This window comes from Papaver somniferum, chromosome 2 (assembly GCF_003573695.1).
Source record: "Papaver somniferum cultivar HN1 chromosome 2, ASM357369v1, whole genome shotgun sequence".
Classification (NCBI taxonomy): domain Eukaryota; kingdom Viridiplantae; phylum Streptophyta; class Magnoliopsida; order Ranunculales; family Papaveraceae; genus Papaver; species Papaver somniferum.
The window spans coordinates 167,708,663-167,780,751 of record NC_039359.1 but is presented as its reverse complement, the minus strand read 5'-3'; the positions used below and the strand labels follow the sequence as shown (position 1 = coordinate 167,780,751).

At 38.5% G+C, this 72,089-nt stretch overlaps 2 protein-coding genes and 1 pseudogene across 2 annotated transcripts; 1 reads left to right on the top strand and 2 right to left on the bottom strand.

Annotated features, from left to right (window-relative positions):
- The first annotated feature begins 50,876 nt into the window (after positions 1-50,876).
- LOC113349712 (fructose-1,6-bisphosphatase, chloroplastic-like) lies at positions 50,877-53,613 on the top strand. The gene is made up of 3 exons (XM_026593742.1): positions 50,877-51,493; positions 52,230-52,626; positions 53,028-53,613. The coding sequence occupies exons 1-3, from the start codon at positions 51,089-51,091 to the stop codon at positions 53,426-53,428; spliced, it is 1,203 nt and encodes a 400-aa protein (XP_026449527.1). The 5' UTR covers positions 50,877-51,088; the 3' UTR covers positions 53,429-53,613.
- LOC113349711 (protein ECERIFERUM 2-like) lies at positions 53,602-56,406 on the bottom strand. Its single transcript, XM_026593741.1, has 2 exons — positions 55,754-56,406; positions 53,602-54,690 (listed from the first exon to the last, which is right to left on the bottom strand). The coding sequence occupies exons 1-2, from the start codon at positions 56,186-56,188 to the stop codon at positions 53,803-53,805; spliced, it is 1,323 nt and encodes a 440-aa protein (XP_026449526.1). The 5' UTR covers positions 56,189-56,406; the 3' UTR covers positions 53,602-53,802.
- Positions 56,407-71,172: 14,766 nt separating this feature from the next.
- LOC113354704 lies at positions 71,173-71,272 on the bottom strand (annotated as a pseudogene).
- Between the last annotated feature and the right edge of the window lie 817 nt (positions 71,273-72,089).

Below are 72,089 nucleotides of genomic sequence, written 5' to 3'. Positions count from 1 at the left end.
GCCAATGGCATGCCAACCACCTTGCCCCGCCATACCATGTTGGCCTTCCTTATGCGGCTACCAAAACGAAGGCCTGCAACAATCAACGACCACTTTTTCATTTAAGATGCAGATCTTAGCCGTCCAAGCTTACCAGCTAACGCATGGAAACCTTTGGCCCTAGTTTGGTCGCGCCTAAACAAAGCCAAAACCCTAACTTTTGGCCGCGCCTAAACTGGGCCACATTAAAGCCATACTGATCATACTTTCATGCCACTGGCTACCAAACGATAGGTTGCAATAATCAACGGCTACCTTCCTCTTAAGATACAAAATCTCGACCTTTGAAGGTCACCAACGAGCCGGCAAGTCTTTCAAGATCAACTTGCCAGACAAAAACAACATGCTACATGTTTTTCACGAAAACACTCGAGACATCAACACATGTCACAAACTGGGGGATGCTCATTGGGTATTGGTTTGGCAGTTTACAGCGTGCGGCGTGCACTACGCTCGTTATAAGAAAGTGTCATAAGGATGAGGCGGTTAGTAAAAAACAGGGAGTAATGGTGAAACGCTTTTTTTTATGGAACATCAATTCCAAGCGTTACCGGTTACCACCTCCTCCCATTTACTCACCCGTTTTCCATTTCTTAATGAGACCAGAGTATGTTTCACTTCGACTTGTATAAATAGGCATTACCTATTTCTACCGAACAACAAGTTTTCGGTCAGGAACATACAACACTCAGAAATCACTTGTTAGCTTTCCCATCTGTCAGCTTTCACTTTTTGATACAAGTCAAACAACTACTCTTCCAGAACCGACTCTTCTGGTCTCAACACTCTCTTTGCTTCTCTCCCCAAAACCAACCCTTCTCCTCCTCTTTGTGACCGAAGCAAGTATGGAACGGACATTTCTTGGTTTAGGCTGGATTTGTACATATTGATCTCTTGAATCTAAAGTACTCCCTTGAAGTACATTGTTTAGGGTTTAGACTCGTTTCTCACCCACTCACGCGAAATTACTGAAATCAGCAGAAACCGTTTTCACCCTCAAACACCAGTATGCGTACGGGTACACATACCTCCAAACTCAGTTGAATTCTGAAACTTGAACTTTACGCCGGTACGCATACGGGCATACATACTAAGTTCTCGGACTTTCAACTAACCAACCAATACGCATACAGGTATGGATACTATAGTTCCCGGAATTGGAATAACTTGCAACAGTTAGCATACAAGTACGCATACTGTGCTATATACAATCATAGTTAATTGTTCTAAACTCCCATTTAAATCATTGAAACATTCTTAGAAGACGACAATAGCTGTCTCACGCCAACTATTAGCTTCAAAGAAATTTTCAAGTGATTGATAGATCAATATGAAATATTCCGAGTCCACATCAAATGACTGTCTTACACAAATCATGTAAGATGTTACCAGGAGATTTTCACATGATCATCTTTTGACTTTCGTCAAGAATATAAGATTAACTTAGTTAAAGCGAAAGCTTACCAATACATATTTCGAGAAATATGTAAGCGAGTTAAACTCAGCTCGAAATATCAAATATGTATAATCGAAGTCTATATATCTATACGACTTTTATCTCAAAAAGGAGATAGAGTAGATAGACTTTTGAGTGATAGATGAGTTCAAGTCTCCATATACCTTTTGTTGATGAAGTTCCACAAGCTCCCCTTAGTAGTTCATCGTCTTCAATCGCTGAACGTCGTGAAGTCTAAATCTCAACTACACTTTTTATCCTAATCCGAGACTTAGCTATAAGTAGACTAGAAATCAAGATTTATAGTTTTGGCAACTAAACTTGACAAACAAGCTTGAGATAGAAACTCTTGCGAGTTCGACCAAGAAGCGCTCTAACAATCTCCCCCTTTGTCAACTTTAGTGACAAAACTATCAATACGTAAGGATTACAAAATAAATAAACTTTGTAGCTTCTCATCCAAATGCTTGACTTCCTTGGTTCTTCAATATTACTTGAAATCTTCGTTACTTCCAAGTACTCCAATGATTCTGAACTTGTTTAACTCAGCATCATAGTTGTTGAAGATCTGTAGCTATAACAATGAAAAAACAATAGCTCTTAATCATTGTTATACAGTGTCATAATATTATTACACAACATCAAAGTCCAATTGTATCATAACTTTGATAACAATACTATGGTGATATGTATCACTCTCCATTAGTCAATACTTCATCTCACAATGAAAACAACTCCCCCTTACATAATTATCCGTAAACCATATATATTTGTTGTGTGAACTACACATTAATTCCCCCCTCTCCCTTTTTGTCAATATAAATTGGCAAAGGTATGAAAACTAGTGGGATCATAATGAAATTCTCATAGAGATACTTCATGACTAAAAGAGAACATATCAACTTGGTTTCGATGATTTCACATAGTCGAAACTTAGTGTATTCATCAAGGAGTTTATAAAGATACAAGAAAATTCATACAATATTCCACAACCGCACTCCCCACAAAGATTTGGCAATTAAGCACAAGTTCAATTAAGAACTCTCCCCCATAAAATGTCATTCCCGAGAGAACAATAAGAGCGACCTTACTTTTACAAGGAAAAAAGGATATATTTGTATACTTTGATCCCTAATAGAGCTTTTATCTACGTAGAAACAAATGAGAAATTGAAACAACACTACACTGACGTTTTAAGCCTTGATTGCCCAATAAATATAAATGAGTCCAGGGGCAAAAGGCTAGGAAACTAATGAACCAAAATAACACTAATAGACTGTCGTGAGTGTTGAAAGGTAGCAGTACTATCTATAAGTTTGGTGAGAATATCAGCCAATTGTTGTACGAAAGACATAAATTCCATATTGATAATACCATTTTCATAGAGATCTCTAATAAAATGATACCTTATGTCAATGTGCTTAGTTCTTGAGTGCTCAACAGGATTCTCAGTGATGCGAATCGCACTTGAGTTATCACAAAATATCCTCATTACACCAGTGTCAATTCCATAATCAGCAAACATTTGTTTCATCCATAGAAGTTGAGTACAAGACGAACCTGCAACAATGTATTTTGCTTCGCATGTAGACAAGGATTGTGAGTTTTGTTTCTTGCTATGCCATGCCACAAGATTCAATCCAACATAGTAAAATCCCCACTAGTACAAAAATTAATATCGGTGACATGTCAGAACTGTCATGGTATCTGTTTTATGACGGTTTTAGTGGAATCTGTAAGTGTCACCAAAGCCAGTGTCACCGTGGGGTCCATCTTATGGTGACAGTTCTGAAATGTTACATAACCGTACAGTTAACCTCTAAAACTGTCATCAGATATATAGAACCGTCATCGTAAGATACAACCATAACAACTTTAAAGAAAAACTGTCACCTTAACAGTGTTACACTGGCAGTTTTCCCTGGTAAGCGTCATATAACATCTTCAAACGTGTAATGGGATGTCTAAAAGCGTCGGCATAAGATACATTTGCCAACGTTCTGTCCCTGTAAACGTCATTTTATAATACGATAGTCCATTTTTTTACTGAAATTAAATATCAAACCAAATTAAAACCAGAATGAACTTGTATATCATTATTGAACTCAATTTACATTTTCATTTGAAAATAAAAATACATCTTATCCACACCACATTGGGAAGTATTTGGAAAAATTACATGTTTCAACATAAAATTTAATATATAAATTTCAGTATGCACTAGTTCGGAAGTCTTTGACCAGTAGACAAGATTGATGCATCGCAAGCAAACCCGAAACCAGAGGAGCTTGAAGTTGATTAAACAAAGCTGAAAACATTCCATCACTCTGCAAAAAGTATTTGAAAACATTCCATCACCAATTACTCATAGTCAAACAAAGACTGTAATATTTACTTAATTTTCTTTGAACAATAAATTGAAAAATGTAAATTTCAAAATTTATAAGCTCACACTCACAGGGAAAGTATTGGGCATTATATGATTCATATTGCACCAATTTAAAGTCAATGCCTCGAGCAGTGGGTGGGACTTGAGGCCTTAGAATGTCAACATTTCTTGTTAGTACCTGAAAAAGAAAGAGAGAAACATATTCAGCCATAATAATGTTGTTAGTTCAGTACATAAACAAAAACAGTCTATCAACAACAATGCTCATGTATTTCTAATGGGATAGACGTAAATGTCAAGGTCAGTGCTTAAAATTTGTATATATATATATATGTTCATAAAATATTCCAAAACCAAAATCTTGACAGTAACTAATAAGCTAGTTGGAAATATCAACAAAAGTGGGCACTAGCACGAACCTAGGATGTCAATATGTTCCGCCTTCCATTTTCCCTTCAAGCTAAGGAGTGTATAACCATCACACTAGATCTAGTTTTTGTCCAAACAAAAATAAAACAGTTAGCAATCTGGCAAAAATAAAATCTTATCCTATTTGAGAGTAAAGTGGTAACCTTGTTCATAGTCAATTCTAAAATTTCTGAAAACTGAGTTGAGGTCTGCTTATTCTGTTGTTTGCTTGACATACAATACCGGCTTCCGAGGAAGACTGTAATTGATTAGTTCGTGCTCTCATGGCTTTGAAACATCAATGAAAAGCCCTATATAATCGACAGTGTGATGATAATTGAAGCTCGCAAGTTGCAACCAATCGAGGTTTATCTGCTAGCCTTAGTTGAATTGATCAGATTGATGGAGATGTATTAAGAGTTGGATTATATGCAGAAGTAGGCCTGGTCTGGACCCTCGCTTTCATTTCTAGGACACTTTTTTTATTTCTTGCAAAACTAGGCAAGTTAAACGGATTCCATCCACTTTAACCATCTCGGTCAATTTATCGCGTTGACTTGTCAATATCTCGCCAAAATATCATATAGGGAGATCTCATACATGTGGTGAGATTAAAGAAATGTCCTTCACACGTGTGTGTGTCAGTCACACTATCATCTACCTATTCCCGTCTCGTCTTTCTTCTGCTCTATTATTGTTCTTCACCTGAAGAAGAAAAAAGAGAAACAAAAGCAGCAGTAACTGCTGAATCAATTCGAGAGTTAGTTGATAGACACTGAGAAAAAGAAAGAGCTGGTTCTAAAGAAGATTAGAGAGAAAATTGATCTGTTTCTGTGGGATCTGTTTATGCCGAGAGAATAGAAGAAATCAAAGGGGTTTGAAGGTCCTGATATGGATAATATAACATGGGTTTGGTTCCGATTGATGGATAGAGGAGAAATTAACAAGAATTTCATGAGGAGGAAGTTTGGTCTTTTTTATTCCCTGATTTATGCTTGAATTGGTGTGATTTGAGTTTGCTGTTAGATGAGAATATAGATCTAAAAGTTGTTGTTGCTGGAGAATGTTTTGAGTATGGGTTTACAGAGAAGAAGGAGATTTGAGGTTCGCTGGTGGTTGATGTTTAAGGTTTAGAGTTGATGTTGGTGGTTGTTGCAGGATATAAAACAAGGATTTTTGGTGATGTGTTTGCTGATTGAGACTTGGTAGAGGATATTTAACAATTCAATTATGATGACAAGATGGAGACATGAGTGGTTGTTGTTGAATTAATGAAATGATAGATACAAGGTCGTGAAAGGGCGGGTTTCATAGAATTGGAGACTCGAGCAAAATCAGTGAAGAAATGGGTTGGTTGTGAACAACACTGAGTACTCACTTTGCCGATGGTTTTTTGGTGATGTACGTCCAAGTTAGGTATTGTTCAGGTTCAAAATGATTATGAATGTGGGTTTGTTATGAAATGTAATTTTGCAGGTCAAGAAAGCTATAAGGAGGAGCTAAGAAATCAGCAAAAATCTACCTTCTCACGAACTGAAAATGGAACACAACCTGTTCACAGAATTTCCTGAATGACGAGAACACAGAATGGAACAGGAGAGTGGATGGAGACATCTGTTGTATACTTGAGAGCAGCAGGTGGTATTCGCGTTCAATTGGAGGAGGCATTTCTACGGGAATTCGAATAGGAGGAAGATAAGAAGTTTTGGAGGTAATTAAAGGAGATCTGTGGCATGAAAATAAATGGGTTCTTGCATTTGAATGAACATGGAATTTGGTGTTTGTGTGGTGAAAATTGTGTTAGAAGGCAGCAGATAAGTGAGAGTTTTGTGGTTATGTTGATGAATAAGAAGATGGGTTGCTCAAATTGAGTTTGAAACCATAAGATTTTTTGATTTCAGAAGGATGTTTGATTGATTGTTAGTGCATAGAAAGATAGCATTCGCTGCAGAAAGGGTTATGTTGCTCAGAAATGTGGAGAGCTGATGGTTTGAGAGAGAGAATGGTTGTTACAGAGGAGCTGGAGGCACTTGTGGAACTGCAGAGTGTTGAGGTACTGTGTTAATTGAATGAGTGCAGTTTATAGTGAATTGGTGGGTAAGTTTGATGGCTGAAGGGATGAGCAGGTGGAGTTGTTGATGCAGTGCTGCAGGATTGCTGCTGTGTGCATCACTGATTTCAGCTAAAATTGCAGGTATATTGCAGCTGCAGGAATTGATATTAAAAGGCTGGTTGATGTTGGAGTTGTGCTGCAGAGAAGTCACAACTGGTGGTAAATGGGTTTGTGTGTTGCGTCAGAGAATGTCAGATCTAAGAAAATGGAACAAGCAAGAATTGGATTTTGTTGTTACAGGAAAGTCTGTGGAGAATAGTTGTCTTGTGTTATTGAATTGAGTAGGAAGACAGAGATTATCGTGCTGGGATGGTCGAAAGAACTGAAGCAGTTGAAGTGATGCAATGTACAAGTAGTAGCAGGTGGTGTTGCTAGGTGTAGCTGGGAGAACAAATGGTGCTATGAGTCTGAGATGGAATTGCAGGGAGCAGGTGTTAGCAGTGATGTTGCTAGGTGTAGCTGGGAGAACAAATGGTGAAGAGATTAATGTGTATTTTATAGGTTTGAATGATTGGAAATGGGAGGTATTGGTGGAATTGAATCATATTGCAGGGAAAGAGATAGAATATGGTCTTAGAAATCAAGAGGGAGTTTATCTCTGAAGCAGCAGCAAAACGCACACGAGGTGCTTGTTAAAATGCACGAACCGCACAACTCTTGTTTCAGCCTAAACTGAATTAGCTTTTCCGTCAATTAGATACTGCTTTTGATGGATTATATACACACATAGATGAGTTGAACTGAGAATGATGGGTTCTCTTTGCTTCTGAGAATGATGACAGGGAAATGGTCGTGATTACAGTACATACATGGGTTGAACTGAAACCGTTCCCCGATTTAAATCAGTGACACGGACTCAAATCATCGATTCAAAGGACTTCAAAGGAGGAACTGAGTTAAATCAATGATATAACATTAAATCAGTGATACAAAGGACTTTTAGGTCTTTTTAGTTACACCTAACGGTGCTAACTTTCCATCCATCATTTTTGGTCAAAACTTGCCTAGTCTAGCAATAAATAAAAAAAGTGGCCTAGATTTGAAAAGCACCAAAAAAACAGACCTATTTTTGTAAAAAGCCCTTAAGAGTTTCATTCAAAATAACTCAAAAAAAATAGAATCAATGAAAGCGATCAATAGCTAATCATCGTACTACAGAAAATGGCTGCCCAAATAAATCTTCAATTTAACAACAAATAAGAAATACATGAATTAATCTGATGATACCAGTTTTTAGTAGAGAAAGTGAGGGAGAAGGAGATAGGAAAAGGAGAGAGCCATAGCGGCGGAGATTAGAAGATTGAATTAGGGTTTTAAGTTTGTCTTTTTTTTCTTTTTCTTTTTCTTTTTTGTTATATATAATCGTACCTTTTAGTGGCCATCTCGGTGATAATCTCAACTAGATCTAACGGCTCTAATTACTGATATGTGCATTCCGCATATCCCTAATATTTTGTAAAGTCCTTATTTATGATTTTCATTTACTTCCGAGTTCGGATTAATATCGAGAAAATAAATAAAATTTCAATAGAAAACTCCGGAAGGTAAAATGGATTTTGACAATCGATTTTTTCATCCGCAACGGTTTTGATAAGCAACCATTATCTTATCTCCTAAGCTAGCTTGACGGTTCACTAAAAAACCGTTGTGCTAAAGAGAATATAGCTGACAGTTCATAAATGTCACTGTATAGTAGGTATATTGTAAAAGTTTATAGATATGCCTGTCACAGTAATCACTACCTGTGATAGTTTATACAACCGTCAGGATTTATGGAATTAATCAATGACGGTTCTTAAGGAAACCGTCACCTAATTCTTTATCAGCGATATATAGTGACGTTTTTCACTAAAACTGTCATGAAATAAAATTTTGAACCGTCACCAAATCGCACATTTGGCCTAGTGCCCCCTAAAGTACTCTTTCTGTCTTCCACACATCCTGCCCAATCTGCATCTGAATAGGCAGTAAGATTAGTGTTAGTATCAAAAGTATAAGATAGACCATACCCGATAGTGTGTTGGATATATCGCATGATCCTCTTTGCAGCTGCAAGATGAGATTCCTTTGGATTAGCGTGAAATCTAGCACAACAACCAACACTAAAAGCAATATCAGGTCTAATAGTTGTAAGATATAAGAGGCTTCCAATGATAGATCGGTAAATCTTTTGATCCACATTTACTCCTTTCTCATCTCGATGTAGTTTACCAGTAGTGGGCATAAGTGTCAGTTTTGGAGTTGACTTATCAAGACAGAACCTTGTCACAGGATCCTTAGCATATTTTTCTTGAGATAACTAAATTTCATCCTTATGTTGTTGAATCTGTAATCCTAAAAAGAATTTTAATTCAGCAACATTGCTTATTTCAAACTCCTTACCAAGAGAGACTTGAAAATATTTTGCAAGTTTCTCAGAAGTCGTCCATATATGATATCATCTACATAAACTTGAGCAATAACAACATCTTTCCCACTCCACTTGGTAAACAAAGTTTTATCAGCTTCATCTCTTGAAAAACCTTTCCTGGAAAGAGAAGTAGTTAGTTTTTCGAACCAGGCACGAGGTGCTTGTTTCAACCCATATAATGCCTTTTTGAGCTTAACGACATGATCTGGGAAATCAGGATTTTCAAATCCCTTTGGTTGAGCAACATAGACCTCTTCCTCTAAATTTCCGTTTAGGAACGCGGATTTTATGTCCATTTGAAACAACTTAACCTTAAGAAAACAACCATGAGCTAATAGAAACCGATAGACTCAATGAGTGCCACATGAGCAAAGGTTTCTTCAAAGTCGATACCTTCAATCTGTGAATATCCCTGAGCGACAAGTCTGGCTTTGTTTCTTACAATGGTGCCAAATTCATCAGACTTGTTCTTGAATATCCATTTGGTACCAAATATTGGAGGGACAAGGTACGAGCTCTCATACATCTTGTATTTGAAATTGATTTAACTCTTCATGCATTGCATTCACCCAAAAGGGATCGCTAAGAGCTTCATCAATATTTCTAGGTTCTACTTGCGATAGATAACAACCAAAATTGCAAATATTTTGAAGTTGTCCTCTTGTTTTAGTTGTAGAATCTTTTCCTCCAATAATACTGTTAATATCATGATTCCTTTGAACCCAGAGGTGTCTTGGAGGAACACGTTCTTGTTCAATAGGAATAACCTGATCAGTGCTCTTCTCCTTGTCACTAGAAATATCAGGATTAGCGATTGTTGGAACAACTTCAACTGATTCTGGGATTTCCTTAACTTTCTCAATTGTCTCAGTTGGAGGCAATTCAACAGGAGGGCTATCATGACGAAAATTGCTCATCATTGATGACATTTGCAGATTCCATCATAACTTGGGTTCTGAGATTGAATACTCGAAAACCACGACTATCAGATGCATAACCAAGAAAGATACCTTCATCGCTTTTAGAATCAAATTTTCCTTTTTGCTCTCGATCTTTTAGAATGTAGTACTTACTTCCAAATACTATGAGATAATGTAAGTTGGGCTTCCTACTGTACCACAACTCACAAGGAGTGTTTAGGGTTTTCGACCGTAGGTATACACGGTTGATCAAATAACATGCTGTGAAAATAACTTCTCCCCAAAACCTTAACGGCAAGTTTTTGTTATGGAGCATTACCCTGGCCATTTCCTGAATCTTCCTAATCTTCCTTTCTGCAACTCCATTAGCTTGAGGAGTAATGGGTGGTGAGTATTGTTGAATAATCCCCAGTTTGTCACAAAATTCAAACACCTTAGTGTCCTTGAATTCGATTCCACGGTCGCTTCTAATTTTCTTTAGCTTGCGACCTTGTTCGTTCTGGATTCTATTAATAATAATCTTGAATTCACCAAAGATTTCATTCTTATGAGCTAAAAATGCCACCCAAGTGAATCTGGTGTAATCATCTACCATAACTAAAGCATACTTCTTTCCAGCAACCGTAGGTTGTTGAATGGGACCGAAGAGATCCATATGAATTAAATCAAGTGGATCTTTAGTGAGAATATCTCGAGATGATTTATGTAGAACTCTCGTTTGTTTACCCTTTTGACAGTGTTGATGGTGGTTTTTAGTTCAGGGGTAAAATTGTAAAACCATGTATTTAATGCGCCACCATTCTGCAAAGAATATTGAGCTATTTAAAAGTGATGAGTAGCCAGGCCTATTTACTTGCATATGTATTAGGCAATTAAGTATATTTATATGAAATTTATCCAGAATGATGCGTGCATCAACAATCCCAAATATTCTGTAAATTTCTGAGTATTTATTCTATGCCATGTTCCCTAGTTGAATTATTAATACTGACATGACATGACGACTAATGCTCGCTCCCAGCCGAGTAGCATGAATATCCCAAAGTGTCAGGATTAAGATGCGTGTGGAAGTACTCAATCAGAGGCACGCAAATTTATGCTTCCCTTTGATTAAATTAGTTATTTTTGTATCAGTATGCAAAACTCACAAAAAATTGATTGATTTTGCGGCAACCCGCAAAATTCAACTCTTTAACCTAATTTTATCAATTTGCAAAAATTAGGGTTTTTTCGCCCTGCGCGATATCTCGAACCCTATTAGTCGAAACTAATCCTAGATACACTAGGAAATTGATCCAACATGGAACTAGTAGGAGCAAGATCCTACCAAAATCATAAAACAAGAAATAAAGAGGAACTGCGGCAAGTAAAAGCAGCATAAAAGGGAGGGGTGGCCACGCCACTTGGTCGGACGATCTTATCCAACAGGCACCGCCCATAGCTGATCGGCCACACTCCATGTTGCCGCTTGCCGACCCTTTTTCCTATCGACCAATCAAATCGCTTTAAATGCGCCACACGTACTTTTAAATAAAGTTGGAAGTTGGTTGGTCGGCGCACCTAATTCCTTAAGGAATTTAATATAGGCTGCCCATGTCAGTCTTAAAACGATCATGGCCACACGTTTTGGCCAGTTGATATATCAAACCTAGTCGCCTCCTAATATGGTCGGACAAGCGCCATCGTGTACACTGGCGGACCTACTAACGCTTAGTACGATCGACATCTCTCCGACTCGCAAGCGGATACACTAAACGTTTACCAAAACAGTTGGCCACACGAGTTAGAAAACCCTAATTTCTATTATGAGGCATTACATTACTGCCGCAAAACGATCTTGGACGCCCAACTTTGCCAGCCGAATAGACCGGACTAGATTCAATCTCAATCAATGGGAAAGGTGTGGATATGTTCACCCGCGACCTGGCTATTGTGCTGGTCGGTCGAACAACTCCCAGCGCGCGGCTAACACCAAAAACCGTTAGCCAAAAATAGCTTGGCCACACTGCTTTTTTAAAACCTAAATAAATCAACGACAACCATTAAGGTGGAAGATGCTCTAACGCATGCAAAATTTCATATTGTTAAAGAATGCCCAAATTATAATATGGTTATGGGTGCATAACAATAAAGCAAAGCTAGGAGTATGTCCTTTTCCAGTGTCTATACCTGAAAGTATTTCCAACAAGCCATCCAACCCTGAAGATTATTTGCTTCCTTATCAACAACTTTCCAATGTGACCCAATTGCCTGAAGAGAGCTCGGCGACATTTGTTCGCAGATTCCGAACACAAGTAAGTCTCATTGAACAACCCTTTTTGCAACCAGTCGCTCCTCCCTTCGTCAAAGCCCGGGGACTCGATCCAGTTATCAACCCAGCTGTCACTAGGAGGTGTGAATGGGATGCTGGTCCTTTCAAATATTTTATCAAATGTTTAGAAGCTATCTCGCTCTAAGATCCAAGTTACTGAGCAACGCCCAAATTCATTCCAAGTTGGAGATATGGTTGTAAGGATTGCTTCTCAACCTCCACCTGATTCCGTCGAAGGAAAAGATGAGCCGTACCTAGTGGCAGAAGTTATCTTAGGAGGTTACTGCAAACTCATCAATACCGACAAACTAGAAGGCATGGTAATGCACTCATGATGGTTCAAGCCTTTCAATACCTAAGATGTCGTGCTACCCGTTTCCTCCAGCGTTCTCTTTAGTATTTCCTTTAGCAATTTTCTTTTTCATGCAATATTTGCAATTCCTCCAAAATGATTGCATTGCTTGCATTCACAATTAGGGTTTCGATTTGACAATTAATCAAGTATAATTTCCCTTTTATAAATCTCTCTACTCCTGAATCATCTCAAGGAAAAGTCTCGAGTAAACCTAAACCCTTACAAAATCATTACCCATTAATTCGAAACCAAGAAAAATCAAATCATGCAAGAGATGTCTCATATCTTTCAAAGATACCGAAGAGGGGAATATATAAAGGAAAAGAAAGCAAAATATCATCAAGCAGCAACACATTCTTTCTAGAGCAAGCATCCATAGAGAAGCCTGCTTCAACCTTCGCCTGACGAGATTCCTAGACGAAGTTTTGTTGTCTGCAGTTTTCCGGATTTTGGGAATCCCCTTCACGGAACCAAAAAGCAATGAATTTGATGTCAGCACACATAACACTCCCGAGTTGCAACTACTTCTTCAGAAACATCACGTCGAATCACATGACACGCGCCATTAATTTGAGACGAAGCCTCCTCACCTAACAAGCATGGATATTAGATTTCTTAGTCCGTGGAAATACGTCCATGCTTCTACACACCTGGATTTTGTATTTCTTAGTTCGTGGCAATACGTCCATGCTAAATATTCAAGAAGCATGTAGTCTGCACCAGGGATTATCAAACAGAAGAATGGGAAGAACTCGTTTTTTCAAAATCAAGGGTTAATGGTGTCGTCACTGGAATTCTCTCCAGAAGCTGCTTCAATGTTCTCTCCAGAAGTCGCTTCAACGTTCTCTCCAGAAGCCGCTTCAACGTTCTCTTCAGAAGTCGCTTCAACATTCTCTCAAGAAGCCTATTCACGTCTCTCCACCAGGTTACTTTTGACATCAGTATCATCACGGTCAAAGCTTTACGAGCCGCAATAATTCCTCAACATGAAGTTGTACACGTGCATCAAAGGCTCCAAAAGTACGCCGCATGGACATTTTCACATATCCGGCCACGCCATCGGATCTAGCACGCATCTATAATTGCTTATAAGACTGCATTGTATTCCCAAACCTACTCAAAATACATCTCTAGTAATTAAACAGAAGTGTAACTGGGAACTGCTCAATCACATCTCATTCCATACTACGATCCAAGATTCACAAGATGGTTCAAAGGGTGTCACCTGATACGCGGTCCTTGAAGACTTGATAGCAGCGCGTCAGAAGCGGAACGCTTCTCAGCTGGTCTACTACATTCAATGGCTCTGGAAGATTTTGCTTATGCAAGCATCCCAAGCATATCGTCATCAGAAGGGAAAGAACGAGCCTATGAGATAAAGAGTCAGAATAAAGCCAATTTCATTCCAGTCTGCTCAGGAGTTTAAAGAACATTTTAGTACCCTTCGGAAAGGATCGATGGATTTCACTCAGGATTTGATGAAATTTCAAAACCGTGAAAGTTATACATACAACTAAAGTTCATACTTTCAAAAGAAGAAGAAATAACAACATTGTCATACTCTCTGGCTAGCCTATACCTTATTCTGTCTAGTGGTCCTTATCCTTTCTGGCGTATGCCTCAACAGTTACTATCTGTTAGTTTCAACGGTTTCCTGAAGATTCTGTTAGTTATCTAGTTAGTAGGCTTCTCCACGCGTCGAGTGTTTGTTGGTTGTTCTAGATCCAATAATGTATTTAATTGGTCTTCCCTGAGCTTGTAAGAACTAATGATAATTTGATAAAAAAAATCTGAGGCTGGTTCTTTTGAATCATAGTTACTTTTCTTATTTGATTGATGATCTAATTGTACTAAGACTAGTACAATTGGCATCATAGCTGTTATGATCTTACGATGACGTTCCAACTGTGCGTGAATTATCTGAAACCACAGCTGAGAAATTTTCTGCCATTGAAGACAAATTGGCGAAACTCGACCAACGTATGGAGGAAAATTTTGTTCATATCAAGGATAAGTTCGAAGCTAATGATCTTCTAATCTCTCAGGTAAATTCTCAGCTATCTGAACTATTACTTCTAGTTAAGCATCAGATTACTGTGTCTTCCAATAGTGGTGAATCTAATAGAGCTTCTGGATCTAATGGTCATCATGGTGAAATTCATTTTGGGTCAATAATTTCTCACCGAGACAACCATAATTCTTATCGTCTGCCGAAGCTCGACTTCCCTCACTTTGATGGTGAAAATCCAAGAGGATGGATTCAAAAATGTGAGCGTTACTATCAGATCCATAAAATTGATGATGTACAACGAGTAAGTATAGCTTCTCTTCATCTTGATGGTCGAGCTAATCAGTGGTTCTTAAATTTTCAGATAGGTAAATTTGTTATTACTTGGAACGACTTATGTACTGGTATCTGCACTCGTTTTGAAAACGCTTTTAATGATAATTATGTTGGAGCTTTCAACAAGCTGATGTGGATTAATTATGTGGAAGACTACTTTGAACAATTCGAAATTCTTAAGGCCTTAATGTTAAGAAAGAATCAATATCTTACAGAGGATTATTTTATACTGAGTTTCATTAGTGGCTTGAAGGAGGAAATCTGTGGTTCTGTTTTAATGTTTCATCCACAATCTCTCATGGAGGCTTTTTCATTAGCTCGTATAGAGGAACAGAAGTACTCTCTTTATAGCAAAACCACTAAGCCCTTTTCAGAACCCCTCACCAATTCTTTTTCTACCAACAGAGTTTTTGCTCATACTCAATTTCCTCCTAAACCAATTGTCACCACTCCCAGTACACCTAAATCCCCACCACCCACCTTCAAACCTTCTCTTACTACTCATACTTCCAATACTTCCATAAATTCTTCCACTCTACCACCCATTAAAAGGTTAACTCAAGAGAAAATGCAAGCTAGAAGGGATAAAGGCTTGTGTTACAATTGTGATGAACCTTATAAACAAGGTCATTGGAGTAAGAGACAACAGTTATTTATGCTTAGTGTTGAAGCTTCTGAGGTAGAGGATGCACCAGTAGAAGAAGAAGTCTTTGAAGAAGCAGTTTAGACTCCAGTCGACTCTGATATGGAAATATCTTTACATGCTCTCACTGGTACCATCTTTGGTGACACAATTCGAATTCCAGGAATTATTAAGAAGCATAAATTTCTATATTAATTGATTATGGGAGTACACGTAGCTTCATTGACTCTACTTTAGCCACCAAGTTGCATTGTGATATTCAACCTACTGCACACTTGTTGGTCACTGTTGCAAATGGAGAGAGGACTATCAGCTATGGAATGTGTCCTCAACTACAATGGTCTATGCAAGATTACTAATTCAGTGGAGATTTGAGACTACTTCCCTTGGGTGGTTGTGATATAGTCTTGGGGGAAGACTGGCTAAGAAGATTAGGTAATGTAATGTTCAACTTTGCCAAGCTCAGCATTTCTTTCAAACACCAAGGTGAGACAATTACTTTAACTGGTGTCAAAAATTCTTCTTCTCTTATGATGATGAGCATTCAAGCTGTTAAGGATTTTTTCAAGAAAAACACTCATGGCTTGTTTGGAAAATTATTTTCAGTCACTCCTACCACTACCTTCCAACCAATTCCTCATGCCATATCTTAGTTATTACATTCTTATGAAGATGTATTTCAAGAACCTACTGACTTACCACCTACCAGGAAATTGGACCACACCATTCCACTAAAGCCAAATTCAGAGCCTATAAATGTCCCTGCATTCAAAAATCTATGGTTGAACAATTGGTAAGAGACATGCTTTCTCATGGCATTATTCAACCAAGTCATAGTCCACTTTCTTCTCTCATTCTCTTAGTAAAGAATAAGGACAATTCCTGGAGGTTTTGTGTGGATTATAGGAAATTGAATGACATCACTATTAAGGATAGATTTCCAATTCCAATTATAGATGAGTTGTTGGATGAATTATTTGGTTCTGGGGTCTTCACCAAAATTGATCTCAGATCAGGGTATCACCAAATTTTAGTTCATCCTTCTGATATTTTTAAAACAGCATTCAGAACCCATCATGGACACTATGAATTCAAGGTTATGCCATTTGGGCTCACTAATGCCCGTGATACCTTTCAAGCCTTGATGAATGAAATCTTTCAACCTTATCTTAGAAAATTCTTTTGGTGTTTTTTGATGATATATTGGTTTACAGTCCTGATTTATCTACTCATCTTCAACATCTGGAAATCACCTTACAATTACTCAGGCAGCATAAGCTATATGCTAGGTTCTCTAAATGTTGTTTTTCCCAGACTGAACTTGAATATCTAGGCCATATTATACCTTCTCAAGGGGTAGCTGCTGACCCAGATAAGGTTGCTAGCATGACCTCATGGCCTCAACCAACCTCATTGAAGGAGTTGAGAGGCTTCTTGGGTCTCACAGGGTATTATAGGAAGTTTGTACAACATTATGGGTTGATAAGCAAACCTCTCACAGATTTTCTCAAGAGTAATTCCTTCTCATGGTCTCCAGCAGCCACTCAGGCCTTCATTAATCTCAAAGTTGTAATGGTTAGTGCTCCTGTTTTAGCCTTACCAGATTTCTCAAAGCAATTTGTGCTAGAAACTGATGCCAGTGGAGTTGGTATTGGTGTTGTGTTGATGCAAGAGGGTGGCAGGCTTCTAAAAGGTCCTAAAAATTATCCCCGGCCAAAAACTTGGTGGGCCCGGAGATATGTATAAAATTAAGCGCAATAAAAACGGGGGCCTACAGTAATACCGCAAGTGCACGGTCGTCGGTTGTAGCTCGTGCAAGTACGGGTCGATCCACAGAGATCGGGTGTGTTTTGGAGTGTTCTAGCTAATTGGATTCCTAAATTGCTATTGGGCTATGAAGCCTTTTTGGCTTCAATTGGGCTTAATGGGTTTGTTTCAATAAAATGAACTGAGTTTGGGCTCAGTTAGTCTTTGAAGTGCAAATGGGCTTTGGGCCTTTGATTGAGCTTTGGGCTCAATAGTTCATTTGTGAATTGGGCTCAGTGTCTTTTGTTGTGAACTGGGCTTTGGATTCAGTCAAGGTTCTGGGCCTTTGGGATGAAATGTATTGGGCTTGGCTATTGAACTAGGTCTTTGGGCTTCACTGAATTGGACTTTGGCTCAGCTTGATGGACCTTTGCTTGGCTGCAGGGAGCAGCAGCAACAACAGCAGCAGAAGGGCAGCTGCAAGGGAAGGAAAGCAGCAGCACTGCAAGTGCTGCACAGCAGCTGCAGAGGAAAGCAATGCAGCAGCAGTGGAAGTGCTGCACAGCAAGTGAAGGCAGCAGCAATACTGCACAGCAGAGGCAAGTGCACATCAAGGCCAAGGAAGGCAGCAGCAACAGAGTTGCAGCAAGCCAAGTGCAGAGGCAGTGGGAAGAGAAATGCAACAGAGTTGCAGCAACAGCACAAATGCTGCACAGCAGCAGCAGCTTGGCAGAGACAAAAATAAGGAACAAAGCAAATGAAAGCTAAACAGCAACAAACAGTGAACAAAAGCAAAACACAACAAGATGAACCAAGGCCTAAGGCCAAGGGCAGAGATGAGGTGAAGCTGAAATGAAGCAAGGCTAGGATAAGGCATTCAGGAGATATACTAAAAGAATGGGAAGAGAACTAGCTTGCTATAAGCACTAGTTTCTCCCAATGCACAATCAACACTACAACCTAAGCATACAACAAGAATGGCAAGAAAATCAGCTTGCTATGAGCACTGATTTCTTCCATTACACAATCACATCAATGCTTCAAATGTATCTAGCCTAGCATTCCATCATGTAACTGACAGTGACAGGAGCAACAACAAACATGAACACAACTAACTGAACTAACAATGAATAACATCTAAACAGGACACATGTTAACAGGAGATGAAAATAAAAACATTAACAGAACAAAGTAACAAACATTAACATGACAAATTAACAGTGAACTAACATGACATTGCACATTCAACAGAAACATTAACAGGATATTGCAACTTAACACATTGATATTAACAGAACATAGTGATCATGAACTTAAATTGAGCTGAAATTGAACATTTAACAGGACATGAAAGTCCTGGATGTTGGCTAGTCCAAACATAGTTTTTACATCATACCCACAAGGCTATTTATAGTCACAGACCCAAATTTCTCAAAACCACAAAATTAGGGTTCTTCCCCAAAAATCAGTTGAATTAGGTTTACCTAATTTCTTTGAAATTGATCCTTGAAATCGTCGACCCAATCTTCTCCTGCTTCTTCTCGTTCCTCTCCAGCTCCAATTGATGCTTTAATCATCATATATATCACCAATTTCTCACCTAGGGTTTCAGGCAGAGAGATGAGAAATTGAGGTTGTAAATGATGATTAAAGAGATGGTACGTGATGGGTTTAGGTAGAATAGAGAGTTGGTGGTTTGGTGGCTGTTGCAGGAGGGGTGGTGGTGATGGTGGTGCGGCAGGGGATGGTGGTTGTTCTGCAGAGGGGGGTGGTGTAGGTGATGGCTCGACTGTTTGGGAGAAGGGGGTTGTTTGGGTAGGTGGTATAGGTTCGGTTACTAGGGTGTGAGGCGGCTTCATCGAGTCTTGATGTTCTGTGACTCTGAGCTGCGAGATGCGAAGATGGTAGGTAGATCGGATGGTGATTCGGAGGAAGCGAGGAGACCGTCAGATTATATGATACAACAAAATGAACGGTACTTGATGGAGTTAGGTACTGTAGTGTAAGGCGGAGATATCAAACTTCGATGACATCAAGGGAGCGACCGTTGGATTCAACTACCATCTAATCTGAAGGCTTGGAATTTCAGCGCTGTGGTGCTTGGCAGAGACTTCAGATTTTGATGCTCTATGAAGGAGCGACCGTCGGATGCTTCTGAGAATGATCTGATGGCTGAGAACGGAGGCGCTTTTGTGTGTAGAAAATGAGGTTGTGCGCACCATTCTTCGCGGCTTCCTTGCGTAATTTCTCCCGGCTTTTCACTACTTTTCTGCTCTTTTCGCTCCGCGACTCATCCGAACTTTATTTATTACCTAAAAATGCAAAATTAATTAATAAAAATATTTATTCTTGAAAACAATGAAAATACAGAATATGGGATAAAATGTAGAATTAATGTACAAAAGATGAGTTAAAATGCCAACAAAAAGGGATAAATATATACAATATTTGGCACTCATCAAATACCCCCAAACCTGAATTTTACTTGTCCTCAAGTAAAACAAAACTAAGGAAATCCTAACTATACCACTGTCGCTGGTCTCTCGAATGCATTTAGCGTATGCACTAAGCCTTTTAAACCACTAAGTGTCCCTAGTGGACGAGTTGAAGTCTCGTGAAGGTTTACCAGAGGTGTGCCTACAAAACCTAAGGACAAAATATAAGCTCAGATTCCATCAAATGTGACATGTGCAAAACAGTTAAGCTCACAGCAAAATGGAGATGTCAATCTAGCTATCGAAGGCACAATCCTAGCACTGATAACAATAAGACATGTGATAAGAGTGTAAAGTGTATCTACACATGTGTAAAGAAAGATCTGAAGTCATGACTACTAATCACCAAGAGATAGTTTCTCAGGCTAAGAACTGAGGTCGAAATCTAGCTAGCTGTCCGGACTTTACGAGAATTGTGAATGAGTTGGAGGTATTTCACAATTACTCGCGTTGTACATCAATGGCATACACCCTCCTTGCTTATTACAACGAAACAACAAAAAGACTATTTACATGACTCTTATTTACATTGACTATCTCTTTTTATTTTTGGAACAAGAGATGATGGAATTGATAAATACTTGATTTTTTGTATTTTTCTGATTTTTTTTTTTTTTTTTCTGAATATATACATCGTTTTTTTTTTTTTTTTTTTTTTTTTTTTTTTTTTTGAAGAGGAAACACTTTTGATACATACAAAAGAAACAAAAATTACATGACACTTTGCAAGAGGTAGCCCTTTTTGATGCACCCAGTTAAATTCGATGGTTGTCTTTCTTAATGTAACCTCCACCTTCTATCCCAACCAACCAAAGAACAAGCTAGTCAAGTTTCGTTCAGTATTCTAAAGTGATTGGCAATCGTAACTTCCTATCCAACACCTTGAAGATCGAGGCCATACATGTATTGGTAGATCGTGCGCGTGCAAATTTCTTATCACTATGTGAATTGTGCTAGAATCAGGGTGCCTAAATATCTAGACTAAGACTCCTAATAAAAATACATATTTGCACAAGAGTCAACATTTCAAGGTAAATGAGCTCCATTTTTATGATTTTTTTTTTTTTCATTTTTTTTTTTGAATTTTGATTTTTTTCAATTTTTTTGGAATTTTCAATTTTTTCAAAAAGAAGAAGGAGTTCGTTTTTAATTATAGCAATTATCATGGCTACTCTATACCCCCAAACCTAAACTAAACATTGTCCTCAATGTTTCAAAATATGGAAAGAATTAAAATGCAACATATGGAAAGGGACATGCTGAGTAGAGTAAAAGGAGAGAGAATACCCGATTTCGGCGAAAGCAGAATTAAAACTCCGTTATTCAAGGCAAAAATCCAACATATTTCAGCCGAGATCATATTGGATTAGCAAAATATATACAAAAGGAACAAAAGGGTTTTTTAAAAATTTTATCTACTGGATTATATACAAAAAATTCACCATACACTAACAATCTAAAGAGTTGAGGATCAACCCAAAAGAAAAAGTGTAGAGACAAAGGAAGTTTCAAAACACTAAAATTGGACTTAAATGGGAGTGAGAGTGAAAAACCGAATGAATACCCCTAAACCTAAATTTTCAACAGGTTTACTTTTAAGCACAAAATCTTTTAATTTTAAGGGTTCAGGATTCAAAAGGTCTAACTCATAATGGACTGTTTTCGGGATGGGCAAACATGCAATTTCCAACTGTGGCTCTTTAAAAGTGTTATATTTTGAAGCAAAATAGTCCAAGAGGACTTGGGAAGCACACAGTTCCAATCCTAGATTAGGAATTTTCAGAAAAATGGTTTACAATATGGGTACAAACCAAATCTAGGTTGGGTGGAAGGCCACCAAATTGTGACTTATGTAGAGAATAGGCATATCATTATCAATCAAATCAAAATCTCTAACTCATCTACACATGTCACATCATGCTCACAATCATCAATCAAATTGGCAAGATACAATCAGAATTATCAACATCATCAACAGATTTATTCTCATGTATCGGCACATCAGGGGAAACATCACATGGAATACTAGAAGAAATATCATGCATTAAGGTCGGGGCAGAGAAGCCTAATGTATTTGAACCCAAAGGTTCCATAACATTTTCAGTATAGACATGTTCTTCTAACATAACATCATAATCATCATCATCATCATGATAGGAATTTTGCAATCTAGGATAATTTTCAATCCTAAGGTCGGAGCTATTACAAGAATAAAACTCTAATTCATGAGGGTGACTCATATCATGTGGTGTTGTTCCTGTTTCCCTAACGGATTCCCATTGATGGGTTTTTCTGCAATCTCGGCTAAAAAATTCCATGCATCATCCACAGATTTATCAATAAACACCATTACACATAGATTCAACCATGGTTCGAGATTTAAAGTCTAGTCCCTCATAGAGGATGACGACAAGTCTCCACTTCTCAATTCCATGGTGCGGACATTCACTCAACAAATCATTAAAACGTTCAAAATAGTGAAAAACAGTTTCCTCATCCAATTGGACAAAACAATTGATACTTTGACGAATAGCGATGGTCCTATGTGTGGAAAAATTTTTGGAAAAATTGATTAGTGAGTTGTTCCCAAGTGGTGATTGATTGTGGTCTCAAACCGTAAAACCATGTTTTGGCCCTTTCCTTTAAAAAAATGTAAACAAACGCAATTTCAGAGAGTCTTCGGAAATGATCAGGTTGCATAGTCCGACAAATTTGTTCAAACTCTCTTACATGAGTATAGGGGTTCTCAGAATCGAACCCTCGAAATATAGGAAGTATTTGTATCATGCTTGCATTTATTTTAAAAGGGTTATTGGTTTGAGGTAGGACAATACATGATAATGGAATTTGTATTGATGGATACATGTATTCATGGAGAGCACGAGGTTGGTCCATTTTGAAATGACAAAAGCCCACTATTTGGTTTTAATGGGTTTAAATTTGGTTTTATGGGAAAATTTGGTTTTGATGGGTTTGGATTTTTGGGAAAAATTTGGTTTTGGTGGGATATAAAAGAAAATTTGGTTTAAAATGGGAGAAAATTTGGTTTTTTTTTTTTTTTTTTTTTTTTTTTTTTTTTTTTTTTTTTAAGAAAATAAAATTTGGTTTTTGAAATGGGAGCAAGCCCACTGTTGGTCCTCTAATGAATGGAAGGAAGGCTGCGGCCCAAGAAACACTAAGTTTTAATTTTGAAAGTTTAATTTGGCCCAGTTGGTTAAGGCCCGACGTTTGTTTTAAAACTTTGGTTTCGAGGTCCACTTACAAGTCCACAATCAGTTATAAGCTCAGCTGGGTTTAAACCCAGAGTCCAAAATACAAGTCCAATGGAAGAATTTAAACAAGCCCACACAAAATAAATACAAGCCCACAAATTAAACAAACAAGCCCACAAATAAATTATTACAAACCCAAAATAGAAAAATAAAAAGCCAAAAAAATTGGGTTAATTATTACAAGCCCACAATTAAAAAAATTGGAAGCCCACAGGTTGGGTTCTCTCAATGAATGGGTTTAGGCTTACCTTTTTAGCACAGCCCAGCTGCTCTGATATTGTTGCAAAAACCCAGTTGGGTTTTGGTTCTTTTCCTTGGTGGCGTCCCAGCAGAGGAAAAACAGGTTCAGATCAGCAGGTCCAACAGCAAATGAAATGAAGCAGATGCAGATGCAAATGCTATGAAATGAAATACAAAATAGCTAAAGAAAAACACAGATAAAACACAGCACCAATCCCCGGCAGCAGCGCCAAAAACTTGGCAGGCTTCTAAAAGGTCCTAAAAATTATCCCCGGCCAAAAACTTGGTGGGCCCGGAGATATGTATAAAATTAAGCGCAATAAAAACGGGGGCCTACAGTAATACCGCAAGTGCACGGTCGTCGGTTGTAGCTCGTGCAAGTACGGGTCGATCCACAGAGATCGGGTGTGTTTTGGAGTGTTCTAGCTAATTGGATTCCTAAATTGCTATTGGGCTATGAAGCCTTTTTGGCTTCAATTGGGCTTAATGGGTTTGTTTCAATAAAATGAACTGAGTTTGGGCTCAGTTAGTCTTTGAAGTGCAAATGGGCTTTGGGCCTTTGATTGAGCTTTGGGCTCAATAGTTCATTTGTGAATTGGGCTCAGTGTCTTTTGTTGTGAACTGGGCTTTGGATTCAGTCAAGGTTCTGGGCCTTTGGGATGAAATGTATTGGGCTTGGCTATTGAACTAGGTCTTTGGGCTTCACTGAATTGGACTTTGGCTCAGCTTGATGGACCTTTGCTTGGCTGCGCAGGAGCAGCAGCAGCAACAACAGCAGCAGAAGGGCAGCTGCAAGGGAAGGAAAGCAGCAGCACTGCAAGTGCTGCACAGCAGCAGAGGAAAGCAATGCAGCAGCAGTGGAAGTGCTGCACAGCAAGTGGCAGCAGCAATGCAGCAGCAATACTGCACAGCAGAGGCAAGTGCACATCAAGGCCAAGGAAGGCAGCAGCAACAGAGTTGCAGCAAGCCAAGTGCAGAGGCAGTGGGAAGAGAAATGCAACAGAGTTGCAGCAACAGCACAAATGCTGCACAGCAGCAGCAGCAGCTTGGCAGAGACAAAAATAAGGAACAAAGCAAATGAAAGCTAAACAGCAACAAACAGTGAACAAAAGCAAAACACAACAAGATGAACCAAGGCCTAAGGCCAAGGGCAGAGAGATGAGGTGAAGCTGAAATGAAGCAAGGCTAGGCTAAGGCATTCAGGAGATATACTAAAAGAATGGGAAGAGAACTAGCTTGTTATAAGCACTAGTTTCTCCCAATGCACAATCAACACTACAACCTAAGCATACAACAAGAATGGCAAGAAAATCAGCTTGCTATGAGCACTGATTTCTTCCATTACACAATCACATCAATGCTTCAAATGTATCTAGCCTAGCATTCCATCATGTAACTGACAGTGACAGGAGCAACAACAAACATGAACACAACTAACTGAACTAACAATGAATAACATCTAAACAGGACACATGTTAACAGGAGATGAAAATAAAAACATTAACAGAACAAAGTAACAAACATTAACATGACAAATTAACAGTGAACTAACATGACATTGCACATTCAACAGAAACATTAACAGGATATTGCAACTTAACACATTGATATTAACAGAACATAGTGATCATGAACTTAAATTGAGCTGAAATTGAACATTTAACAGGACATGAAAGTCCTGGATGTTGGCTAGTCCAAACATAGTTTTTACATCATACCCACAAGGCTATTTATAGTCACAGACCCAAATTTCTCAAAACCACAAAATTAGGGTTCTTCCCCAAAAATCAGTTGAATTAGGTTTACCTAATTTCTTTGAAATTGATCCTTGAAATCGTCGACCCAATCTTCTCCTGCTTCTTCTCGTTCCTCTCCAGCTCCAATTGATGCTTTAATCATCATATATATCACCAATTTCTCACCTAGGGTTTCAGGCAGAGAGATGAGAAATTGAGGTTGTAAATGATGATTAAAGAGATGGTACGTGATGGGTTTAGGTAGAATAGAGAGTTGGTGGTTTGGTGGCTGTTGCAGGAGGGGTGGTGGTGATGGTGGTGCGGCAGGGGATGGTGGTTGTTCTGCAGAGGGGGGTGGTGTAGGTGATGGCTCGACTGTTTGGGAGAAGGGGGTTGTTTGGGTAGGTGGTATAGGTTCGGTTACTAGGGTGTGAGGCGGCTTCATCGAGTCTTGATGTTCTGTGACTCTGAGCTGCGAGATGCGAAGATGGTAGGTAGATCGGATGGTGATTCGGAGGAAAGCGAGGAGCGACCGTCAGATTATATGATACAACAAAATGAACGGTACTTGATGGAGTTAGGTACTGTAGTGTAAGGCGGAGATATCAAACTTCGATTTACAGCAAGGGAGCGACCGTTGGATTCAACTACCATCTAATCTGAAGGCTTGGAATTTCAGCGCTGTGGTGCTTGGCAGAGACTTCAGATTTTGATGCTCTATGAAGGATCGACCGTCGGATGCTTCTGAGAGATGATCTGATGGCTGATAACGGAGGCGCTTTTGTGTGTAGAAAATGAGGTTGTGCGCACCATTCTTCGCGGCTTCCTTGCGTAATTTCTCCCGGCTTTTCACTACTTTTCTGCTCTTTTCGCTCCGCGACTCATCCGAACTTTATTTATTACCTAAAAATACAAAATTAATTAATAAAAATATTTATTCTTGAAAACAATGAAAATACAGAATATGGGATAAAATGTAGAATTAATGTACAAAAGATGAGTTAAAATGCCAACAAAAAGGGATAAATATATACAATATTTGGCACTCATCAGAGGGCAGAGCCATCTGTTTTTCAATAAACCACTTGGTCCTAAGGAATTGTCCCTATCTACTTATGAAAAGGAATTACTGGCTATAGTTCAGGCAGTGAAGAAGTGGAAGTACTATTTACAGGGTAACAAATTTCTCATTCAGATAGCCCACCAGAGCATTAAATATTTTCTAGACCAGAAGATTACTACTACACTTCAACAAAAATGGTTGATGAAGTTGTTGGGTTTTGACTATGAGATTAAATATAAAAGTGGAGTGGAGAACAAAGTGGTTGATGCTCTTTATAGAAGATCCCATGACACTGCCACCTGCAATCTGCTTACTACCACTTCACCAAAATGGGCACATGATTTAATCCTTAGTTACACTGATGACCCTAAGGCTCAACACTTAATTCGTCAACTCTTAGTTGACCCCACAGCAGTGCAAGATTTCTCTTATCAGGAGGGCCTTTTGAGGTACAAGAACAGACTTTATGTGGGCACTGCCACTGATATGAGACACACGATCTTGGCTTCTATTAATTCTTCAGCTGTTGGAGGGCATTCTGGAATCCAGGAAACTCACATTAGAGCTAAAACTTATTTTTACTGGCCCAACATGAAGAAAGCAGTTCTTATCTTTGTTAGCAATTGTGATGTTTGTCAGAGAAACAAACATTCCCACTCCTTTCCAGCAGGATTGTTACAACCACTACCAATCCCTGAGAAATCCTGGAAACACATTTCAATGGATTTTATCGAAGGGATTCCCTTAAGTGATACAAAAGATGTTATCTTGGTGGTGGTGGATAGGATGACAAAGTACAGTCATTTCATAGGTCTCTCTCATCCTTACACTGCTGCCTCTGTTACTAAGGTATTCTTGAATAACATCTTCAAGTTACATGGATTGCCAGTTTTTATTGTCTCTGACTGGGATAGAGTCTTCACCAGCAATTTTTGGCAAGATTTGTTCACAACATTAGGTACCAGTCTCAATCTGAGAACTGCTTATCACCCTCAAACTGATGGACAGACTGAAAGGGTGAATTCTTGCTTAGAAACCTATCTCAGATGCATGACTAGCCAGCATCCAAAGAAGTGGCACTACTGGTTGCCCTTAGCTGAATGGTGGTACAATACAAGTTACCACACCAGCTTACAAATATCACCCTTCAAAGCCTTGTATGGTTATACCCCTCATTTGGATTTCCCTTCTACTATCACTACTTCAGTTGCTGCTGTTGAGACATATTTGAAGCAGAGAGATGCAGTCTTAGAGACCCTTAAAGAAAATTTAGCAAAGGCCCAAGAAAGGGTGAAGCTCTAAGCTGACAAGAAAATGGTTGATAGACAGTTTGAAATTGGAGACTTGGTGTATTTGAAACTTCAACCTTACGGACAGATGTCCATTGCCTTGAGGAAAAATTTTAAACTCTCTGCCAAGTATTATGGTCCCTTCAAGGTTTTGCATTGGATTGGTCAGGTAGATTACAAAATTGAACTCCCTCATGAAGCTAGGATTCATCCTGTTTTCCATGTGTCTCAGTTGAAGCTGAAAATTGGTCAGTCTGCAGTACCTACTCCAACTTTTCCTTTGGTGGACCATGAGGGTCAGGTGGTAGTAGTTCCACATTCTCAGTTAGAGTCCACAGTTATCACCAGGAATGGTTTTGAAGTTCAACAATTGCTCATCCATTGGACCAACTCCTATCTAGAAAATGCTACTTCGGAAGATCTATTTGTGATTAGAGCTCGTTTTCCTGATTTTTTACCCTTGAGGACAAGGATGTCTTAAAGGGGGAGGTACTAGCCTATACCTTATTCTGTATGGTGGCCCTTATCCTTTCTGGCGTATGCCTCAACAGTTACTATCCGTTAGTTTCAACGGTTGCCTGAAGATTCTGTTAGTTATCTAGTTAGTCGTCTTCTCCACGCGTCGCGTGTGTGTTGGTTGTTCTAGATCCAATAATGTATTTAATTGGTCTTCCCTAAGCTTGTAAGAACTAATGATAATTTGATAATAAAATCCGAGGCTGGTTCTTTTGAATCAGAGTTACTTTTCTTATTTGATTGATGATCTAATTGTATTAAGAATAGTACAAAAATGTGCTTACCTTTCCACTGACGATTGCACGCTCGTGATGGAGCTGCTAACAGTGACGAAGAGGAGCCGGCTGCTGCAGAAGAAAGCACGGAACCGGACGAGCAACAAAAACGGAAGAGGGTCGATACCCTCTTTTTTTTACGAACGGAGGAGTTCGAACAGAAGGAGGGTTTCCTTTTGGACCATGCAAAGAGAAATGCAGCTAGGCCCGAGACACCAACGCTCCATGGCCGAACTAGCAGCGCGCCGGTACGAAGATTACCAGCCGCAAGGACCTGTAGCCAAAGGTCAATCAAACTTTTCCTGGTCACCTCTACATGTCTTGCCTTTTCGATTTTTATCCCCGTCTGTCACCATCTAGTGCTTACCCCACAACAATGTCACTGTTATGTACTAAGCAGGGGACTTAATGTTGATGGTGATTTTTAGTTCAGGATTAAAATTGTAAAATCATGTATTTAATGCGCCACCATTCTGCAAAGAAGATTGAGCCATTTAAAAGTGATGAGTGCCCAGGCCTCTTTACTTACATATGTACTGAGCAATTCAGTATATTTATATGAAATTTATCCAGAATGGTGCGTGTAGCAACAATCCCAAATATTCTGAAAATTTCGGAGTATTTATTCTAGGGTTATTTGATTTTTGGTACTCAAATTTTGACCAAAATTTACATTTGGTCTAACATTTATCCAGCCTTTGCGTTTGGTCTAAACACCAACGTTGACCCGCGTTGACTCCGTTGAGTGGTGACGTGTACAAGTATTTGACTTAATTATTTTTTCTGTGACCCTGAAATTATAATTCATTTTGTTATTTCATCCCAACTCCCACTCACCTTCATTTTCTTTGGATTTCTAGGCCTTTCAAACCATCTCCTTACTGAAATTCCATTGAATGGTTGTTCAAAACAACAGCACAAAAATAAATCGGTCTCAATTCAATGGAAAGAAAAGCAACTTATATGGATTTCATCAACAGTAAATTAAGAATATATATCCTTTCCCTATCTCTTTGATTTTGTACTTAATCACTAGATCTATGAGTTTTAAAAAAAAATATTCTAGAAAAATCATTCAAAAAACCAGGTCATGTTTTCTACAGAATAAGATTTTCTAACAAAATCTTTATCCAAAAACCAGTTTTCAACTATAGATTTACTATTAACCAACCCAATTGTACAAACCCATTTATCCAATTTTAAAAACCTTGAATATTAAAGTTTCAGTTTGATTTGGAGCCTTCTTCCCATTAAATCACGAGAATTTGATGAAGCAAATATCATATCCTAATTTGACTTTTCTTTTGATTCTTTGTTCCTAGAGCGAAAATTAGTAGGAGCACCATTCTCGTCTGTGATACAGTTAATGAAGAAATCTGGATTACCATTACCGACTCGAGCCAATTTCTTCAGTTCTGTGGTGGAACAACGACCACCATTTCTTCTAAACAAACTCCATTAATTCCCAATCAAATGGAACCCATCTTTACCAGCAACCGCCACCACCATCATCATAAAACCCTAATTTCAAAATCCATCCATTTTGTTCTCTGATTTCATACAGCGAAAAGAACCCATCGCTATTCTTCTATGAATTCACCATTAACATCTCTTTGTTTAACTCAATTGGTACAAAAGCCTTACCTGTAGAATCCTTAGCAATTGAATTACTTTATACAGAGAATTGTGAATGGAATATGATTAGATTTCAATGAAAGGGAGAAATTGAAAAAACTTCGAATACTACTTGAATCGGTTAACAATTTGGGGATTTGGAGTTTTCATTTTGTAAACTGTATACGATGTATTTTGGGTTTGTAAACTGTAGCAGCAGAAAAGAAGATGATGTTTTAGCAGCAGAAAAGAAGACGAAGTCTCTGGTCAAAAAAGAAAAAAAGATGGTGGTTAGATTTGGGGATGTAACAAAGATATATTATTATTTTGGAGGGTAAAACCAAAATAAATTAAGTCAACATTTAAACACGTCACCTCTCAACGGAGTCAACGCGGATCAACGTTGGTATTTAGACCAAACGCTAAGGCCGGAGAATATTAGACTAAACTTAGGTTTTGGTCAAAACCTGAACACCAGAACCCAAGTAACCCTTTATTCTATGTCATGTTTCCCAGTTGAACTCTTATATTGACATGACATGACGACTAATGCTCGCTCCCAGCCGAATAGCATGAATCTCCTGAAGTGTCAGGATTATGATGCGTGTGGAAGTACTCAATCAAAGGCACGCAAAGTTATGCTTCCCTTTGATATTAAATTAGTGATTTTTTGTATTAGTATGCAAACTCACCAAAAATTGATTGGTTTTGCGGCAACCCGCAAAATTCAGCTCTTTAACCTAATTTTATCAATTTGCAAAAATTAGGTTTTTTGCGCCCGCGCGATATTTCGAACCCTATTGGTCGAAACTAATCCTAGATACACTAGGAAATTGATCAAACATGGAACTAATAGGAGCAAGATCCTACCAAAATCAGAAAACAAGAAATAAAGAGGAACTGCGGCAAGTAAAAGCAACAGAAAAAGGAGGCGTGGCCACGCCACTTGGCCGGCCGATCTGCTCCAATAGGCGCCGCCCGTGGCCGATCGGCCGCACTCCATGTTGCCGTTTGCCGACCCTCTTTCACATCGACCAATCAGATCGCTTTACATGTGCCACACGAACTTTTAAATAAAGTTGGAAGTTGGTTTGTCGACACACCTAATTACTTAAGGAATTTAATATAGGCTGCCCATGTCAGTCTTAAAACGAACACGGCCACACGTTTTGGCCAGTCTATTTACTAAACCTAGTCGCCTCCTAATATGGTCGGACAAGCGTCGTCGTGTACACCGGCGAGCCTACTAACACTTAGGCCGATCAGCATCTCTCCGACTCGCAAGGGGATCCACTAAATGTTTGCCAAAACAGTTGGCCACACGAGTTACAAAACCCTAATTTCTATTACGCGGCATTGTATTACTGCCGCAAAACAATATTGTCCGCCCAACTTCACCAGCCGAATTGACCGACTTAGCTTCAATCTCAATCAATGGGCAAGGTGCGGATATGTTCACCCGTGGCCCGACTATTGTGCTGATCGGTCGAAGAACTCCCAGCTAACACCAAAAACCGTTAGCTCAAAATAGGTTGGCGACACGGCTTGTTTAAAACCTAAATAAATCAGCGACAGCCATTAACTGCCGCAAATCATCTCGACCGCCCAACTTCGCCAGACGAATAGGTTGGCCAAACTCCTATTCTAAGCGTTCAACAAAATATCGCCGTGACCATTGGTCGTTCCTCATCCATAAGGAACAATCGGCCGCGTCGTGGCCTACCCATGTGGCTCCTAAACGGTTTCTCGAAGATGGCTAGCCGCGCTTCTTATAAAAGCCTTAAATAAATTAAACGGCAACCAATAACTGCCGCAAATCATCTCAGCTATCCATTTTGGCTAGCCAATTTAATCGGTCTAGATTTAACTTGGACCGACCAATAGGATGTCCAAATGGCTACCAACCATCACTCTCCTATAGGGATTGACCGACCTAGCTTTGGCATGCATAAATAGCTCCCAACAGTTCCCTGAAAGTGTCCGGTCACGCTCCTTTTAAGACGATAGGTTCCGCGACCAACCGAGACAGGCTTTATACAACGATGCTCCATATGCATCGAGTACATACGATATTTTATGAGTATCGGTTTCACAAATAACTTAGTTATTTAACATAATAACGCCACATGCTACTCTCTGTGGCAAGTCTCATGACTTGGCTCGCCAAACATGACCACCCGCCACCTAGCTTGCGCGTGATTGGTCAGAATAAATAGGTCTTACAAATAAGACCCATTCAGCAGCCTGTTGCATATTTTCCACGAAAATACTCGAAACATCAAACATGTCACAAATTGGGGGATGTTCATCAGGGTATTGGTATGGCGGTTTACAGCGTGCGGCGTGCAACACGACCATTATGATAAAGTTTCCGGAAAGTGGGAAGTTAGTGGCAACAGAGAAGTAGTGGATGCAAACTGACCTGTCTCCCTTCATAGTAGGGACGTGGTTTTGAACAACACCACTTCTCCATCACTCCACTATTTCCACTTCCTATGAGATTAGGGTGCGTTCAACTATGACTTGTATAAATAGGTTTCAACCTATTTCGAACAACGACATAGTTATTGTTATCAACACAGTATCCAGAAAAACACTAAGAATTGATAGCTTACATTCCGCAAGCCAGTTCCATATTCTGACACAAGTCATAAAACAACCACACCTTCAGAGTTAACCATTCTGATCTCATCACCTTCTTTGCTTTCCTCCCTAAGATCAACCCTTCTCCTTCATTTTGTGACCGAAGCGAGATTGGAATGACCATTTCTTGGTTTAGGCCAGGATTGTACAGATTGATCTCTCGAATCTAAAGTACTCCCGTGCAGTGCATTTGTTTAGGGTTTGAATTCGTTTCTCATCAACACACCCAAATTTACCAAAACCAGCAAAATCAGTTTTTACCCCAGAACATACAGGCACCACAGACACCATCAATCTTTGCATTGATTTTGGGAACGCCTCTAACAATTTCTTTGTTAATGATCTTAGTTAGAACGCGATAATTGATGTGACCAAAACGCTCATGCCAAAGATGTGTAGATTCCACCTTAGTCAAATTGCAAAAATTTCTAAACCGAGTATCAAGAAGATAACAGTTATTTTTACCACGAGTTCCCTGGAAAATTATTTTTCCAGTTTTGTCTACAATGTCACATCCATTCGCATTGAATACAACTTTATGGCCTTTGTCACAAATTTGACTAACAGAAAGGAGATTTGCGGTCATATCTTTAACGTATACTACATCATGGATTTCAGGAACGCCAGGAAGTTTGATCGTCCCCTTCTTGCTTATGTAGCAACACCTCCCATTTCCGAATGTTACAGAACCTCCTTCAAAGTCGCTTGAATTCACAAACCACGAAAGATCTCCAGTCATATGTCGACTACATCCACTATCAAGGAACCATTGAAAGGGAGGTGTTGATTTTAGAGCAAAAGCTCCCATGCTAATACTACTATCCCGTTTGGGATTTCTTGTTAGAATTGTACACCTTTTTAGAGAAGTAGACAGTTCTTCAACTTTCTTATGAAGATTACTCGCAACCTTTAAACTTTTCTTGAAAGATGTACACGTATGTTGAAAATGATTATGATAATCACAAAACATACATGAACCAATATCTTTAAACTCATCTGAGTAGTTCTGAGTCACATCAGGTTTCACAAAGCCTAAACCTCGCTTATCCCCTTACTTGTGACAATTCTTCAGGGAAGAATTAAAGGAGTTATTCAAATCCATTGAAGATACTTTGACAGACTTCAAATCCTTATCCTTTGCTATTTATGCAACAAGATCAGAATTGATCTGTTCATCCAACTTCTTCTGGAGATTAACTATCTCTTCAAAATGTTCTCTAAGACCGGAGTTAAATCCTCCTTTACTATCCATAGAGTCAGATCGCTACAAACACATACTTATAAGGTCTTAAACGTGTTTGCCTGCTCTGATACCAATTAAAAAAGCCGGAGTCTAACAACCACACCCAATATTTCGTTTAGGCAATCTGTGTGGACAAACTGCAATATAATTCCAAGAGAATCAACTAGACAGTCAGACTCAATCGATGGAAATATATCAAAGAGTTGCATTGTTAGAATACGGGCATCCAACTCAAAACCAATTGGAAATGAGTGGAGAGGCCCTAAGATATTATAAACCGCAGGATTTTAGATTGCCCAACAATGTGGGACTAATAATCTCAACACACCTCCTCACGTGTAGCCTCGTTGGGTCTAACACGTGGACAATTAAATCGGTGACGCGGAGTAAAGGCGCGGTCAAATGACTCGTCGCAAATAGCCTGCTCTGATACCATGTTAGAATACGGGCATCCAACTCAAAACCAATTGGCAATGTGTGGAGAGGCCCTAAGAGATTATGAACCGCAGGATTTTAGATTGCCCAACAATGTGGGAATAATAATTTCAACATGCATCTCTGTTTCACAATGTAATCCGCAAATCAAAAAGATAGAAATCCGCGAGCCTGATTATTATGTGAAACAACTTAAACGGTACCAAAGACCAATGTTCAAGTGTCAATCAATTTATATCAACAACCAAAGGTTGGATCATCTAATTGATTGAACTACGCACAACCTATGATATTTCAATTATATAGAACATATAATGCGGAAAATAAATAACACATACACCATAAATTTTGTTAACGAGGAAACCACAAATGCAGAAAAACCCTGGGACCTAGTCCAGTTTTGAATACTCTCATAATTAAGCCGCTATACAAAATCTAATGCCATTTAAGTCCAAGCAAGCACATATTTTAGCATGAACCACTCTTAGATGATCAAGAGGCCTGCCACATATCAACTCCCTTGCCTCGTTGAAAGGTTGATCCACCTTTGCATGAACATCTGCAAAGTTTCTCATATTCGCTACATACAATAGCCTACTCCAAGTTAACTTCGGACTGGAATGTAGTTGAGCCTTAACCAATCTCACACTGATCAAGTTACAGCGCTTTGCTTACGCCTCTTGTTAGAGTATTGCTCGGTAGAACTCGCATGCGTTGCTACCTCAAGCATGTTTGTCAATGTTAGTGATCAAAACTATAAGTCTTGATTTCTAGTATATTATAGCTAAGTCTCAGACTAGGATAAAAAGTGTAGTTGAGCTCAAGGACTTCATGGCGATTCATCATACAAGTAGAAGAAATACTCAAGGAACCGGTGGAACTTCTCGACAAAAAGGTATGTGAAGACTTGAACTTATCTATCACTCAAAAGTATATCTACTCTATCTCTTACTCCTTGAGACAAGAAGTCGTATGCTATATATATAGACTTTGATTATACACATTTGGTATTTCGGGCCGAGTATACCTCGCCTATCTATATCTCGAGATATGAGTTGGTAAGCTTTTCGCTTTAACCAAGTTTATATTTACCATGTGACGAAGGTCATGATATGTTTCAATCATCTTGAAAATTGCTTTGACGAGAAATGGTGTAACAACTATATAACGTCCTCTAAGAATGTTTCCATGATTGAAATGAGAGTTTAGATTACATAACCAATCGTGGTCATAAGAATTGTTGTGGAAACACATTTATGTATAAGTCCTATTCCTTGAACCAAAGTTTACGAACTTTGTTGATCTAGAGAACCGGAAGAATGGCGTGAGCCAAGTCCGCGAACTGCGAAAGTTCTCAAACCAGAGAATTTCTGCTGGGGTTGACAAACTACTTGAGTGAAGCTAAGTCCGCGAACTCAGTCCGCGAACCGGCGAAGTTCTCATACCCGAGAATTTCTGCTGGATTTGTAAACTCTGCCCAGTAACTTAAGTCCGTGAACCTAGTCTGCGAACTTGAGAAGGTTATATATCTGAAGATGATTTCTGAACTTAAATTTAAAAAGACTAAGGAGTGCAGTTTGCAAACCGTGGCTATAAAAGTTCATGAACCGATTCAAGTGAATCAAATCATCTTTGCTTCAATTGTGTCTTGTGTAGTACATAAGATCTCCTTGCAATTGAACAACTCTCTAAATAGTTCATTTGAAATCATTTGAACTAGTTATGGTGAAGAAGAACATGGTTGATATGGAATGCTCATATGGCTAACCATTTGGTTAACTATTGTTGAACCAACAAGTGCATACGTTTGGGTACGGTTAACAAACCTAGAAGCGTGCATTGTCAAGTGTGTGTAACAACTTAAGTTTTCGGTCTAACGGTTGAGAAATATTAGCTTGAATTTAAATCAGGTTTTCATTTAACAATGGATATTGATTGATTTATTACCAAGGTAACTTAATTGCAAACCCTGATTTGAAAGACTATATAAGGGGAACTCTAGTATCTGTGCAAAACTAATCCCCACACCTCACGTGTGATACTAGTTTGCATACTAGAGTCGGTTCTCCTTTAACCTCTGTTTTTCTTCTTCTAAGACCAGGTTAACGACTTAAAGACTTCATTGGGATTGTGAAGCCAGACCGATACTACTTTTATCGTAGTTGTGTGATCTGATTTTGCATCTTCTATTATACGAGTACAATCAGATTGATTGTCTTGAGATTGGTATCTCCGATAGGCAAGATATAAAAAGTAATCACAAACATCTTCGTCTCATTGTTTGTGATTCAACAACATCTTGTTTCGCTACCATACGATTAAGATTGTTGTGAGGTGATTGATAACTCTAGGTTGTTCTTCTGGAATATAAGATCGGATTATCAATTGGTTCCTGTTCACCTTGATTATTATCAAAAGACGGAACAAAACCTTTTAGGGTTTATCTGTGGGAGACAGATTGATCCTTTGATAGACTTGTCTGTGTGAGACAGATTTGTTTATTGTCAAATCTTCCACTTTGGGTCGTAGCAACTCTTAGTTGTGGGTGAGATCATCTAAGGGAATCAAGTGCGCAGTATCCTGCTGGGATCAGAGGCGTAGGGAGTACAACTGTACCTTGGATCAGTGGGGGACTGATTGGGGTTCAACTAAAGTCCAGTCCGAAGTTAGCCTGGAGTAAGCTAGTTCTGTAGCGGCATAATACAGTGTGTGTTCAATATGGACTAGGTCCCTGGGTTTTTCTGCATTTACGGTTTCCTCGTTAAAAAAATTTCTGGTGTATGTGTTATTTCTATTTCCGCATTATATTTGTTTATATAACTGAAATAATACAGGTTGTGCGTTTGAATCAATCAATTGTAGATCCGACCTTTGGTTGTTGATTGATATTGATTGATCCTTGGATATTGGTCTTTGGTACCATCCAAGTTATTCCTTGTATTTGATCTGAACTCGCAGTTCTTTCTTGAGTAAATCAAATCAAGAAGAGAGATATAAACTCATTGATATACTTTTAATTAATTAAGTCTTGTTGATTCTCTTAAAAGTATATTCGAGTTTGTCCATACAGATTGCTAAGTGAAATATTGGGTGGTGTTGTTAGACCCCCGCCTTTTCACCTCTGAATCCCAACAGGACTCTGCGCACTTGATTCATTTAGCTGATCTCACCCACAAATAAAAGTTGCTACGACCCAAAGTCGAAGACTTGATAAACCAATCTGTGTCACTCTGAAAAGTCTATTGAATAGATAAATCTGTCTCCCACAGAAATACCTATGAGTTTCGTTCCGTCTTTTGATAAATCAAGGTGAAGAGGAACCAATTGATACACCATACTTATATTCCCGAATAACATCCTAGTAATATCAATCACCTCACAATAATCTTAATCGTATGGTAGCGTAACAAGATATTGTGGAATCACAAACGATGAGACGAAGATGTTTGTGACTTCTTTTTATATCTTGCCTATCGGAGATTAAATCTCGAGCAAATCTTATAGAAGATAGTACTCAATTACGATAGAATACAGCAAGATCAGAACATGCAAATATAGAAAAAATAGTTGGGTCTGGCTCCACAATCCCAATGAAGGCTTTAAGTCGATATAACTTATAATGGTTTTAGAAAAACCAAGGTTAAAAGAGAATCGACTCTAGTCGCAACTAGTATCACACAAGAGGTGCGGGGATTAGGTTTCCCAGTTTCTAGAGTTATCCCTTATATAATCTTCAAATAAGGGTTTGCAATCAGTGTTACCTTGGTAACAAAGCATTCAATATTCACCGTTTGCTGAAAACTTGATTAGACTCGAGTTAATATCTTTTAACCTTTAGATCGAACTTAGCTTGTTACACACAAATGAAAAGTGACTTCATTTAGATATGGATAACCGTACCTAAACGTTTACATCTTGTTGTCTCAACAATAGTTAACCGAAGTTAGCCATATGAACACTTTCATATAAACCTTGTTCATCTTAACACAACTAGTTCAAATGACTCAAATGAAACTAGTTCCATAGGTGTTCAGCAAAATCGATTTTGACTTACTTGAATCAATTCATGAACATTATAGCCACGGTGTGCAAAAGATTGCATTCCTTAATTTATAAATGTATTAGTTCATGAACAAATCGATTTTAGAACATAACCTACTCAAGTATGCAAACGGGTACGCATACCTAAGTGGCCAAACTTAGTTTGGGTTTGCCATTATGCGAACGGGTACGCATATCTCAAAACTCAGCTAAATTTCCAGACTTGAACTTTACGCCTGTACGCATACGGGTATGCATAATAAGCTACAGGACTTTCAATTCACCAACCAGTACGCATACGGGTATGCATACTATGTTTCCCGGACTTGGAATAACTTCCAACAATTAGCATACAAGTACGCATACTGTGTTACATCCAATCATGGTTAATTGTTCTAAACTTCAATTTCAATCATTGAAACATTCTTAGAATACGAAAATAGCTGTCTCACACAAACTATTAGCTTCAAACCAATTTTCAAGTGATCGATAGATCTATACGAAATATTCCGAGTCTACATCAAATGACCGTCTCACACAAATCATGTAAGATGTTACCAGGCGATATTCACATGATCATCTTTTGACTTTTGTCAAGAATATAAGATGAACTTGGTTAAAGTGAAAGCTTACCAACACATATTTCGAGAAGTATGTAAGCGAGTCAAACTCAGCTCGAATATCAAATGTGTATAATCGAAGTCTATATAGCTATACGACTTTTGTCTCAAATAGGAGATAGAGTAGATAGACTTTTGAGTGATAGATGAGTTTAAGTCTCCAAATAAATTTTGTTGATGAAGTTCCACAAGCTCCCCTTAGTAGTTCTTCGTCTTGAATCGATGAACGTCGTGAAGTCTAAAGCTCAAATAAACTTTCTATCGTAATCCGAGACTTAGCTGTAAGTAGACTAAAAATCAAGACTTATAGTTTTGGCAGCTAAACTTGACAAATAAGCTTGAGATAGTAACACTTGTGAGTTCGACCGAGCAGTGCTCTAAAAACTATGGATACAAGATCGAGACGATACAACAACAAAGTGTTCACTTGATAATAGGTTCAGTAATAACCAAAACTCTATAGGATCAATATCAAGTGTTACAGAATTAACGTACGTGTGTATACTTAATTATAATAGCAATTATAATGCGAAAAACAAAGTAAATGACACAATAAGATTTTGTTAACGAGGAAACCGCAAATACAAAAAAAACCCCGGGACCTAGTCTAGTTTTGAATATTCTCAGAATTAAGCCGCTATAAAAATTCTGATACCAACTAAGTCCAAGCAAGCACACAGTTTAGCACGAACCACTCTCAGATGATCAAGAGGCCTGCCGCATATCAACTCTCTTGCCTCGTTGAAAGGTCGATCCACCTTTGCATGAACATCTGCAGAGTTTCTCGTTTTCGGTTTGGTGTTTCTGGGGTATTTATTAGAGGAGTCGGAGACGTGGTTATCACCAGGAGTTGTCGTTATCTGTTACGAAAAATTTGGAGTCAAAATATGTCGGTAACAACACGCGTTAAAATGGTAACAGTTCAACCCTTACCTTTTTACAATTTCACTAGCAATTGGTGATTTCAACACTTGCTCGTTTATTCACAAAAGTTATTGAAATACCCGCAAAGACAGGCAAGGTTCACTATTCAAAAATCAGAATTTAATTTTCGTAAAACCTTGAACAACTCATGTAAATTTTTATTATGTGAACATCCACCAGTTTTTCAAAATTGGACAGACATTCGTTCCAAAATTATAAGAGCTCACATAAAGACATTATTTCATCATAGGTAATTGTATACTTTCAACAGTTGTTCAAAAATCAAAATTTGATTTTTTGCAAAAAAAATTTAAACGTGAACAACTTACATAATTTTTAAAAAAAAAAACGTGAACAGTTCACGTAAATAAATTAAAAAGAAATCTCTTTTCTCTCGGACGAGCATCCACCTTGAAATGGGAGTCTATTCTATTTTTGTGAAAGCTCACATACTAAAAATAAAATTTTCATGAAAGCTCATAGAAAGAAATTTTACTATCTTAAGACACATGTATATTAAAATAAAAAAAATCCCTCTTATGCTAGGGATAGTTGCTCGTCTTTTAAACTAACAGAGGTTCGTTCTTAAAGCAAAACTTTTGTGAAAGCTCATATACACACACATATATATAATTTTTTTAACATGAGTAACTCATAAACCTTAATACTAAAACTAAAATTTTCATGAAAGTTCATAGGAAGAAATTTTACTATCTTAAGACACATGTCTATTAAAAAAAATCTCACTTATGCTAGGGATAGCTGCTCTTTTTTTAAACTAACGGACGTTCGTTCTTAAAGCAAAACTTTTTGTGAAAGCTCACATACACATATATATATACATAATTTTTTTAACATGAGTAACTCATGAACCTTAAAAAAAAGAAAATTGTGCTTACCTGGTCGGCGCCGGAAACCACCGAAAATCGTCGCCGGTGGATGGTCGGTGCCGGCGACGGTAATTTTTTTTTGTTTTACAGGTGCGAAGAAGATGGTGCTGATCATCTGTGGGAGAAAAAAAAGAGAGGTGTTTATCCCTTTTATACCAATTTTATTTCCTAAAACCTAATTAAACAAGGACTCCTTTTCTTGGGTCACTGGCCCGCAAGTGCTAAACCGAGCAAATTAGACGTTCCACCACCCAAATCAGCAGTGGTTCGTCACTCCACGCTCACTGGACGATACTCTATCATAATACCATGATCTTTATTCAAGCGATCGCTCGTACACGACATCATTGGAGCAAATCGACAATGCGATAACATTCTTTTGACGACTAATTTCAATTACTTATTTTGTTTATAATTAGAAAAATCACCATCCAATACTTACAGCGGATCATGACTGTCTCTCACTAAGCAGGGGACTTAGTCTTGATGGTGGATTTTTGACGAAGACTAAAATCGTGAAATCATAATTTCGCATATTTCTGATCCATCAATCAGACGAGTATGCGAAGTTCATATTTTAGAATTTAAGCATGAAATATCATGCCAAGATAATCTCTGACTGAGTGTACTGCCTCTCAGAGCACGCATAAATATACAATCGTTAAAGCCTCACAGATGAGCTTTCACACATTTCATCAATACTGAGCAATTTCAGTATTCATTCTTGTATAAAATCGAGAATGATTGGACGGATCCTAGATGGATTAACCACTAGTATAGAGAAATAACGTCTTCAGGATGTCGCAATGTTCCCTGACTATACAAAAAAAATATTCAGAATGAGTACGACGCTTCCACTAGGTACTTTCGAATAAATATAATCCTCCTAAACATATTACATGCTAGTATAAAGCCATCGATTAATTAATTCTAGTCGAAAAATTCAACAATTGAATTCCTAGAAAATATTCCACTTTCATCGTAGTATTTCATTACTTCAATTCATGGATTTTCCCAGCAGAATTTCATGGCTTAGTAATAAGTATCAACGTACGGGCATTTGGGCCACCACCGAGTAAGCCCCGAGAAAATGGTGCGAGTGCACTTAACAATAATGCACGAACGATCACCCAAATGCATAAACGAGCATCCAAAATATGGACGAACGAGGTAGTACTAGATTTGTGCCCGTGCTACGCACCAGGAATTTTTCTTCTTGTAACTTGGTGTGCGCGCGGCTTTGCCCGCCCCGTGGCAATGATTCGGTATGCGCGGGGCTTTTCCCCGCCCCGTGTAGATGTATGTTTTATTTGATATGCGCGGGTCTTTGCCCCGCCCCGTGGAGATGTATATTTAATTTGATATGCGCGGGGATTTGCCCACCTCGTGACAATGCATTTTTGATTTGGTGTGGCGGGGCGAATACATTAAATTGGTAGAAAAAGAATACGAAATACGTGCAGATTTTATATTTTTTTTCCTTTTATTTTCGAAAAGAATTATTTGGAGTTTTTTTCTTTCTGTATTAATTTGGAAAATAAAATCATAATATGATATTAGTGCTGCCTATCCGAGTAACTTTGGACTCGCATAAAATTTCAAAAACCGTAAGTGAAAAATCTGTCTCTTTTGAAGGTACAATCTTGTCCAGTTTTACTGTGATATTGAACAACATGCAAGATTATGTAAAACGTAATTCTTTAATTACCATTCTCATTCAAGAAAGGCACATGTAAAACGTAATTTCTTAATTACCATTATCATTCAAGAAAGGCACAACTGTTTTACTCACTACACAGGATTCTATCCTACCGATCAAGAAAAAAAAAGGATTTTATCCATGCGTACAATGTGGGATCTATATGTGGGATCTATATCATGAGGAGCTAATCATATGGGTTTGTTTCCTTGCTAATCAGATCAATTTGCGTGAACTGCGTAAAAGAAGTTGTACTCCCGTGGTTTTAGTACTGCACATGCCCTACCGTTAATGGCATGATGAGAGACATTACACCACATGTTTTGTATCTATCGGAGATAAACTCAGCCAAGGGGTCGGTCGGTGCATGACTCCATCGCTGTGGCCATTACCTGTATTTTTGCCTCTCTTGCTCACTAATAAAGATTTCTTTCTCAATTAGAAAAAAATAAAAGCTTCACGTAATCCCTTATTTACTTTATCGGTAAAAAGAAAGAAGCGCATCGGACACCTTTGAGCAAACTGCTTTTGATTTTGTCCGATCAGAACTTGGCAGTTGTGCAATACTTTAATATTTTGAGATGTAACAACATCGTAAATAGCGTAAATAGCCCTCTGTCAGTTCAAGGCCACGGACGCTAGAGGTGAGCACTCTTGTTTTTGACTGGTTGTCATGTTTGAATTTCATGTTCCCGTGCTATTATATTTGATCAGAAGATATCTTCGTAATCATCCTGCAGCTAAGAAGTTCTTGCACAACTTCTGTTACATAGTAACATTTGTACTATGTGTTTCATCAATTTAACTAAAATATATATGCAAATTGCGGTTAATATTTTTTCCCTAGAGCAAGAAAAAAATTAAGATAGACAACTAATTCTGAAAAAACCTAGAGTTTAAACCATCATTTGCTAATAAAATAAAGTCTGGTAGAGACACGATGACGATGCATTGCACCTATATATGGCAACCTCATAAAAAAAATAAATAAATATTGTTTTTGCAATGTCAACCGAATTTTGATGTTTGGGATTACTTTATAAAGGCATTTCATATATCTTGGCCTTTGCCTGGTAGTATTTTGGAGTTGTTTGAAGCTTGGGCAAATAATGTGCTGAGTGGAAGGTGTGAAGAAGTGTGGAACATTATGTATTATGCTTTGCTTTGGATAATCTGGGACGAAAGGAACAACAGAGTGTTCGGGGGAAGACATAAGTCAGTTCACGAGCTAATTATCCACATCAAGCAGATTCTAATCTTGTGGTGTCATGAAAAGGATACTTTCAAGAACATAGACAGCGTGCATATCTTGCACAACTGGGAGACTGTTATACATTTGTAACTCTGCCTGATTATTGAGTAGTTTGTTGTAATGATGAAATTTTTTCCTTAATATAAGATTTCTCTTTTCAAAAAAAATAAATAAAGTGCTTCTCCCCTCATGACGTGATAATATCTTGGAGCAGTGGTATGTAATACTTGATGGGGTTACATTAAAGCCTTTATATATATTAGATTTCTGTGATCCTCTTTCTCCTTTTCTTTTCATCATTGTTGGCGAGGTTTTCAGTCATATGTTGAGTAAGGCTCAAGAAGTTGGTAAAATATCGGGTTTCTCGGTGAAGAACGAGGAAACTAAATTTAACCACCTCCAATTTGCCGATGATACCATATTTTTTCTTGATGCGAAGCGTGATCAAGTAGACTCTCTTCGGTATTTACTTCTTTGTTTTGATCTAACTTCGGGCTTGAAAATAAACTTTGCCAAAAATTTCTTGTTTGGAGTAGCTCTCGTCGAAGACATTGATGAATTTTCTAATATGTTGGAGTGTAAGAAATCAAAATTTCCAAGTATTTATCTCAGACTTCCATTGGGTGATAAAGTTAGTAGCACACAAAAGTGGGAGAAGATTATTGAGTCATGTTTTTCGAGACTCTCCTCTGGGAATGGGAGAACAATATCAAGAGGAGGTAAGTTGACTCTCATCAAAAGTGTTTTGGCAAGTTTACCCATTTATTATTTATCAATATTTCTTGCACCATGCTCCATTACAAATAAGATTGATAAGATCGTAAAAAAATTTCTTTGGGATGATGATTCTAACAAGAAAAGAATACATAATGTCCGTCGGTCCATAATAGTAAAGTCTAAAGAAGGTGGTGGTCTTGGAATCCGAAAATCTAAGTACATGAACTCCGCCCTTCTCAAAAAGTGGTGTGGAGATTTGGAATGGAAAATAATGCTTTTTGGAGAAAGATAATTGTGGAAAAATTCGGAGAACCTTCAACAGGTTGGGAAACTCTTCAACCGAAAGGGCCAAAGGGGTGTAGTTTATGGCACAATATTTACAGTGAGATCGAGGATTTTAACAAACATGTGAAGATCGGTGCGGGAAATGAAATTAGATTTTCGGAGGATCTTTAGATTGGAGATGACGTCTTATGCAATAGATTTCCTTTGGCTTTTGAAGCTTCAAGAACAAAAGGGAAAATGGTGGCTAGGTTATATGAGATATCTAGTAACAACATCAAATGGAAGTTCATTTATCGAAGTAGATATTCTCAAGCCATAATGAGAGAGATTGCTTCCATAAACTCGTTAATAGAAGTGGTGTATATTCAAGAAGGGGTCATAGACTCTAGGTTGTGGATGTTGGATAAAAATAAAACGGTTGATGCTTATATGGTTGAGTGTGGGTTTGATTCTCTTTGCGACTAAGGCGATATTCGCTTCCCAAGTGATATTATTTGGAGTCGATACTATCCGTATAAAGTAAAAAAAATTTATGGCTTCTATACCATGAAAAGTTAATGACGACAGATAACCTTATTCGAAGGGGTATGAATGTCGATAGGGTTTACCGGTTTTGTGAAGAAGAAGATGAAACAATGACTCATTTATTTTATGATTGTTGGCGAATAAAGAGTATTTGGGACTATTTTTTCGAAGGATGCAACCTTAATTGGAATTACGATCACAATATTTTCGTGACTATAAAAACTTGGAGTCATGATTGGGGTGATGAAAGACTTGATCTTATATGGAACAACTTACCAGTTGCAATATGGTGGTGCATTTGGAAAGAAAGGAATTCTAGAACTTTCAATCACAAAAGGCGAAACTTGGAAAGTATAATTCGAGATATTAAGATCCAAGCTTACTTTTGGGCGGAGTCAAACACTAGCATGTTGGATCTAATGGCTAACATGGTGATAGTTTTATGGGATTCGTATTTCCATCGGCCGCTTTGATTTGGATACGAGACGTTTGGTGTATGGTTTGTTTGTTATATTCCTTTGGCTCTTTTTTCTTTGTTCTCTTCTTTGGGTGATCGTTTCCAAACTCGATCTCCCTTTTTTGGGTTGTTTGTATTTATTGGGTTGAGGTACCTCCCTTAAGTACCTCTTTTTCAATGAATTTTTTCCTATTGACCGATCAAAAAAAAATATATATATTAGATTTCTCTTTTCAGCTGAGTTTAGTTTCCTATCATAGTCGGTTCTTGAATTCCAAATTTTCAGAGTTCCTAATTTAATTTGGTTTCCTTTTTTTCTTTTATTTCTTATTTTTTCTGACTGATAATATATTTCCAAGTGTCCTCACCATAATTCCCGTTTCACAAAATTCAAAAAAGCCTTATTTCGACCAATAGGAAGTGAGGGTTTCTTCACCGTTTAATGTGAGAGCTTTATTTGTCTAGGCCTTTAAGTCTTTAGATGAAACCTATGCAAAATAGGAAAAGGAAGCAAAATAAAAATATAAAAAATTATAAAGAGGCGCACGGAACCTGGGCCCACCGTCCATGGCCGGTCCCACGCCTTCCAATCTTTTTATTTAATTTTTATTATTTCCCTCATCTCTTGAAAACTTCCTTGTGTGAGAAAACTTGCTCGTTTGAGAAAAACTTCTACTTTCTCCATATTTCTTCACACAAGATGAATAATAATAATAAAAATAGAGAAGAGCGTCACGGAACCGGGCCCACCGGCCGGCCATGCCATGGTTGTGGCTGGTCCCACGCCTCTCATCTCTTTCCTTATTTTGTTATTATTTCTTCTCTCAGCTCATGAAACTCCTCCGTTTGAGCAAATTCTTGATTTCCATATTTCTATAATATTGTTCAAATCTCCAAAAAGCTAAAAAGTCTGGTCTCATGACCGTCCGGGTTTCTCACGACAAATATTAAAATATCATTATTTTAATATTCTTAAAATATTGGTCACACGAGCAAAGTCCTACTTGCTCATTCAAGCAAAATTGAGAGTTTCCGTCAATATCAAACTCTTCTGAAAATCCAAAATATTGCTCGACGCATATCAAAAAATATTTCAGAATTGAGCCACGAGCATGCCTCCCTTGGTCGGTCAAGATAGCCCCGTTGACTTGAAAAAAGCTGGTTTCATCTATTTTGATGATGATTTTTGACCTAATTAATCTTCTACAGTTCATATTGGGTTGAAACTCTTTCCAAACAACTTGGAATTTGATCCATCGACCACCAGTTGGTCCCAAGATCACCAAGGGCCGGTTCCATACCCCTTCATCGGTCTCTCTTTTCTCCATAATTTTGTTTTACCACCTAATTCTTAGACGGACACTATTTTAATAATGATTAAACGAGCATTTAATCATCCTTTCACCAACTGGTCTACAAAGGAATTTGGTGCATGCTTAATCGAGCACCCAGGCGCTACATGGTCATCCTACCATCTCATGTATCTGGTCTCTCTCACCCTCATTGGTTGATTAGTAAATCATCCATTGATCAACAATCAATCAAAAATTAAGGCTTCGAACCAAATGCTCTGCAAAGCATAATTCTGAACAGGTTTAAACACCAATTATTTTATGTTGATCCAGCAATCAACATTTTAATTAATTATACAATATTCGTTCCAACAACTAGTATTTTTAATTAATATTTTATTTGATCCCGCTACCAACAATTCATTAATCGATCAAGATTTTCTCAAACGAGTAATATTTGTTCAAACTAGAAATATTTGCTTTGCTCTAAATTGCTTAAGTTAGCAAAATACACGATCAACTGGGTTCATAACTAATTTCTAGCAATATTAATACAACTATTAATAATTAACTGCTCGATCGAGTAGTATTCCTCATGTTGATTCAACTATCAACATTCGTGAATTTTACACTATACAAATATCAATATTTTATTGGTTTATCAACCAATATTTGGTTCGTCAGTCGACCATTATAATTACGTTTTGTCACTTGACAATTCATGACACAGTATATCGAGAGATCAACAACATTTTCTACCAACAGGTCCATGATCGGGCAATTTCATTAGAGCTTCATCCAAATCGTCAGAGTATCAATGTCTTAGCTGACGCATATATTTCATAAATTCAGACTCAACGTCTATGCATCTGTCCCAGCAGACATGCTCAATCCATGAATCATAGAGCATATGTCAATCAGGATCAACTCATCAAGGATAAGACTCATGTCTAGTCAAGTCAACACTTGACCAATTAAATACACGTCTGCCTTGCAGACTCCACATTCGTGAGATATCAATCATGTCACATGGGGGATATTTAGTAAGGTTTTGGTCTTACAACCTATGACATGTGTGTATACCTACGATGAGAAATGTGAGTAAGTTGTGCAAGTAGTCGAAAGAGTTAACGAAGTAGTGGATGGAAAATCAACCAATTTTCCCACGCACGTGGAACTGGTTTAACCGCGATTTCCCACTCTTTTACTTCATCAACTGTCACACTTACTGGGGATCAATGTGTCCACTATTCTTGCAATATAAATAAGTTTTTGAGTCCACGATTGAATAACAAGAATTCTCATCTGAACAACAACTCTCAACAGAGCAGAATTCAATAAATCAGAACTTATCTTATTCGAACTCAACAGTTTCACAAAACTTGCAAAGTCTACAACACATACACAATCCTTGATTATCATTGATCTCACACACTTCTCAGCTTCCCTCCTACAGATCGACCCTCATCCCTCTTTGTGATCGAATTGACTCTGAAACGGCCATTGTCTTGGTTTAGGCCGGAGTCTTACAGATTGATCTCTCGAACTCAAACCACTCCCTCGTAGTGCATCTGTTTACAAAAGGTTTAAGCAATTTGCTCGTTAGTCTCTTCACTTTTCCTCAAAAACCAGTGAAGCGTTTTCACCCATCAATACATATAATACATCATATATGAAGTCCAACTAAGTCAAATTATGAAGGTAAATCCTTAGGGTCTAAGTTTGGCGGTCTAATCCACGTGTGAGTGTCTAGCCTACTCACACAAGGAAGAGAATAGTAGGTGGAGTTATACGAACGAGCGATAATTAAAGTTAATTCTGGAGGATAAACTCAACTTATCGATCCCTTAGTAACTATTCCTATAATCATGAATAGGTGCTTATCGCTTCTATCATCCTTATTTTACTGTCTTGATATTAGGATTTTACAACTATAAATAAGCATACAATCGGCCATCTGAACACAATTTTAGAAGCAATTTTCGCTATTAACATCTCTCTCAAAACTTTTTTCTGCAACTCTCAGTAACTAAGAACTCTGATTTCATCTTTTTCAGCTTTCCTTCCTAAGACCAACCCTGATCTCTCTCATGCGACTAAAACAGTCACCGAACGTCCAAATTCCATGTTTAGGCGAGGGTTGTCTGTGATCAACCTTCTGCCCTTATCATAAATCCTACTAATCTTTATCACATTTTGCCCCCTCTCCATTTTACATCTTGTACGCAAGTGCTCATTTAATTTTTCATAAAATTTTCTTTTTCTTCTAACTACGCTCTCAACATCTAAGATAACTTAATCCAACTAAGTTAAACTATTTCCATTACCTCACTATAAAAATTAATCATGGATATAAAATAAAGTCTATAACTACTACATGATTATGTTTATCTTTGGTGGGAATGTAGATTCCAAGGAACTTATCACCAAAATATCAGCTTTAACAAAATTAGTTTGTCCCTAGATGTTTGGTTCTCTCTTGTGGGAGAGAGAAAAGGGTTATCGAAAATTGTTTTTGGTTATGAAAGGATCGACATAAACTGTATGATTGTATTATGTCGTTGAAAAATATCCACAAGGTTTCCGAGTACCTAAACCGGATCTATCCATATATACGAGGTTAATCCTCTTTTTCAGAAAAGAAAAATTATAACATAAAATATTTGATTAATAGACCATTAATATTTTTTCCATATAAAGAGTATTACATTAACTAGTTGGAAGCCTAACAAGCTAAGCTCCAACAACATACTACTACATTAATTGAACAGGTTGCCGTGCTAGCCTACTAGCGAGCCTCATCGGTAACCTAGCCAAGGGAGTCGAAGCAGATGAGGGCTGAGATTGTATCACAAGGGGGGCAAGCTAACTCCACCTTCCATGTTAATTCCTGCAATATTACGACATTGGGGGCTCGAACCTGGAGCGCATGAAACTTTGGGAAACGGGGATAACATAAAATAATACGGGCACCTACCTCAGCAGGTCATCCCTGTTTCCCAAAGTTTCATGCGCTCCAGGAGGTCTCAGGTTCGATCCCCCAACGACGTAATATTGCAGGAATCAACATGGAAGGTAGAGTTAGCTTGCCCCCCTTGTGACACAATCTTAGCCCCCCATCCGTTTCGTCTCCCTTGGCTAGGTTATCCATGAGGCTCGCTGGTAGGCTACCACAACAACCTGTTCAATTATTAATGTAGTAGTACATTGTTGGAGCTTAGCTTGTTAGGCTTCCAACTAGTTTTTTTTTTTTTTTTGAAAAAAGAAGGTTATATTAAAAAGAAAAAAATTTACAAAGCCAGACCAAAGTTACTCACAACCATTACATATGAATAATAGTGTCCCAATGAAAAAGAATTTGATTAACACAAAATCCTTTAAACACCTCATTCTCAAAACACCACAAAATGATAGTGTTCATAATGAGCATAATTGTCCCATGAACCAGTTTGTGTCTACCACCAAACACTCTTGAGCTTCTTTCCTTCCATAGATGCCATAAAATAGCATAGTTCACCAACCGCCAAAGCTTCCTGCATCTTCTTTGTAAATTATTCATCTTCCAAGTCTCAAAATGATCCATTACAGTTGCAAGGAAAGTCTGAGACACCTTAAAAGCCTTCAAAAAGAAATTCCAAACCTCTACAGCATAAGGGCAGTGTAGAAAAATATGATCTGCAGTTTCCTCCACCTATTGACAATATACACATAACTTGCTCTGCAATTCATACCTCTATGACTCAACATTGTTAATGTTGGAAGAGAATTGTGAAAGTTAATCCACATCATGAAGCTCACTTTAGAAGGAATGTTTCTTTTCCACAGAAATTTCTCAAAACTACACACAGATCTGTCCTCCAACTGCATATTGTAACATTCCTGCACTGAAAAATCTCCCTCCATAAACAGCTCATCCGCCTCTTCTGAGAATTCTGGAACAGGTCCTAGCTCATTGCAGAGACTATCCCAGTGCAGCTGCTCTTATGTACTCAGTCTTCTTCTAGAGAAACACTGTAATCTCCCATTAATCACCATTTCAACAATAATAGCATTCTTGTTACACACATCCTTATAAATAACTGGAAATCTGTCTTTCAATAGCCCTATTCAAGTCCATTTGTCCATCCAAAATCCAATGAACCTCCCATTTTCCGGTTTAAAAGCTAAAGCATCATTTAGAAAAGCACCATATTTCAAGATATTCTTCCATAACCCCCTGCCTTGTGGCTAAGACTGAGTGAGTATCCTCCCTCCCTCCACCTTAAAAACTCTTTTATCAGTTTTCTCTTCACACAAAAACAGTTGTAAGCCTAGCTCAGGGACACAGACACAATTTGACCCTCAGAAACCCTAAATTTTCGCACAATTATTTAGACTCTAATTTAGGACTCATAAATTCAACTGAATGTGGAGAATTCTCAATTCTCACATATGATGCAATCATCAACAGCTCAACTCCTTTTTTACTCAACTTCGACCTTCCCTCGAAACCCTACCTATTTCCCGCTACAAAATCTTGCTTTCTGTCAAAATCTCTGTTATCGTCAAAGAATGGCTTCTTTAAAAGGTTCACGGGTAAAATCCCAACTCAATAGTGGCGGTTCTTCAGATTCAAGTGGTGGAGAAGATAATTTTAAGACTTTGATTGATTTTATTGGTAAAGATGGAGAAAATGTTGGAGATGATATGGTAATTTTGATTTCTCATTTACAGTATGCTTGCAAGAGAATTGCTGCAGTTGTTTCATCCCCATTCAATTCGGTACTTGGAAAAAAGGGTTTTGATGGTTCTTCAATGGGAGATAGAGATGCTCCAAAGCCACTGGATATTGTCTCGGTACTCTTATTTCCTATTCTTCAATTGTGTTTTTGGAGGTACAATTGTCAAGTTTCATTTTATTTTTTTCCTTGTAAGCTGGAAAAATTGTCTTCTCATGGTTTACAAACATGTTTCAATTGTTCAGTAGAAATCTTACTGCAAATCTTGCGAATTTGGGGCTTCAGTTGATACCAGAATTCTGTGTTTGGTTCAGTAGAAACTCAAGCTAGTAGTGCTACTAGTATTAAACAATTCTTATGGTTTTAATCCACTAGTTATGACCTTATTGATTCTTTCATGTGTAAATAACAGCAAATGCGTTTGTTGGCAATAACATTTAAAATGTTCATCTGCTTCATCATATTGGTCATATATTGGGATAAAATATGCCGGTACAGCTAGAAGGTCCATGTATGTCACATTGCATTTGGTACTGACTGCATAATAGTTTGATAGAAATTTGTGAGACTATGCTTTGATGTTTTCTTTCCTTATATTCGAGAATGATAGAATCTGGAATAGCATAGTCTGAGAGAAGGATCGTGACGTTGATGGTTTAGATGATTATTCGAATTTTCATTGCATACAAATAGGGAGTCCATGCAGTTTCTGTCACCTTATAGTTTTTCTTTTTTGTTGATTGGCCTTGTAAGATCAAGGAGTTATTCAGCTTCAATATTAGGTTTCTCCAAAATTTCAAGTTATGACTGCAGGGGATGTGCACACCTGATTGCTTGAAATGCCTCTTTTGTAGAATGAAATCATTTTGTCCTCCCTCCGGAGTTCTGGCAAAGCTGCAGTCATGGCTTCAGAAGAAGATGATGTTCCAGTTTGGATAACTGATGATGGCCCATTTGTGGTAGTCACTGATCCATTGGATGGCTCTCGAAATATTGATGCTTCCATTCCCACAGGTACGATATTTGGGATTTATAACCGTCTTGAAGAACTAGACCATCTACCCATACAAGAGAAAGCTCAACTCAACTCTCTCCAGAGTGGTGGTAGACTCATTGCAGCTGGCTATGTTCTGTATTCATCAGCCACTATATTATGTGTCAGCTTTGGTTCGGGAACACATGCATTCACGCTAGATCATACAACTGGTGACTTTGTTCTTACTCATCCAAGAATAAAAATTCCACCTCGAGGTAATTTATTCCGTTCTTCGTATTAACATATGGTCTCACACTCTTTCGCATCCACCCAGTAGAAACACGAAACAGAACTTGTCTTCAAAGTACATTTTACTGTTCTTTTAGTCCTGGGATAGACCCTAAGAGCAAAGACATCTTCGATGATGATCGGACTTCGAATTAGTATTGCTGATTACTTTCTATAGATGATAACCGTTAATTTGTGGTCCATTCCCCAGAATGTTGAATACAAAGTCCTCGGGATTCCTATATCTTTAATATATTAAGTTGGTTTTGGATTTCTCAGTCCAATGAGGACCACACATGAGACACCACTGTGATTATTTGTGCTAGTTCTATATTGCTATTTTTTCTTCTTTAAACCTGGATACTGTTGCTACTATTTGTTGCTTCAGGGCAAATATACTCTGTTAATGATGCACGATACTTTGACTGGCCTGACGGATTAAGGAAATATATCGACACTGTTAGACAAGGCAAAGGCAAATTTCCCAAAAAGTATTCGGCTCGTTATATCTGCTCACTAGTTGCTGATTTTCATCGAACTTTAATGTACGGAGGGGTAACTATGAATCCAAGGGATCATCTTCGTCTAGTTTACGAGGCAAACCCTCTTAGTTTTCTTGTGGAGCAAGCTGGGGGTAGAGGGTCGGATGGTAAAGTTAAAATTCTTTCAATCCAACCAGTTAAACTGCATCAAAGGCTACCATTGTTCTTAGGAAGTTCGGAAGACATGGAAGAATTAGAGAGCTATGGAGATGTTCAGCAGAAGATCAACCCTGGCTATGAAGTCTAAGGATCTAAGAATCCCTAACCGATTCACAAGATCCTCAAAACAGATAAAGTATTTATTCGTGTTATGTTGTTAATTTTTTCTTTTTTTTATCTGCGGATTCACGGCCTTCTACAGTATTTGTATATATTCATGACAGAATAATTTCATTTACCACATGACTTGATAATGTTACATGACTCGCTGAATAACAATCTCTATGAAGTACTTATGAGACCAAAATACACTGAATGAAAACAAACACAACCTTAATCAGGCAAATCATTCGTAATAATATATTAATTATAATTAGCAATTTAATTCTTCTCTCGGATGAACTGCTATGAAGTGAGACCAATCTTCTCACCTTCTTAGATGATACCAATCTTCTCACCTTCTTAGATGATACCCCATTTCTTTTCGAGTTCTTCTCTAAGTTGCGCGAGTTGATTTTCCTGAAGGGTTACAGTAACAATCCTTCCTTTGCCACTGCCTTCTTTAACAGGTTCCGGTCCTGGAAGCACTAAGACCACTCCCTCACTGCCGACTCCATGGATGCTACAGTTGGCAAAAGTTGGTTTGTGTCCATTCAGCTCTAACCCATAAAGCCCAACGTCTTCTAAATTAACAAATGTCAGATTTGCACCATAGACTAAAAAGTCGGACATCCCTTTATCCTTTTCCACTGTTTTATCAACCAAGGTTTTTTCTTCCACTGATTTCTTAATGATCAATTCAGCCAGTTCTGATACTTCAGCTTCAATTACGGAGAAATCTGCATTAACTATACTTAATATCTGATTATTGTTCAAAACATTTTCATCTCTGTTGTGAAAATCGTCTCTGCAGATGGTGATCACATTTGGTTCTCCATCTTCTCTTGTTTTTGCGATGCATTGCCAAATTACAGCTGAAAGAGCTTCAAACGGTGGAAGTTTGCCAGCCTGGTTTTTACTTGCTACTTTTGTCTGTAGGTCGTCTAATTGTGAAGCTGTTATTTGGAAAGAAAATGTTTCCATTCTGCAGCTAATTGCAGCTACCCAGTGATCTCCAACTGGTTCCACCCTTCTGACAGATAGTGGTTGTGCTTCTGCCTCGGCTGATAGTTGTATTTGATCAGCTTGCTTGGGTTGGACTTGTAATTGGCGCTGCAGTGACTTGGTTGGTAGGTTTCCTGCCGTTCCTTCACCCCACATGTTGATGAAATTTGAAGCTGCGAATGCATCGCCCAGCACATGGGTCCAGCTGAACCCCACTGAAAGTCCTCCGCATTTAAACCAAGTGAACTGGGAATTCAAAGGATTAGAATACGTTTAAGAATGTATGCTATATTTCTTTTGATGAGTTTCGTATACCATGCAAGAAACGGGAAATGTGATGTGAGGGGTGTCATTCATGTATATTCAGATGTAGAACATAACTATAGTAGAACCTCCATATAAGAATACTCTATAAAGGAATAAATTCCGTATAAGAATAAAAAACAATGGTCCCAACTTGGCCTAATCAGTGTAAAAATTACCTCTATATAAGAATAACCTCTATATAAGAATATTTTTTTATGGTTTCAAGAGTATTCTTATACAGAGGTTCTACTATAATAAAATGTTCAGCGTAAGTTTTTGATATTCTGGTCCTGTTGGGAATTAACGACAACTTATTATCGGAGTCTTACTTGAGCAGAACTTCCCATCTCACCCCCTGCAGAACTGTTTTAGCTAGCTACTTTGTTCTGTTGATTATGGATTTCAGGCATATTATGGATATATAAAGGAATCAATTAGGTCTGGAAAAGTCCGAATCAATAGTATGCATCAATAGTATATATATAAAAGATACCACACACACAAAAATATCACTTTCCATTTAAAGCTCTCTTGAGCAGCCTGGAAGAAAATTGAATACTATCATCATGCAGCCGGGCCGATGAATAAGATGTACAGGAGACAAAGGGTCATTAAAAGTCTATAATAAAGCCACCATTCTCAATAACAATAAAATACATTCTACCAATTTTACTAAAATGCAAATCGACTGCTTTTGATCCTGCCAAGTAAAATCATATTGTACTGAAGGACTATACCGAGAGAAGACCAAGGGAAGTTGGTAGGCCTTGATGGGTTCCACCGGTATCCACCAAAATATACAACACTCCGATAATACAAATTTCTCACTGATGAAATCTATCATATGATGCCAATATTTTTATCAGGACAGCAAAAATACAAACAAAAGATTTGATATGAACATATTTTTCAGTTTTAAGACCTTTTTTTTCTTCCGGAAAATTAATTACTATCAGTTTATGACTCGACTAATAACCAAAAAAAAAAAGAAAAAGAAACATACCTGTATAAGAACCAAAGGTGAGAACGCTAATTGAGGACCAAGAACTTGATTTGGCACAAGATGATTATCAACAGAGTAATGATCCTTCTGCATCTCCAACCACTCATCGATGGTTTTATCAGTTTTAGCTTCGATGATCCGAACACCACTATCGTTACACTTGATGAACGGTCGTCCTGTTTCCGATTTCCGAATTCTTCCTGAAGTAGCGCAGTAAAGCTCTAACAATCGAAACATGGGTTCTTTAAAAAGTGTTGCATTCAAACCCTGAACTGCACTACTTGTGAAGAAATAAACTCCTCTTAAGTAATGAAGTTTCATTACTATATCCATGCAACTAAGTTCCTTAGCCATGTTTTCTTCGGTTACACCAGCTGGTACCACAGACGATAACTTCCTGTTGTAAACTAGGGTTTCAACCTCGCTTGAAACCATCGTAGACGAAGACGGAGAAAATGAAGAATATTGTGGTGGATAAAGAGAAAGCGAGCTAGAGAATTAATGCGTGTGTTCTGAGGGATGTCTAGATGGATGGATTTTAAAGACAATAACAGACACCAAGAAATAGTTATAAAGATAGAATCAATTGTGATGAGTTAATAAGATAAAAGTGGTCGGGGTTAGCTTCTTTTATCTTTTATCCTTTTTTTTTTGTTGGTTTATTTACTTTTAATTCCATTAGTGGACAGTTGGGAAAGACTGAAGCTCCTAGATCTTATTTCAAAGTACGGACGAAGGAGTTATTGTGCACCGGTGCTATGTTTCTACTTTCTAGTACAATTAATGGTGGATTTATCAAGAAAATATAAATACTGAGTTGGTTGAATCATATTTAATGCACCCATCTAGCTGAAAAGAAGTTAAAGTGCATGCAACCTACATGCAAGTCGCACACATAATACGCGTCAGATTTAATATAACACGCGATTTTAAGTCCAACAATTGATGCGCACAAAAATGAATTGCATGGCTTGGCCACTACGGTCTATGTATGTACCTCTAATGTGCGAATGAATTTATCTTCTTTTTTTTATTAAAATAATTTTTTATAACAGATACATTTCAGGGAAATAAATTATCCACCTCCAAATAAGATAAATAGAAACTTAATATTGGGGCCGCAGTTTGGGTCTGGAAATAGGGTCTTCAGTAGTGAACTCCAAAACTCCTTGTCCTGTTATTTACGGTTATATCTAGCATATCTTCATTTAGTTAGGGCTAATGAAGTTGATTAATAAGATCAATTACATTTAATGGTTGAGTAAGCTTAATGATTTTGCTTATATTTTTAAAATTGATCTTTTTTACTTCTTTCTTTTGATGTAAAAGAAAGAGAAGGATGATTTTTTCGAAAAATTTAGAAGAATACGAAGTAATATATCCTCAAAAATAGTTGGGTACACCTGTTACTTAACTTCCATAAAAATTTTGTTGCTTCTGATCAGTCAAACTACAAAAAAAAGAAGACTTTTTTAGTATCTACGGCTAGGAAAATATACAATCTCAGCCGTTACCGACACTTTACTGCTGGGAAAATATGTCGTAACCGAAACTTTACGGCTGAGAAATAAAGAAATTCTCAGCTGTAATTTCTACTTATGTCTAGGACTTTAGAACTTCCGCCTGGGTATGGTTGGGAAATTTAGCTATTACGGTGGGAAGATATCTAGCCGTAATCCAACCTTGGAAAATCCTAGTCATCGACACTTACTTATGGTTAAGAATTCTTATTTTCTCCAACCATATACCTATTTTATGGCAGAAGTTTCTATTTCCACAACCATAATATATGATTACGGCCGGGGATTCCTATTTACCAGTCGTAATAAATGATTTACGGCTGGGAAAATAAGAACCCTTAGTCGTAAACAGTTTCAGAAACTGGTTTTTTAAATCATAACTTAATCGAATAAAATCTTTTAACTAATCAAAAGCAAAAATAAATGGTGGTTTTTTCGATTATTACCTTAACCAATCAAAATTGAATTATACTTCTTCATCATTTGAAAATCGACGATTAGTCGTCGTTGAAGAAGAAAAAAATGAGGAAAACGACAATGCGACAGAAAATAAGAAAAGAGGAAGAAGAAGAGGCAGATTAGTTTAGGTTTTTGACGTAGATTTAGGTTATTGATTTTGATAGAGATATAGGTTATTGAATTAGGTTTTTGAGGAAGAAAAAAAGGGGAAGGGTAAATTGGACTTTTATGCAGATTAGGTCCCCATATCCACATTTAGGATATTTGAATCCTATGAATCCCCGAACCCCAAAATTTTGAAGCACCAATTGACATAGATAGACGCTTTCTCGAATTAATATAGAAAGTTCTTGTTCGGTCGAGTCACTAGTTAGTTCCTCTCCCAGTGGTCGAGTCTCTTTGAGCCAGCTGATCTCTTGGTGTCTTATATATATTTATGGAATATATAAGTAATTATACTGTACTCGCCTTTGCATTGCAACTTCACTAATTCGAGAATTCTTGGATGGATGACCACCAGTATGGAGCAACATCGAACATGTTCTAAGTTGCAATTATCCCACAACTGTATTCCTTGAAATCGTTTTATATATTAATATTTAGACTCACATTGAGTAATATTGATCATCGATTTGAGTCGCAGAACTTCCACGACCAAATTCCTCGAACATGTTTCATACACACTCTATACTCAGTTCTTATATGAGTATGGTGTCCTCGCACTAAGAGCAATTCCCAAATGTCGTCTCAGCCAAACGCTACACTAATCTGGTGCCAGTACCGACGCTAATAGGCCATGGCCACAACAAATGATGCAAGCGCCAGCATTTGGTCTTGGTCGTGGCATGCTGTTGCCAGTTCCAACGCTTGGCCATTATTGCTTCATACACACTCTATACTCAGTTCTTATATGAGTATGGTGTCCTCGCACTAAGAGCAATTCCCAAATGTCGTCTCAGCCAAACGCTACACTAATCTGGTGCCAGTACCGACGCTAATAGGCCATGGCCGCAACAAATGATGCAAGCGCCAGCATTTGGTCTTGGTCGTGGCATGCTGTTGCCAGTTCCAACGCTTGGCCATTATTGCTGCCAGCACCAGGGCTATGCTTGTCAGCAACACCGGTGCTTATTGCTCCTGCCGACGCCATCACCTGCTACTCTGGAAAACGCCATCATTTATTGCTCTAGCCGACGACCATCACCTGCTCTGGCCGACGACATCACATGTTGCTCCCGCCGACGGCCATCAACTGTTGCTCCCACAGACGGACATCAATTATTGCTCCTAGCTCCAGCGTCATATAACCGGCCATGGTCGCGATACCAACCTTGCCCGCACTAACGCCATGTGTTACTTCTCCAATGCTATCACCAATGCTTGGCCATGGTCATTGGTGAAGCACCACCATGGCGCCACTGCATTATCATGATGGCCTTGACTACTTCTAGTACCACGCTTGGCTATGGCCGGTATCGCCAATACCAACACTTGTCCATGAACGTGGCACCTTGCCAGCACACTTGTGCATATACCACATTTTCTAGTGCTAGCAGTACATGCATGCCATAAACATGCCATAGCCATGTTATGTTGTCATGAGCCTAGTGACACAGGGGGTGTGGGGATTAGGTTTCCCAGTTGCTAGAGTTCTCCCTTATATAGTCTTCAAATCATGGTTTGCAATCAATGCTACCTTGGTAACAAAGCATTCAATATTTACCGTTAGATGAAAACTTGATTAGACTCAAGATAATATCTTTCAACCGTTAGATCGAATTTAGCTTGTTACACATAAATGAAAAGTAACTCCATTTAGATATGAGTAACCGTACCTAAACGTGTACACCTTTGTTGTCTCAACAATAGTTAACTGAAGTTAGCCATATGAACACTTTCATATCAACCATATTCATCTTAACCATAACTAGTTCAAATGACTCAAATGAAACTATTTCTAGAGTTGTTCAATTGTTTATATTCTTATAGAAATATACAAACACAATTGAAGCAAAATCGATTTTGATTCACTCGAATCAATTCATGAACATTATAGCCACGGTTTCCAAAAGATTGCATTCCTTATTATATAAATGTATTAGTTCATGAACAAACCGATTTTAGAACATAACCTACTCAAGTATGCAAATGGGTACGCATACTTAAGTGGTTGGACTAAGTTTGGGTTCGCTAGTATGCGAACGGATACGCATACCTTCCAAACTCAGTTGAATTTCTGGAACTTGAAACCCACGCCAGTACGCATACTAAGTTCCCGGACTTTCATTAACCAACCAGTATGCATACGGGTATGCATACTATGGTTCCCGGACTTGGAATAGCTTGCAACAGTTAGCATACAAGTACGCGTACTGTGCTATATCCAATCATGGTTATTTGTTCTAAACTATCATTTCAATCATTCAAACATTCTTGGAAGACGACAATAGCTGTCTTATACAAACTATTAGCTTCAAATCAATTTTCAAGTGATCGAATGATCAATACGAAATATTCCGAGTCTAATCGAATGACTGTCTCACACAAATCATGTAAGATATTACAGGGCGATTTTCATATGATCATCTTTTGACTTTCATCAAGAATATAAGATGAACTTGGTTAAAGCAAAAGCTTACCAACACATATTTCGAGAAATATGTAAGCGAGTTAAACTTAGCTCGAAATATCAAATGTATATAATTGAAGTCTATATATCTATACAACTTTTGTCTCAAATAGGAGATAGAGTAGATAGACTTTTGAGTGATAGATGAGTTCAAGTCTCCACATACCTTTTATTGATGAAGTTCCACAAGCTCCCCTTAGTAGTTCTTCGTCTTCAATCGATGAACGCCGTGAAGTCTAATGCTCAACTACACTTACTATCCTAATCTGATATTGAGCTATAAGTAGACTAGAAATCAAGACTTATAGTTTTGGAAACTAAACTTGACAAACAAGCTTGAGATAGCAACGCTTGCGAGTTCGACCGAGCAGTGCTCTAACAAATTCAGTCTCAACTACATTCCAGTACGAAGTCGGATAGTAGGCTAGTGTCTGTAGCGGCTTAATACAATGTGGTGTCCAAACTACACTAGGTCCCGAGGTTTTTTCTGAAGATTGCAGTTCTCTTTGTTAACAAAATTCTATCTGTCTTACTTTTTTACTTTCGTATTGTAATCATGTTTATTATTAAAACTAAAAGCAAGTGATTCGATAATAAACCTGGATAGTTTTCAACTCAAACTATATGGAACCTACAAGGTTTGTTCTTGATAATTCGTATCTTCTTGAAATAAATATTACAAGACTTTCTCTTGTTAGAATTCGGTTCGTGTATAGTTTGAGTACATGTTAGGTTTACTTTGTCAAACAATCTTGTATACAGTTCCATAACCGACATGATATCAACTGTTGATCTGTACTATTGATTATAAAAGTTTTTCTTATATGTTCTGAATATAAAAAAAAATCGGTGGTGTACTTGGTACCCTTTTTTTTCACGGTTGTATAGTAGATAATTGTTCAAGATCTTCTACACACATATGGGCTGGATTTTTCCGCAATGGGTAAAGCATTACCGAAAATTTAGGGTCCAACACATTCACCGCCGATGATTCCATCTTTCACCATATATCCTTCAGTAGGAGCTTCATCTTCGTTGGCACCTTCAAGACCAAAATCTTCATCAACTGTGTTTGGTTTTTCAGAATTGAGATCGGAGCAAGAGTCCCTTACTCTGAGTGGAGAACGTCAGATACTTTTAACTGTCTCGCAAGGTCTTGACCATCCTTATTCGTATACAAAAACACCACCAGTCGTAAACAATTGATATAACAATTGAATCAAGTGGAGGTAAGAGATATGAAAACTAAGGGTGCCTATGTACATACAAGAGTTACGCATAATTGCAGAGAGCAAGAGCTTCAGCCTTAATTTTTTAATCGATGATGGAACTCCAACATACCAGGATAGAGTGACAGACTCACAAGTCAACATTATGCAAAGAAAAAGCTACCATCCAGTGATACCATCTCCGTATCGTCAAGCCCCTCAACAAAATCCACAGGGTTATCAAGATTATAGTAAACTTGGAAGGCCCTCCACCTGAAGGAATAAATATATGGTTTTCTGTAGCTCAAGGTACAGGATCTTAAGGTATATGACCATACAAAAGGTTTGAAAGTAAGGAATGTATGACATGAGCTAGAACGGGAATGATTAGTAATGCTTATGTAGAACATTTAATTAAAATTACAAATAATTTGTTTATGTTAACCATTACAATCTATTTTGAAAGTAAAGTAATATTAAATTCAAAATAACATTTAATGAAAATATGATACAACTTGATCCATCAATATCTTGCTCGAGTAGTATGTGTGCTTTTTAATATCCCAGATGGGTTATCAAAAACTCGTTAAGGACTACGTAATGAACTTCGTAAGCAAATTTTGTTCTTTTGCATCTTCGCCATTCCTCTTGAGCTCGAAATATGAGTTGGTTTCATTTGTATGTTGATATTGGTTGACAACTTGAACTAAAGCTATAAATTTTGCCACTGGGTTTTTTATAGTTTGATATCGACGAAACAACTCAGTTGTATTATGGTTAGTCGGGTTACGGTATATGTACATAAGTTTTCATAAATTAAGCTCCAATAAATCATACTCACTAAATCATTTTATCCTCGATCTTACCCTTAGCCAGATAACACATTATAAACTTTCTACATACAGATAAATCTTCATTTATGGAAACTATAGATGTAAAAGGTGGAGAATGTGTAATATTTTTAGTTGAAAATGGTTGAATATATAGGGAATGAGATGAGAACCGTTGGATGAACCTAGCAATTATCGGCTCATAGAGGACATAGTGTCTCAGTTTGAGATGAGCAACGTCCTAAGTTGAACCGAGGCTCGGCCTGAGCTAGGACGAATTGAAACACTCAACGTCCTAAGTTGAGCCGAGGCTCGGCCTTAGCTAGGACGACCGTCGCAATATGATTCGGCCGTCTCAAGTTGAGACTCTCGGCTCAACTTGGGATGTGATCAGGAAACACCCAAATTTAAGTGTTTGCCCATCCTATGTATGTGTTTCTACGTCCAATGGTGGGGTGCGAATGGGAAAATATGCTCATTTACCTACCCCACTATCTTTACCCTAACACAAAAACTTTATGACTAGCGAAAGCCAGATGGTACTTATTCCATACTTCTACATATAATCCTAGAATATTAAAGTATTAATTTTTGTTAAATCAGCCCTAATCATAGTGCTGATGGTGGTTTTTAGCTTAGGGTTAAAACCGTAAAACCTTGCATCTGACGTGACGTCACTCTGTAAAGAAACGGAGCCATGAGTGTCAACCTCTTCACTGACATATTTATTGAGCCGTTCAATATATTTACATCGAATTTATCCAGACTGACGCATGTAGCAACAATCCCAGATGCAATGTAATTTCTGCGCCTTGCCTATATTACTTATTTATATAAGACCCACTGAGTACCTTTCTTGTACTATGTTCCCCGGCAGAACCCTTAATATCGTTATGGCATGACGCATTTGTGTTTCGCAGCAGAGTAGCACGGATCTCCAAGTACCAAAGTTAAGGCCCTTGCACAAAATACTCAGTCAGAAAGCGCACTGCACTCTGTAAATAAAGAATTTTGTGCCAGCACATAGAATTCAATCAATTTTGTGATAACTCATGAACCTGACTAATTTACAAAGTTAGGGTTTTTGCGTCCTGCGCAGTATATTAGACCCCGTCGGTCGAGACTATGCTTAAACAACTAAGCAATTAATCCGTTGTGGATTAATAGGAGCAGGGTCCTACCCAAAATCAGAATACAAAGAATAACGGAGCCGCGGGGCAGGAGCATCAATAAAAGGGAGAGTGGCCACGCCATAGGCTAGCCAGCGCCGCTTAGCCACGCTCCATGCTACTCAACCGACCCTTATTCCTTTATCGACCAATCAGGTCGCATTAGACCTGCCACGCGCACCAAAAGGGTAGTCGCACCCGTGCTTGTCTGCCCCCTACTTTCGGTGACCAATCAGGTTTCTCTAAACCTTCCACAGTCTTAAAAGAGGTGGAAATTGTGTCAAGAGGTCGCCATACTAAGTTGGATTTCCAAAACCATGCCAACATGCTAAAACCATGCCAACATGCTAATGGCATGCCAAACATGCCAAAACAAGCATGCCAGACGCACATGCCAAACACGCCACTTACCACGACAGCATGCCAAAACTTGCCAACCCACTCTCCGTGCGTGACCAGCTTCACAATGGACTTCAATTTGGCTAGCCTAAGCCCTAGGCGCAGCCATGCTCTAGTGGCTGTGGAAGAAACCCTAATTTATAATCGTGGTACAAAACTATGCCACCTCGGGCTCGTAGCATTCCACAAGCCGCACAGACTTAGGAAACTCTAAAGAAAAGGCGCCACATCATAGCTACCGGTGGAAATATTTGATCATGTAGTCGCTTCTACATGGTGTCCTGCCTATGGATCCTCCGGCATGACTCTGGCATCATTTGTATAAAATACCATGCCATGGCCTCCCACCGCATGCTACATGCCATATATGCTAATTAGGGTTTCTACATGCCAAACCCCAATTTAGGAAAAGTTGTTGTGCCAACCGAGCCAAACAATGTTCTACAGAACATGGGGATCAATGTGGCCATTGAAACTGATGTTGCTACACCACGTTTGAGTCTAACACCAACGTGCCAAAATTTCAGTAGCCATGGCTACGCCAAGTGCCACTTGCACCATCGTGCCGCTGGCATGCACAAACTATGCCAGCCATTCCATCGTGCCACCGGCACGCACGAACTATGCCAGCCATGCCGCAATACCTCTGGCATGCACTAAAGGCGCCAACAGAAGGTAGCCATAATCAACGGCTACCCTTCCTCATGAGATGCAATCTCAGCCATCCAAGTTCGCCACCAAGATGGCAGGATTGTGGCAAGTTTTGGGCGACCAGCCGCCTAAATCTAGTGGCCATGGCTACGCCAGGCGCCACTTGCACCACCGTGCCACTGGCATGCACGATCCATGTCGCACTGCTACTGGCATGCACGAGCCATGCCATCCATGCCGCACTGCCACTGGCATATACCAAAACGCCATTGTGCCATTATCAGGCGCCAACACAAGGTAGTCATAATCAACGACTATCCTTCCTCGTGAGGTGTGATATCAGCCATCGAAGTTTGCCACCGAACTGACAAACTTGTGGCAAGTTTTAGGCGACCATCCAAGACGAGCCTAATAGCATCACATGTTATTTTCCTACGGAAAGACTCTTTATTTTAACTTGCCACACGTAGCAAAGTGCTACATGTTTTCCAAGAAAACACTCGAGACATCAAACATGTCACAAACTGGGCGATACTCATCATGGTATTGGTCTTACGGTTTACAGCGTGCGGCGTGCAATACGCCCGTTACAAGAAAGTGTCATAAAGTGAGGCAGTTAGTAATGGAAAGAAGTAATGGTGTAAACGGATCCTTCATTATGGAAGCATAATTCCTGACGTTACACGTTACTCCACTCTTCCACCACTCAATAGTTTTCCACTTCCTACGAGGCCAGGGTACGTTTTATTACGACTTATATAAATAGGTTTCACCTGTTTCCACCAGACAACAAGTTTTTGGTCGGAGAACAACATAGTATCCAGAAATCACCTGGTAGCTTTCCATTCTGCTAGCCAGTTTTACTTTCTGATACAAGTCATAAGCAACCACACCTTCAGGATCAACAATTCTGGTTTCAACACTTTCTTTGCTTCCCTCCCTAAGACCAACCCTTATCCTTCACTTTGTGACCGAAGCAAGCCTGGAATGGCCGTTTCTTGGTTTAGGCCAGTATTGTATAGATTGATCTCTCGAATCAAAAGTACTCCCGTGTAGTACATTGTTTAAGGTTTAGACTCGTTTCTCATCCACACACACGAATTTACCAAAACCAGCAGAAACTGTTTTCACCCTCAAACAATTGGCGGGCATAGTGGGAGATTAATATCTCGGTTGCAATATCCATTTCCAATTTCCAATTTCACTTTTAAACCCCAATTTGCGGAAGATGGTCGGTCTTAGAACTGAGTCAATGATCCCAAATTCCACTTAGACTCTGGCGAATGGTGATGTCTCCTCTCCCAACACGACACCTAATGACGCAGCCAATGAATAAATTTCAAGGTTGTCCGAATTGGCACGGGTTCAGGATATCCACACAAGAAACATGGACCTGATGAAGGAGGCGATAAACAACATACTCAACTTTCTTGTCAGATTGACATCGGATTTGAGCGATTCACCCGCCATGGAAACTCCAAGACTGGGGACTGACGTCCTGGATGATCGCTCTCAGGTCAACAACTTCACTACCAATCAGAAACCGGTAGACCAGGAGGTATCCACGTTGGTGGAAAATTTATGTGAACTTCTACACCTTTCAAAGGACCAGCGAGCAGAGACATTTGCTGCTATCAATCAAATATCCCTAGACGCGTGTTTGGTTCTTTTACGCCCGGAAACTTCAAGAATATCAGAGATGTCCGTCAGCAATATTACATTTACCGAAGACGACATGATGGCAGAAGAAGGACATAACCGGGCCCTATACGTCACTGCTCGCATCAAGGATTTGGAGTTTAAAAGGGACCTCATCGACACGGGGGCGTCCTCCAATGTTATTACTCTTAGAACGCTCAGGACATCCAAGGTGCGGCCAGGCAAAGTTGTACGGAATCCTACCATGATGATAGATTTCGAAGGCAACCAAACCAACACGTATGGATACATCAACCTGAATCTGTCAGTGGGACCAGTCCAGTCGAAGGTAAAGTTCGAAGTAATCGAGAAGGAGCCAGACTACCACATGATACTGGGAAGACCGTGGCTCCACGAAAACAGGATCATTCCTTCGACATATCACCAGTGCCTAAAGACCATGTTGAATGGAGAAGTTATTCGCATTCCCGCGTCATTATCTCCTTATGCACCAATATGTGGTATGGAGATGTTCGAACAAAAGGAGAATTCGCGGGACCCGTCAGGCAAGGTTCACTGCACTCCATTCCCGACGTGGGCGTCAATTGAGGAAAAGGACAGGCTCGCATCGCTGCAGAAAGGGACCCAATCTCACGCCATCCTCCAAAGGAAAAGCACGCAAGTTTCCCCTCATTAAACGGAAATTTGGATCACTCTCATACCAAGTGGGAGCGGGATTTTATTGGAAGTCGTGATGAAAAAGGGAATACCGTATATCGGCGCCGCTGTTAGCAATTAGCAGGGGAGACTACCACCCAGTCTCTCCACCCAATAGAATACAATCACAGCAGCAAGACACAAGAGGAGGTGCCAGATGCACCACGACAACTGCAGGATGGAACCAACTCCACCACAGATGAACTCGAAGTCGTCAACATCGGAAGCGAGGAATCTCCACGACCTGTCTCCATCATCTCGACTCTATGTACCGAGGAACGTGCGAAACTTGTGGATCTTCTTAAGGAATACCAAGATGTATTCACGTGGACATACGAGGAAATGCCTGGATTGGATGAGAAACTGGTCACTCATCATTAACATATAATATCCGGATCCAAACCGGTCAAACAATCTCCGAGACAGTTCAGACACGATGTGGAGGAACATATCAAGACATAGATTCAAAAATTGCTAGCCGCTGGTTTCATCAAACCCATTCACCATCCCACCTGGTTGGCCAATGTGGTTCCAGTAAAGAAGAAGAGCGGCCAAATCAGGTGCTGTGTTGATTTTAGGGATTTGAACAAATGCTGCCCCAAGGACGATTTTCCTCTTCCTAATATTGATATGTTGGTAGACGCCACCAGTGGACACGGTATGTTCTCTTTTATGGACGGGTACATCGTCTACAATAAAATAAAGATGTATGAGCATGACGCAAGTAAGACATCTTTTCGAACTCCTCTCGGAAACTTTTACTATATTGTGATGCCTTTCGGTATGAAAAATGTTGGAGCCACCTACCAACGCGCCATGACCACTATTTTCCATGACATGATGCACAAGCAAGTTGAAGATTACGTAGATGACATAGTGGTTAAATAAAAAACCCGGGCGGCCCATACAGAGGTTCTGCGACAAGTGTTTGAAAGGTGTCGCGAATAGAAACTAAAGATGAATCCTTTGAAAGAAATCCAGAGCTTCGTGGTAAAATAAACTACATTCGACGTTTTATACCGGGTTTAGCTCAGCTTGTTGCTTCATTCACCCCCTTGCTAAAGAAGGGAGCAAGTTTTGTTTGGACGGCGCTACAACAAGAGGCGTTTCGGAAGATTTAACAACTACTGTCATCCCCAGCCGTCATGAAATCTCCTATACAAGGAAGACTGTTGTGTCTCTACACTGCTTTTATACTGATGTTGGAGCTCTTCTCGCCCAGGAAGATGATGAAGGAATTGAGCACCATATATACTACTTCAGTCGGACTTTGAGGGTTGTGATAGACACATTTTTGTGTCCGATTTATCTCGATTTATATATCGTTACGGCTCATTTTTGTACTTATTATAGTGTTTTATTTATTTGTAGGTATTTTTGGCTAATAAACAGTTTTGGAAAAAATTGGCTCGAAAAGTTGTCGGAAAGCACCCGGAGGACATTTGCTATTCGGACTCTCACTTTGGATAAGGAGTAACCTAATTACTAAGGGGCATCCCATTTCCAGGCAGTTGCTAATCGCACCCTTACTCTGGATAAGGGGCAACCATCTTCAACATTTCAAAAACCAGGTTTTTGGCGGGAAAATAGTGCAGTGAAGAACAGTTTTGGCAATCGTGATTTGGAGGAGTTTGAGGTCGATTAAACCTATGATTTTCATAGGATAGACTCCTTATGGGTCTAGGAATATGATATGGGTGTTTAAATCGATTAGACTGGGCTCAATCGACGGATTTTTCTCACAACAGAAAATATGGAAAGTCACGTGTGTAACCTGGTTTAGAGAATTTTAGAGAGATTAAAGCGTTGTAAACCTTCCCAAAGATTTGTATCTATCTAGGGAAGAGTTTAGAATAAAAAGGAAAGCTCAGAAACGCGTAGAAATTCTAAAACAAGAAATTGCCGCAACTTAGCCGTGAAGAGAAGGAAAGATATTTTGGAAGATTTGGGAGAGATTTAATCGATATTTTTGATATAAATAGATGTCTTGGGTCATATAGAAGAGGTGTCGAGAGTTTGGGAACCTAAGGAGAGCCAGAGAAGAAGAAATCAGAGCTTTACCAAACTCTGTTTCTGCTGCTGCTGCTGCTGAAGAGGAAGAACGCGAAGAACATTGACGCACAGGAAACAGTCGTAGAACGGTGTCGTTGTTTAACAGTTGAAGAACATTAAGCTGTGCAGGGCAGTCGTATTTTAGGGTCTTAAAATCAGCGACAAAGCAACAGTTTTTCTGTAATAGTTCCATTGTAACAGCTGGTTTGCAACACCAATACACTGTTGCAAACAGTCTGTGTTATTACTTTTCACTATTTTAATCATCTTTTGAGCAACAAACACATATTTTGAGATCATGATTAATATGAGGAGTTAAACCCCGTTGCTGAGGCGATAGAGGAAGCTATTTTTCCAACAAAAAGTGGTATATTCTATTTTATTTTTTTATTTGCAATAATTATATGATTATTTTCCTTGAACTATTATTGAATATGATTTTTATTTGAGTGATTGTGATCTATTTTGATGGAGTATGCTTAGTTTTAAGACTTTTGATGCTTCATACTTGGTATTTACAATTATTACTTTTGAAAATCTACTTGTTGCAATATTTTAGAATCAAATTAAACAAGAAAATTGCATAAATATAAGTATTGGTTTAATCACTTTGAACTTGGAAAATAGTGGAATCTTAGCCTCAGTGTTTCTTTTAGTATTGATATCATCTTTGATTGAGTTTGCTATAATTTTCAGTGAGTTTTCTATTTTAATATTAGAATTTAAGTCTAATTAATATCCTTCACAAGTTTGAGAATCGAACCACTTTTACCACTATCTACAAATCACATCAATTTTTGGCGCTGCTGCCGGGGACTTGTTTTTAGGGTTTTAGATTTATTTTATTTTATTTTATTTATTTATTTATTTTTATTATTTTTGTCCTTTTTTATGTTTTTGGGTATTTATCTTGTGTCTACAGGTTCTGGATCATAAAGAAAATTGAGCCAAGGAGTTTGGTGATTTCATAAAGACTTGGAGCTAAAGATTAAAGCAAAAAGAACAGAAAAGAAGACAATTTTATTTTAGACAATTTTAGTTTAGGGTTTGTTTATTTTATTTTATTTTAAAAAAAAAACTGTATTAGGGTTTATTATTTTTGTAATTTTTCTTTATTTTTTTGGACTTTTGGACTTTGGGACATTATTTTTTTTATTACCCTACGAAAGGGTACTTTAAATATAAATTGTTTGCAGAGAAGGAGGACAATTACGATATTGTCTCTTCACCTTGGGTTCGTACACTAGACATCGGAGTCAGTGGCCCGAGTCGACTACAACCGATTCATCCCCCGTCTGGAACGGGAGGTAAGATTCTAAACACTCGTGAATCCCCTGTCAGCGAGTTACTGGACTCCTTCGTATGCATATATGTTGAGGACTGAAGACGAACATTTATTTTTCTAGTAAAGGGCAAGGCCTGGCCATACAAGATAAGGGTTCGGATTTCATCACCGTTCTCTTCTTGCCCGCTTTAGGAACACGTAACCTACGCGAACCTAATCCTAAAGTTTTGACTAGAACGAGACCGATAGGGTAACGAGCTTAAAAGGAAAGTCATTCGAAAAATATTGGTTACTCTTTTAAGCATACTTCGAAGTTCTTGACGGTTTCTGTAAGTTGAATGCGTGACTGCGCCTCCTTGTAATACCGGTGAGGCCTTGGGTATCAAAGCTCCACCGAGCTTCCCTCGCCTCTATTCAACTTACGTTAACTCGGATTGATTCCAGAGGGGTTTGCTTAAATTGTAACGAATTCCCGTTCGAAAGATTAGAAGTTGGTCTAGAAACAATCTAACTGGAGCCATCATGTTTTTTGTTTGCTAGAAATCAATAGGTTTGATTTGGTTGAGTCGTCCTTGATCCGTGTTTGCTTACCCTTCCAATTTAGAAAATTCTATTGTATGCATGAACGTAAAAGAGATGCACTAGGTAGATTTGTTAAAGAGAAACCTAGTAGTTCGAAGCGTATCGATTACCTTAATCTAGAAAGTCCGGCTTTTGAAGAGTCTGTTTTTGAACGTTCTTTGACTGAGGAGAGAATCCCTGTGGCTGTATAGTTTTGACTCCGAGTCAATTGAGACATATGAACAACTTACATCTGCCTTTTTCAATAAGTTTTTCCCTAGGCATAAAACATCGTCTATTAGGACGCAAATATGCACATTTTCACAACAAGAGGGAGAATCTTTATATAGGTATTTGGAAAGGTTCAATGATTTATTATCCCAGTGTCCTCATCATGGTTTAGAAAAGGTTAGGCTAGTTCAGATCCTTTATGAGGGTTTAGATTATTCCACAACGACCATGGTTGAGTCTCTATACACTGGTGGATTTGAAAACCAAACTGTTGATGCGGCGATGGAATTTTTTAATGAAATCGCCGAAAAAACCCAGAAATGGGAAAATAGTAGGGCACCCTAGAAAACAATTCTTTTAAGTAGAGGAAACGTTAATAGGGTAGAAGGAGGCTATGAATTAGATGCCAAAATTGCTGCTATAGCAAAAAGGTTAGAAGCCTTAGAAGTGGGCCAAACTAGTGGTAGAGTGGAGCCTTTTTGGGAAGGCCAAAATATTGAAGAGAAGGCCAATGCTCTTTATAATAACACTAGATTTGATAACCGTCAAAAGATTGACACATATTCAGAAACCTATAATCCTGGTTGGAGAAAGCATCCGAACCTTTCGTGGTCTAAGGGCCAAAGTCAAGGTCAGTTTAGTAATTCTAATGCTCCCTCAGGTTTTGGCTATACTAAGAATCCTTCAGGTCTAGCTCAGTTTCAGAATCAGTCAGATAAGAAAATCCTAAGTTTAGAGGAATCTCTCGCCTTGTTAACTCAGCAAACTACAAAATTCCAGTTATCCGTAGAACAGAGTCTACAAGCTAGTAACAGGATAGGACAAGAAAATAGTCAGGCTATTTCCGAGTTAAAAATCCAGGTTGGTCGGATAAGTGATTCTTTGAGAGATAAAAGGTAATTTTCCTAGTCAAACACAACCAAACCCTAGAGGAGTTCATGAATTAGGTGCAAAACCATCAAATCAATTGAATGTTGTTAGAACCCT

Coding starts and splice junctions, on each gene's coding strand:
- LOC113349712 (XM_026593742.1), top strand. CDS start 51,089: ATGATGCAATCATCAACAGCTCAACTCCTTTTTTACTCAACTTCGACC. Junction 51,494..52,229: donor AGCCACTGGATATTGTCTCG/GTACTCTTATTT, acceptor CCTCTTTTGTAG/AATGAAATCATTTTGTCCTC. Junction 52,627..53,027: donor AATAAAAATTCCACCTCGAG/GTAATTTATTCC, acceptor TTGTTGCTTCAG/GGCAAATATACTCTGTTAAT.
- LOC113349711 (XM_026593741.1), bottom strand. CDS start 56,188: ATGGTTTCAAGCGAGGTTGAAACCCTAGTTTACAACAGGAAGTTATCG. Junction 54,691..55,753: donor CACCTTTGGTTCTTATACAG/GTATGTTTCTTT, acceptor TTGAATTCCCAG/TTCACTTGGTTTAAATGCGG.